The sequence below is a fragment of the Corapipo altera genome, unplaced genomic scaffold (genome assembly GCF_003945725.1).
Source record: "Corapipo altera isolate COAL_440 unplaced genomic scaffold, ASM394572v1 51, whole genome shotgun sequence".
Lineage (NCBI taxonomy): Eukaryota > Metazoa > Chordata > Aves > Passeriformes > Pipridae > Corapipo > Corapipo altera.
This window is the reverse complement of record NW_020884892.1, coordinates 6,120,453-6,192,541: the sequence shown is the minus strand read 5'-3', so window position 1 is coordinate 6,192,541 and position 72,089 is coordinate 6,120,453. Positions and strand designations below refer to the sequence as shown.

Below are 72,089 nucleotides of genomic sequence, written 5' to 3'. Positions count from 1 at the left end.
AAGCTACTGGCTTTTAATATCATTACTCATCCGCCTAACGTAAGTGCTTGAAGAATGAGATGCCTGTAGGATTGCACTCCTAATTAAATTCTTACAGCTTTCTCAAATTATCTTTTCTCTTGTGAACCTTGCATGTATGAAAGACATGAGGGTTTGCATTGATGCAGGTTTACTTGATACTTGTGTAGTTTTTACGAGCACTTTACTGGCAAAATCCTGAGGGAGCTCTCATGCCTTGTGTTGTTCAGGGTTCAACACTTGTGAATCCTGAGCTTAACCCAAATTGAAAATCATATAGGCCAGATTCCTAGCTGTATAACATTGATATTTCTTTATTGACTCCTGCAGAGAAGTGCTGCTCTCCATCAATTGAGGATATGTGTGTGGCTATGAGGGTTTGAGGGTGCCCATCTGTTCAACAGCCAGTACGGGCTGTTCTCATCAACGATCCCTGTCTACAATATTTGAATTCTGACCCATCCCTCAGTGTCCCCAGGGTGATAAGTCTGACAGAGGATAGATTCAGTGGCTGCAGACTGTTTGCTTTAATATAGTTTTGTTTTCTTTTCGTGGCTCTTTTTGAGACAATTAGAGTTTAAATTACCTCTCATCTTCCAGGTCAGCCGTGAGCAATAGAAGAACTCCAGTAAAGCAAAGGGGAGAAGATTACATGCTGGCTTCCTTCTCCAGGCTTGCAGGGGGAAGAAATTTAAGGTTTTAATTTCCAGACTCGCTAACAGGATGCTCATAATTTTTACAAACCGCAAGTTTTGACTATCCTTCTAGTTTCTCCTTCTACCCAGAAAAAAAAAGATGAACATTAAAGCAAAGCTGAAGAATGTAATCAAAATGGGATTTATATCTGAGATGTCTTTAAATGTCCTTGTAGTATTTAAATAAAGTTGAAATTATCTTTGTTATTTGTGCCAAGCTCTATCATTTCTTTGGCATATCCTGTCCTATGAAATGGGAAGTGGTTTTGCAGACTTCCTTATATAGGGCCTCTGTTTAAAATAGTTTGGGGTACTTTTTTCTTCCTTAACTGTGATAAGAGAATCTAGACTGTGTTTACATTCTTCAACTCTCTGCCTTTTTATCTTCAATTGAAGCTCTGTTTTTCTTTGAAAGGTAAAAATGTCATCCTTAGATGAAAATAGCATTGTGCTAAGACATCTGATCAGACAATATTTTACTGCCAGTAAATCAAGAGAAAGTATGAACTCTGCACTTGGCAAAGAAGGATTCAATAGCTCACAAGCTGCAGCTGAAGAAAAACTTACCATAGCAAAGTAGGATAAACTAAAACACAAACAAGGATTTTGGCAGAAAATCAAGATGCTGCACAATGAACAGTGGGCTCCTATCTCTCAGGACTCGATGAAATGAAAAGGGAAAAGTGAGAGAGGAGTGCAGAAGTGGGGTAAATACCTTCAGGGGAGGAGAAGTGGGACATGGTATTTCCTCATGTGCAGCATAAAGCATTTTTAATAACCTAGCCTAATTATTTCAGATTTGGGAAATGAACAGGGATAGAATAATTATAAAGGGAAATTCTCACCTGGAGCTGCTTCTTTGGGAAGCAAAGCTGTCAATTGATTGCAAGACCCACATGGAGAATCTCCTCACTGAAGGAAAGCTCTGAAATTATGTAAAGATAGCAGAGCTCTGATGTCAACAGAAAATTCACTACCTACCTAACCTGCTTCCAGTCCCCAGCAGGAATAACTTCCTAACAGCAAGTAGGTTATAGCAGCTGCCAAAGCCACACTGGGAGACTTGGATTCTATAAGGAAAGCCCTGATTGACTCTTCACAGCTCTCCTGCATCCCAGGTCTGAAGTTCTCATGAGGCAGAGGGCACAGTGTCTCATCCAGCTACAAGAATAGGAGTTGTTCAGGCAGAGACAAATTCTATCTATCTTACTAAGAAATATGCAGGGTGAAGTGAAAGCACTTCATTTCTACCACACAGTTACCTCCAGAAAATGTCTGAGATGAGGAGAAAGAAATAGAATGGTAACTATGAATCAAAATTTGCAGAGACAGAGATTAATGGAGATAACGCAGAGGACAGACTGTAGAGAAGTATGAAGAGGTGCTTTGGCCATGGATCAGAGACAGCACGGTGAGCATGTATGCATGCATGTGTGGTAATTAATTTGAAAGGAGGGTATCAACCTTCTGCACAAGGACCCCTGCAGAAAGAATTGGCAAGTGAAGAATATAAGGGAAATAAGAATGGCAGATTATTCAGGGAGAGAAGCTGAAAGACTTAAGCCCACTCAGCAATGGGAATTAGAAATGTAAGAAAAATGAAAGAAGTGACTCGGAAAAAGAAAAGATAAGCACTAAGTAAGGAAGACTGAGGTATATGACCAAGAGATTACGATTCCATTCATGTACATTATTTCTCAGCACATTCTTCCTCTACTGTCAGCTGGACAGTTTCACAGAGGATTTTAGACCACCAGGATGGGGGAAACATATGGGAGACGATGGCACAAAGGTAGAGCAGATGAGACTTGAGTCAAGTTGCCCAAATCACTGTTACCACTTCACAAAAGCACTAAAAAAATAAACATATAGAGCAGATAACAAAGTCAGTGACACAAATATTTGTCAAATACAGCATGGCATCACAATTTTCAAGCTTGCATGTCACAGACTCAAGATAATTCAGCTACTGAGATTGACCTTATGTCCTGAAACAGTGAACAATAGGGTAGAAAAAAAATGGGTAGGAAAAAGAGTGGAAGATATGTTGTGTTACTTTCAGAATTAATATTTCCATATTCTTTGGGCATGAGGAAGAAAAGAAAACTGCAGTAGGTTGAGAGTGAGGGAAAGGTAAGGTTTTACTCTCTTTTTCTATTCTTTCAGACGAATAATGGCTGTTAGAAAAGCAAAAGATGAGCTGTTCCCCTGAAAAACAAGAAGGAAGATAAAGGAAATTTCTCTTTTCTTCCTTTTCCCTGTTCCTTTTGGACTCAGTTGAAGGGATTTCACATCTGGAAGCATGAAGGAGAGCCATGAAGTCTCTGGTCCTGAGACAGATTTTGCCTTCTACCAAGCACTTTTGCTGCAAAGCAATGTAATTTTACTCTGAGTTCAAGACTGAGGCATCAAGCAAGGGTTTTACTAACCATCCACGTCTGATCTGGGATCAAGGAGCAGGGGAAAAATGGTATAATTTGGACCCTGTGCATATTGAATTAAAAGCTCTGATTTGCATTTCCCATAACAATCTTATCTTCATTAAAAGGATGTAAAATACCAAAAATTTCCTTTGTATTTAGTAGCAAAGATAAAATTACAATTATTTATTTGCACCTTTCTGATGCAATGGGTTCTTGAGAGAAGGTACCAATTTGCTTAATTCTCTTCCCAGTTCAATCCTGAACCAGCACGTTGTGAGCTTGACCATGCAGAGCTCATGAGGAGGCTTATGAGAACATAAAAAGCAGGATATTTATTAGCTTCTGACTCATAAAAAAACATGGCTTGTTCTGAAACTGTAAAAGTGTAAATACAGAAGTGGTAGTGGATTATCTTTTTTTAAACAGATGAATAAGAAAAAAGAGGCAGGCTTTTCCACTTAGAGAGGACCTGGACAAAACTCTTTGTAGGAATTGGTGACTTGAGATGGATCCTGGGGGGGAAAGTCACAGCCGTGAAGTGATGTGGATTGGTCTCTTACTGCAGGCAGTTTCACTGTGGAAGTGAAATCCAACTTTCACCTGATTTTAGGGCAGCAAAACACAAGTTTTATTATTCCCATGTAACCAAGGAGATGGGTCTGCTTAAATGTTAACTAGAAATTGCAAGTTCCAGCCCCAGGTATTTCACTGGTTTTATAAAATTTATTAAAATAAGGTTTTGTTTTCCATCATGATAGAATCAAATTCAATCACAGATAAACTGGGAGTTCAGTAATTTCTTTTCTTTGGTCTCATAGCTACATCAAAACGATCTCTCGTCTACTTTACTGCCAGGCATAGGTTGAATGCCAGTTTGAGTGAGTTTGAGTTTGTGGTTCTAGGTTATAACCAGTCTTCATTAAGCAAAATAAAAAAAAAAACCAAAACAACAAAAACAGAACTAGAAAATATTTCACCTGGGATGGGGTAAGGATTAATACTTGCCTGTCGAAGTCTGAGATTCAACATCAATAAGTCTGTTTCAGGAGCTCTGACAATAGCATAGATTGTCTCACATCATACAAGAAAACAGCCTTAGCACTGCGGACAATGTATCAATTTCCAGTATCAGCACAGCAACTCTACTGCTGTGATGAAGTTTGCCCTGACATCAGGAGTTTGCAACCTACAGAATATAAAGGATCAGAATATTCCCTTAGGGAATATACTCATTCCAGTATCTTGACCCCTTAATCTAGACCCTTTCTTCTCAGCCATCCCCCAAAATCACCTCAGCCCCGCATAGCAAGAGATGCAACTCAGAGTCTGGATTTAGTTCTTAGCAGTCTGTCAACCTGTTTTCTTTGCTGTGAGGACACCAGCTATGTCAGTTAAGCTCTGAGTATCCTCAGAACTGTCCCACACTTCCTGATGTTTCCAAGAGGATAGACACATTTATCTCTAAGTTTGAGAAGAAACACAACTACACAAGAAATCCTAAGTACACATGTGAGCACCATGCTGGCAGAACAGTGCTGTGGTTCCTGCTGTGGCTATCCAGATCTGAAGGGAACAGGATAGCTGCTGCATATCAGAAATGGAACCATCCCCGGGGTCAGTGGCCCCTGATGAGGAAGAAGGTAGGCAAGTTTTTATTTTCCAGCTCTACTTTTCAATACAAAAATGTCCCATTCCTGTGGTCCGGAGACAGTGATCAGAGAAATGGATCTCTCTTGTTCCTATATCAGTACTGGAGCAGAGAAAGAGGAGGCCCTAAACTGTGACATGGCATTTCAAAATTATCTTAATGAACTGCAAGACGAGAAACAGCGAATGAGGCAGCAGCAAAACTGCTGAAGCACAGACAAGACTTCACATAGCCCAGTGTGAGAGTCAACATGGCTCTCATGTTGACCACTGGAGAACATTATAGGAAAGGATATAAGGAATCTGGTTACTAGGCAAGGTGAAACTTCCCTGGCAGTCAGCAGCTAGGGATCTTTCTCCCGATAATCATCTTTATTGACCCATAGTGGGTCTCTTCTCTGTGCATCTGCCAAATCCACCTCAACCTATTTAGTGTATTGTGCTCAACATCCACAATTCTGTTATGTTCTGTGCAAAAAAAAAAAAAAAAATCTCCTTTGTCTTGTTAAATTTGCTACCTGATCAATTTAGGAGGTGCCATCTAGGTATGAAAAGGTATTCTTTTCATTAGAAAAAAACCACAATAACAGTGCTCTATTTCAGCTAGATAAGCAGCCACAATGCAGGCTGGCATAGTTGCAGAGGCAAGTAAATCACTTAGTAAATTACTGATGTGAGTGTCAAAGGCCTGGCTTCACTTTAAAATGTTAGCCTTTTACTTCTTACACTCTGTTACCTTTCTGAGACAAACTGATTGTTTCCTCACAATAATTGTAATCTCTGGAAGTAACTGACAGAGCACAGACACTGAAAAATACAAACCCTTTTTAATTGTATGTGACAGACTTTTTCTCTTACTCTGTTTTTCCTCCCACAGTTAAAATATAGTACCTTTATGTATTTTCCTTTTAAGTATATTTATTAATCTGTAATGGGAGGTTAAACAAAACTTAGTTTGTCCAGACCACCACTGCTTCAAAGATTCAATGGCAGTAGAACAGAAAATCCTTATCTTCTTTGCCTTTGCCCATAAAGGGTTTGTGAAGCCATGCTAGTTAGTGCTTTTATGCAAGTCTTGGGACCATTTGCACAACAATCAGAAAATGTGTCTCTTTGCAAAGTTTCTCAATGTGGTTGTGTATTCAAGTCATTATTTGTGTTCCTTTTGGGATTCTTTTAGGTTAAATCATATGTTACATTTGGATGGATTTCACTGGGACTAGGTGACTTTTGAGACTTCAGGAATCTTTTGGTAATAAGTCTGCAATAGTTGCATCCTACCTTCACTGTACTCCACAGGGACAGTGTGACAGCATTCCTGTTGATCAGTCTTCAAGGGACAGAAGAGCAAATCCCCACTGATAAATGTGAAATATCTCCAATGAGAGCTATAGGATTTATTAATTTCCTTTTGAGATCAGGCTTACAGTGAAATCCGCAAAATTCAGAGGCAACTAGTGTGACATAGAATCAATTTTGTCATCTCTTTCTTGTACCATTCATCCTCCCTCTCTGTTTACTGAATTTTACTATCAGTCTCACTTGTTTTAAATAATCTAGTGTTTATGATCAGAGTAATAATTCCTTAAACCTTCCTAGTTTGTATCCTTTTTGTCTTCCTGCTCCCCTTTCTGTGAAGTCACCTTCAAGTATACTTGAGACTGGTTGTAGCTGCAGTACCAGTGTCATACTTAATACATCCTGGGACAGGAACAAATACATACTTCTTACCATCTGCTCATCAAATGGCCATCACCATAAGATGGAGTTTCATGACTCAAGCAAGGATGCACATGTGTTATTTGGTGCATTAGAGCTAGTCTCTAAAATATGACATACAAAATCACAGAATGACTGGAGTTGGAAGGGATCTCTGGAAATTTTCTAGTCCACCACCCCTGATAAAGCTAGAGCAAGTTCAACAGGATCTCATTTAGGTGTGTTTTGAATATCTCCAGAGAAGGAGACTTCATGACCTCTCTGGTAGCCTAGCTCTTCTGGTAAGATAGATACTCCAGTCCCCTACTTGTCTTTGTAGCCCTCCACTGGACCCTCTCCAGCAATTCTTTGTCTTCTTTTAACTGTAGAGTTCAGAATTGGACACAACATTCCTGGTGAGGTCTTACCAGGGCAGAGTAGAGAGGCAGGATCACATCCCTCGACCTGCTGGCAATGCTCTTCCTAATGAACCCCAGGATACCACTGACCTTCTTGTCCACAAGGGCACACTGCTGGTCATGAACAACTTGTTGTCTACCAGGACCCCCAGGTCCTTCTCTACAGAGTTACTTTCCAGCATGTCAGCCCCCAGCATGGGGTTATTCTTGCCCAGGTGCAGGACTTTGCACTTGCCTTTGTTGAACTTCTTAGAGTTCCTATTTGCCCAACTCTCCAGTCTGTCCAGGTCTCAGTCCAGGTCACTACTCCCAGTTTTATGTCATCAGCAGAGAATATTTGCTGATGTTAACTCTGTCCCTTCATCGAGGTCACTGATGAATAAGTTGAACAAGACTGGACCCAGTACTGACCCTTGGGGACACCACCAGCTAGAGGCCTCCAACTGGACTCTGTATTACTGATCACAACCCTCTGAGGCCTGCCATTCTCCCACTTCCCCATCCACCTCACTCATCCAACACACACTTCCTGAGCTTACCTATGACATCTTCTTTGAAAGTAAGTCAAGTAACTTACTACCCTTCTTCACTATACAGTAGCCTCATGCACACAATTGCTTTCATCTGTAAGAAAAAAATGAACCTAAGTCTGTTTTTAAGGCTTGAATCAGTGAAAATAATCTCATCAGTATAAGCAAGCTACAGATTTGGAAAGGAATTTGAATATACAGAGAGGGAACTGCCATTTGAGCAGTTTCTATTCCTACAAGCACAAAATAGAACAATCATGTTAGCCATGAAATAAAACAAACCCCACTATTAACCCCACTGTGAGATGACCTGATAGTCTGTGTTTTTCAAAGTGTAAAAGCGAAATGCTTTCTTTACACGAGGAATCAATGGAGATAACATTTTCCTTTTACCCTGCTTCAGATTGGACTCCTGACCCTAGAACTGGAGCCTGGGTCCTGGTAGTGGAAAGTCCTTGACTGGTGGCAGCAAAGAGAAAATCATCACCTGTTCAGCCACAGAAAACACACAGGCCTGGAGCACTGTTTGTTAAACAAGATCAGTTAATAGTTGCACGGCGGAGCTTCAAAGCTTCCCAGCACCGTTAATGAAGGCTTTGTAGATGCCGTGTGCCTAACAAAGCCTTGGACTTTGGGTTTGACATTTTCAGAAGAAAAAGGAATAGAATTGCTAAGGAAAGGAGCACAAATTTTGACCTCCAGACCTGATCCCAACTTTGTTTACACTATTTACAATTGCTTCAAACTGAAAGAGAGCAGGTGTAGATTAGATGTTAGGAAGACATTCTTTACTGTAAGGGAGGTCAGACACTGGAATAGGTTTCCCAGAGAAGTTGTGGATGCCCCATACCAGGCAGTGTTCAAGGCTAGGCTGGATGTAGCTCTGAGTAGCATGATCTAGTGGAGGGTGTTCTTGCCCACAGCAAGGGGGTTGGAACTAGATGAACTTTAATGTCACTTCCAATCCAAACTGTTCTGTGATCCTATTATTCTATGACTCCATTAAATCAGTAGAACAGATATTCTGGTTTTTAGGTACAAGAGCAAACCTTGGATTGGAGACTCAGTCCCAACTAAGTGTGATTTTCAAATGGATTTAGGCTTCTATATTGGAATTATATGGGTTGCTCAGTCCTAATTGTACTGTTTCCTCCAAACCCAAGTTGATACCTAACCCATCCACATGCTGGGCTATACTGAAGTGAAGGTTTGTTTAGTAAAATATTTCTGATAACTCTTGTCAGAGAATGCAGTACAGTAAGTTTTAAAAGAACCATTCAGTTGCAGTAGCATTGCAAGCTCTTTAACTCACAAATTGAAATATGTAAGATTAAGGCGAAAATTTTGTATATTTCAATGAAGGGAAAGCTCAGAAGATATTTTCAGAAGTAAAAAAACCCCACAAGACATTTTAAAGCTCAGTTTACACTGCAAACCTTCTTTTTTGCTAGTATTTTTTTATCATAATGTATATATAGACTTAAATTTTCAGCATAGATATATACACGTATTTATGACTACATATAAGCCTCCAAAACTTTTAATTTCCTTATGTTTTTGTCTTTCATTTTTGTAAGGGTGAACTGAAGCATCTTTCTATAATTCCAGTTTAATCAAATGGTGCTGACACTATCAGACTTATGAATGACATTGGCTTATGAATGGCCCCTCTCAACAATCTTCCTCTGGTCCCTGTCTTATTTTTGCCGAGCATAGGGTCACATTGTCAGCAATGAGAAACATTGGGTGCCCATAAAGGGTACATCCAGGACACATCAGTGCAATGCAGATACCCACATTACCTCTGGATGGGGTCTCAGAAGGCAGCTGTGATAGCCAGTCAAGTGAGGAGTGCTGGTCAATCTGCTTTTGGGGTTTTATCACTCCCCAGCTCTGTGACGAAAGGGGTTTGTGCTGAGCTACCAGACTGTTCCCTTCCAGCTCTGCACAGGCTCCCCACCCTTCAGCAGAGAGGTAATAATGAGGAACTGAGCAGGGAGTAACATTTTAAGATGCTGAAGCCATTTCTTCCCTTGCAAGGCTCTCTTGCCTTTTCAGAGCCAACTTGAACCGTGACCAACACTGCATCGTCTTTCACAACAATGTTGATGACATTTAGCAGAGAATACTACTCACATGTGTTCTCATCAAGTCCACCTAATTTAAGCCTGTATCCTTTTACCCCTTCTGAAATCCAGAACCATCACTCCTCTTCAGGGTACTGGCATTTCTTGTAGCAGAAGGTTATCTGATGGTGTCCTTCAGAAAGGCTCTTCAAATTGCTTCATTTATTCTAAGTCACCCTGCAGTGCCAGAATTTTTTCAGCATAGTAAAAATATTTCATTCATCAGGAGCTTAGTCATCTGATTCTTGGTGCTGATGCTGCCTTTCAGAACAATGGCTGGCTGCCACTCTGTCTGCTGCTGTGGGAGAGCTGCACCCAGTAATCTTTGTGTTTCTTTCTCTTTCTCTTTTTAATATCCGTGGCTTCATCATGGGAATTTAGTTTCTTAAATGTCCACCTGGTATGTTTTCTCTTCATTACAAATGGAGACCAGGTGTTAATTTGTACCAATGTCACTGATTTCAGATGATAATGAGTTTAGAAGGGATGGGAAATCAAAGCATATTCCACCATGCCTAGAGGAGCAAAACTGTGTGGGGAAAATCTATGTCTGGGCAAAGTAGCTGGAGGGTATACTAACCCTTCCTTATTGTGCCTTTATGTATCTGCCTTTATCCTCTCTTGAAATGATTGGCATGACCAAAGAACCCCAGGGGAAAAGATGGAGAGAACAAGAGGAGTCCCACAAAGCTACCTCATGTATTAGCTGTGAATAAAACAAAGTCGGGGAGCGCAGCTCTGATCAGCTTTACTCTATCCTCTCTGTTACTTTGGGGAAGCCTCAGATCACATGCGTCAACTACCAGGAGCACAGTGAGAGAGGTAAGCTGAGCTGCCTTTGCATGTGGAGAGTGATGTAGACACAAATGTAGAGTACTCTGATCAAAGTCTTACCTAATGGGAATATGTGATATGGAGCATCCCTAGGTGTGCATTTTTCTCATGCAACTTCCAGCTCCAATGACACCATACTCAGTTCTGCTTTCATGTGCATAGGAAAAAAATTAGCCCAAGGAGTTTTTGCATGACTTTATTTCTCCCTAGATTCTCTCATGCTTGGAAGGGAAAATAGAAATATGATCATGAGCATAGCAGAATTGTTGGATAGGAAAGGACTTCATGAAGGCTTCTTGATCAGGATATTAACAGCAGCATTCTTGCTACATCGTAGAATCACAGAAACATTTAGGTTGGAAAAGACCTCTAAGATTATCAAGTCCAGCCTTTGACCTATCACCACCTTGTCAACTAGACCAGAAAACTAAGTGCCATGTACAGCTGTTTCTCAAACATCTCCACCACCTCCCTGGGCAGTCCGTTCCATTGCCTAACAACCCCTTCCATGAAGAAATTCCTCCTGATGCCCAACCTGAATCTACATCTTCTCACCCTCTTGCTAGTTGCCTGGGAGAAGAGGCCAACCCCCACCTGGCTACAACTTTCTTTCAGCTCTGTTGCCCTTCTCTGGACACTCTCCACCACCTCAACGTCTTTCTTGTAGTGAGAGGGCCAGAACTGGACACAGGATTCAAGGTGCAGCCCCATCAGTGCCAAGTACAGAGGGGCAATCACTGCCCTGGTCCTACTGGCCACACTATTGCTGATACAGGCCAGGATGCCATTGGCCTTCTTGGCCACTTGGTCACACACTGGCTCATGTTCAGCCACTGTTGATCAGCACCCCCATGTCCTTTTTCACTGGGCAACTTTCCAACCACTCTTCACCAAGCTTGTAGCACTGTATGGGTTGTTGTGATGAAAGTATGGGACCTGGCACTTGGTCTTGTTGAACCTCATAGTGTTGGTCTCAGCCCAGTGATCCAGCATGTCCAGATCCCTCTATAGAGCCTTCCTACCGTCCAACATTCCAATACAACTTAATGTCGTCCTCAAACTTACTGAGGGTACACTTGATCCCCTCGTCCAGATCATCAGTAAAGATACTGAGCAGGGCTGGGCCCAATACTGAGCCCTGGGGAACACCATTAGTGATCATGATGTGGCACCATTCAGCACCACTCTCTGGGCCCATCCATCCATCCAGTTTTTAACCCAGCAAAGAGTGAACCTGTCCGAGCTGTGGGCTTACAGCTTTTCCAGGAGAATGCCATGGGAGACAGCATTGAAGAATTTGCTGAAGTCCAGGTAGACTATATCCACAGCCATTCCCTTATCCACTAGACAGGAAGTTTCTCTCTTCTCTCTAACGCAAAGAGCTTGTCCAAAGCCTCCTTTTGTCTCCTTGTCCATGACAGGGATGTAGGCCTATAGCCATTACTTGGGACCAGATCACATTTATTGCACTTAGCTTCTCACAGAAAATTTGTGGTTTCTTTTTTTTTTCCTCTTTGAAGGTGAGCCTGAGAAATACTTGTGCACCTTGTGTACAGGACAGCATGGAACACAGATAATGTGCAAGCTTTCAGCAAATGATCATCAAAGCTATTAAATGCCAAACAGCTAAGCTGAAATTATACTAGGTCAGCTTAGTGGTCTGTTGACAATGTCTCTCACTACTGAACTGATACTGCTACAGATGGTTCTTGGGCAAAATGCACTCTTATTGTTTTTCTCCTGGTTTGTTTTTTCTGATAAAGTTAATAAAGGTCAGAACTTGAAGAACTGGAGCCCAAACTTGGGCTCTCTGTCAGTAGTTCAGTTCCCCAAATTGGCTTGATTTTCAGAAATGTTGAAAGGGTAAAAAATCTCACCAAAGCTGATTAATATTTTTAAAAATTTGGCATAGATTTTCAGGGTTAAATGATTAACAGAGATATGCAAATCACTGATGATCCAAGATAACTCCTTTATTTCTGCTTACACTTCTGACAAGAGATGTCACTGTGTAAAGGAAATGAGTCATATGTTTCTAAAAGGCCAGGAAAAAACAATTTCTGAGCAGTGTGAGTACATTTCTGGCAAGATCAGGACAGGAAAATTAAACAGAGTAGAAGGCAGGTGAACTACAGTAGCAAATTTGTACATATTTGGTCACTTTTAATACAGAAACTGATTTGCAGCACTTCCTCTGTGTAACAGAAAAAGATACCTGAAAGAGGTATCTTTCTAACTACTACCTTTCCAAACCCCAGCAAGTTATTATTTACTTATCCAACTTTAAAGAACATTAAAAACTTTTAGATGTTGTCATTGCCATGTTGGATGACATAATGAACAATTAAATCTGCAACAATCTGCGATCATCAGAGATGTGACAGAAGTCTTGCTTGCCCTAAAGTCTGTGGGAAATTTGGCAGTGGAATTAGAGAAATAATTCAACAATGATTTTCCCTGCAGGTTCCCTTGCCCAACATCCCTTTGTGTCTTCTTTGTACATTATAAAATCATTATGGCCACTGTTTTCCATGCAGGGACCATGACTGAAAAAGGCATTTGCTTATGGACTCACTTAGATGTCAACTATATTAAACCATCTTCTTTTAGTTTTTGTTCTCAGAATTTTATATTTTTCAATTTTTTATATTTTATCCAAAATTGTTCTTTATTTTGACATCTGATTTATTACCTTCAGCAGTCCACACATTAGAAGGAAACGTATGTCACTAGTATGAAGAAAAGATTTATCAAGAAAAGACAATTATTTGAAGCAATACCAACAACTTGGTAACTAATTTTTCTGTCTGGGATGCTTTTGAAGGGATGACATGACTATGGGTCAAATTTAAATTCAGTGATCCCAGTATAAATCTGAAAAGAGTGAGGAGTGCCTGGTCTATGCCCTGACTTACTGATAAAAGTCCCCTGAAGTCAATGAAGTTGAAGGAACAGAAATTAATTTTCCCCTCTAAGTTTAGTGGCTTTGCTTTGGATTTACATCAGAGGAGCTGAGAGCAGACAGTCATTCAGCTGAATATTACCAAGAGGAAAGATCATGGTGAGCTGCTAATATTTGTTGCTGGAAACCATCCAGGATTGGTACAGGAGCCAGGTTTTTAGAAAACTTTGAAACACTTCTCTTGGCACACTATGTGGGTCAAAGTACTGGGCAATAATGGAAGTCAAACGGGCCTTAGACCCTTTTAATCCTATCTGATCCAATGTGCCTCCAATTTTGGTCATTTCATTTGAGCTTCTTGAATCAATTTCAGGCCAGCAATGAAGGCAGGTATAAGAACACCTTAAGATCCATCCAGGCTGCAGATACCAGTTTAAATAAAAAAAAAAAATATAGAAATATATTCACTTTTTCTGCTTATTGCAAACACTTGGCAAATTCCCACATAGAAACTAAATCCAGTCTGGGAAGGTGCAGAATGCAGGAGGCAAGAGCCACCAGCTGCCCACATACAAGTAACATGATGACTCCAACTGTGAAGTTCTCCCACGGTCTGTTCTGAGAGACACTTACAGCATTCTGTGATATATTGGTTTCACTAAGGAAACTGCTTGTGGGCTGAGAAATCAGCACAGAAAGGAAATCAGGTTGCTTGCCCTCAGAACACATACATGCTTATGCAATTTTATAATGAATGCATTTTTTTAGCAGCATGAAATTTAATACTAATTCATGCCCAAAACTCTTTCCTGGTTTCCTTTCACTGTCAAGGATGGATCTTGCCTCTAGTGCAGGCAATCATAAAATATTATGACCCTTCACAGGAACTTGGAAATCACTAACAATGCTTTCGTAGGATGGCTCAGATGCTCATTCTCAGTCTAAACAAAATATCTTCTGGGGGGGAAAAAAGGTATGTAAAAGTGAGTGTATATGTGTATGAATGCTTATGCATGTGAATTTTCTTTCAGCCTCTTCACTGAAAGTGGAACACCTAACTCATTTTTTGACATATTAAGGTCTGGTAAACTATTAGTAAATTCTGTTACTATTTTGTTAAAGAAATGTAAAAAATTTCAGGGGAATTATCCAACTTATTTCCGGTTATGGATGGATATATGTTTTTAATTTCATGACTGTTTATTTATCTTTTTGCCAGTAACTGGGTAAGTGTTATTTTAGACTGACTGTGTGAGTGGTTCAAGCAATTCATAAAGCTGGTTGCTTAACAGTCACAACCCACAGTGCCTATTCCAAGGAAAGCACTGCAGTAACTGTGCCTTCTGCATGCTTGCCTCTTTCAGAAGTCAGTGAAATTTAGATGTTTGATCTGAAAAATAAAACCAAAGTAAATCCCTTAAATTCCTATTGCAGAAGCCAGTTGAAGTTAATTGCTAACAAATATTCCCCTTGAAGTCTATGGATATGAATTTCTCAGATGAAGCCTCAGACATTGACCCTAGTCAAGGTGAACTTAATCAACTCAGATTACTTGTTGTTTATCTGCTGGAATGCTGGTGGAATGAAGCTCTAATGACAATCTTCTCTAATTCCAATTGCTGTGTAAATATCATAAAAACATACAGTAAAAATATGGCCTGTTTCCAGGCATGAAAATATTGTCCTTTGTGATTAATCAAATGAAGAGAAGGGAATGACTCTAGTGTCAATGCAAAAAAAAAATTAAAAAAATCTATCAGCAATAGGAGGTTATACTAATGCTTATTTTCAGTTATTTATATATATATATATAGTTTCATGCTCTGGAAGTTTTAAGTCTTGTTGACTGGTCTCTTTCTATGACTTGGATCACTGTGCCTTTCACCCCATGTCTTAGAAATGTTTTCCTGACATGGATTTACCTCTTAGAATGCAGTCTTAGCCTTGTCAAAGAAGGGATAATAAAATAGGAGACAATCGAAGTAAGACAATAAATTCAACAGCAGATAACGATAAAGATATTGGCTTCTTATCTCAATATTTCTTTTGCTTTGACTCATTCCTTCATCTGTCTTTACCATCTCTTTCCCAAAGTTTCTGGTAAACAAAGGTTCTGCACACTGTAGATGACTGAAATCCCCTGATGGAAATTACCTTATTTAGCTTTTGATGATGATGATGGCCCAGACTGTAAGTTTGTGTGTGAGATAGTTATCCTAATGTAATCAATTTCAATAGAGTCAAAAGAGTGGAGAGTGTGGTTGATCTGAAAAAAGGTTTTACCTGCTCTAGAATGAGAAGAATTATACCTTAAAGTTTTCTGAATTTATTGACCTTCCCTGTATTGACTGTGAAGAGAGCTTGTGGACAGAAGTTTCAATATAGAAGTCCACACTGTAGTGAGATGTATCCTCTCCCTCCTAACTTTATTGCAATGTCAATCAATCCCTTAATATACACATATACTGGGGCTCTTGATCATCCATTTCTTTTTTTAAGACAGTGAACAAACAATTAGAACCTTACGGGTAACATAACTGTTGTTCTATGTCTGCTGATGTATCACAGTGAGTCACTAACCTTGTAGCTGCTTTCATCATCATTCAGACAACAATCAATACTGGATATGTCTTAAAATGTTCCTGTATATTTGTCGTGAATGCAAAAAAATTACTCATATGAGTTTTCTGAATGGGAGGCAGATAGCTTCAGCTCATTTTAGCAAATATGTTCATGATACAGATACCTCACATGGAAAAGCAATCTTATGTTCATTTGTCTTCTCTTGATAGTGTCTGCAGGTAGCTTAAAGCTTTTCCCAGTTGCTTTTGATTTTTTTATAAATTATTTTTATAACCATTCCGAGGTCATGCTGGACAGCTCCTTTTCCAAAGTGCAGCAGTAGCAGAGGCAACAGGAAGCCAAAGAACATCCTGCTCAGTGTGATGAGCCTTTTGTTAAAAGGACAGCTGGGTTTTTAGTTTAGTCTACCATGATTTGAAGAGAACCAGAGAAGTACACTATGCCAACCATCTGCTGATTAATGCTACCTCCTCCCTCCATTTTCTGTATTCTTTTGCCTTCATGGGTTTAACCTAGTTACTGTGGGAGATTGTCAGCACTTTAATCAGACTGAGATGAATATCTGTTTCTTGAGACTAAATTCAGTTTTCAGTTACATGAAGTCCTACTCATTTGTGAATGCCTATGAGATAACTTTAACCACAGCACCGGAGTTTGACCTTATGTAAGTAAATAACAATATTTTGCTAGTTGAAACAGGAAGAGCTGTGTTGATGAAACACTACCTCTAGTATAGCGGAAAGTTTGGCAGACTAGCTGCGAATTTATATTTGAACTTCAAGGAATGAGACATAATGCAGACAGAAGATGAAGTATTCTCAGCCATGGAATAGCTGTGTTATACGTTTTCAATTTGAAACATGACCACACAGGCTGTAAATGCAAACGAGGTTGGTGAAAGTCAAAATCTTCTCCTTTCGAGAACTACAAAATGACATTTTGGGAAAAGATGGTTCCGTTCCACTATGAAGTGGGTGCTGGACATACAATATGACAAGGTCAGAAAAATTTCCAAAATTAATGACTTTATATTGTGAATGCTCTTAAGTGAACTAGTTACATATATATTTAATAATAAACAAAGCAGAGACAAAACTGTGCCTCTGATTTGAGTACATCATCCACAGCAGGCCAGATCTGGAGGAAAAGTCTGGAAGACAAATCAGAACATGTCTATAGGTGCTATTATTAAGCACCAACTCTGTGGATATTGTTGCTATAAGCTTTCCCAGTTCAGAGTTTCCTCCTCATCCCATAAAAACACAATGTCTGGATGGACTGATGGATTGCACCAGTGCAGTGTCTCTTGCAACAAGTTGGCCACAAGTTACATGGCCCTGGGAAAAGGCTCTGGGAAATCATGATGAAGAATCGCTTTCAACAAAATTTGCACATCTGTATCTCTGGGAAGAAATTGCGTATATAAAGGTATGAGAAAAAAGATTACTCATGTAGATCTGCTAGTGCAAGTGTAGTGTGACTGAAGAGGAGTACACCTTCTGTGTCTCTAGGAAGGCCTATCAGTGCAATAAAAGAGTGACTAATAAATACATATGTGACTAATAAATTATGATCTTAGTTAATGATTAAATTGAAATGGCTAATCTTCTGTTACCTCCCTTATCTACAACATTTTTCTGAACTGATTTGACTATAGCCTTTTTGCCTATTTAGAGAAGCCTTGTATAAATCATTCCATGAGGAAGATGATAGGCTGCTGGTAAGAATGCTGGACAAATTAATTTTTAAAATTATTGAATATTTTTGGTCTTCTGAGAGAAGATGTTGAATGTATATACATTTTAGTTTATGTCACTGCTTAAAACACTGGCTGGAAAATAAAAATAAATTTAAAAAAATGAGCTAGTGACGACCTGAACATTACTATTTGATATCTTATTTTTAACAATGTTTCAGTTGAATTAATCTATTCTTCCAGCCAGACACTGAGAGCTTCACTGTGATAGCAAAATAATTTTTTTAGTCTTTGGTAAACCTAAGTTTTAGAGTCAGTCTTTTAATAGCAGAAAGATAGGGAAAATCATGTAAAATGTGATTCTGAAATGAAAGCCACAAAAACTTTGAGAATTGAGCACTCCTGATGCTTTTTGATGTGAAATACCTAGCAACTTTATTTTTACTTACTGCTCAGGTGACTGAGGTAGCACATTGTTTCTCTGCATTATTGATGTTTTGGAAGGCAAAGACATGGCAGCTATAAAAAAATCTAAATCTGTCCTCCTTAACCGAGTTTTTCTCTACAGTAACATTTTAGCACTTAGAACTAACTGATGATGGATACATTTCATCCAGAAAATTCAATTGCCTACTCTTGCTGCTGCTGCTGTGGTTACAGATAATGACATAACTTCCTGTTCTGGTGGTGACGATGATAACTGTTGTTATGATGTGTCAAGACAAAAAATTATAAAGTCAAAAAGACTTCTCTGAATGGTTGACTCCGTGATAGCGGAGTAGCACTTGAAGCAAAAGTCCTGGATCTTCTCTCTAGGAGTTGAAGAAAGAGTGAGATTTTCTTTTTTTCTTTTTTGACAGTTTTAAAAATGGTTACATGTGTCATTTTAAAACATAGCTATGTGTATTTTCTAATTATTATTCCAGAATAAAGAACACAACGATATTTGGAAGTAGGATTGAAATCAGATTTAGAGGATGATAGATCCAATCACACCCAAAGGCTTCCAGCCTGAAAACCAAAGTTTTGTGTTTCTCTCAAAGCTGTGCCTGACCCCCTGCTGAATTCATCTCCTCTGCTTGGGTCCATCATAGCTCATCACACTCTCTGGGTGTGACTCTGTCACCCCACAGAAGTCTGTGCTTTCAATGATGTCTCAACCCCTAGGGTCAGATGATTTTACCTATGTGCAATGTTGGCATGGTCCTGTCACTTACACCTTATTAGTTCCTTTGGAGTTTTCCAGGAAGATTTCTTGAAAATCTCCACCACAGCAGTGTTTCTGTCTAATCCTTTCTGTTGATAGGTGATGCAGGAGAAAACTACAGTGAAAATGTTGGGGGTTTTTTGAGGTCTATTTCTTTTATAATATCTTCTGTAAATCTCAGAGTTTTTCTTTCCCTTGCAGAATCTGACAAAGGCAAGGATACAACCTGGGCATAGTGCTCCTCGGGCCTCCATTTCCAGCAGCTCTCTACTAATTTTGCCAAGCCACAGGGAGCAAAAAGCCCTGGGCCAGAATCCTCTCTTATTCACACTGGCATACATTTGAAGATCAAGCTAGCAAAGTCAACAGTTTCACAACAATGAAAGTGATATGACATCAGAGTTTGATGATCTGCTTCTAGTTGTCTTTCAAGGAATTCAGAGGTATTCAAATACATTTCATCCTAGGCACTTCTTTAGTATTTCTGCATATTCATGCTATCTAGGAGGATTTTCTCATCATGTTCTCTGACACAAACCACACCTGCTCAGGTGCCATGCTTCACTGTATAGATTGTATTAATGCCAAAACCTGAGCTTTTAATGAGATAATGGAAAGCTGTAGAATTAGTGGTTAAATTCAACACTGCTCCAACACTGAGTCCCAGTCAGCAGGTTAAGTGTTATAGATAAGTTATGTTGGCAACTGGAATAATCATGAATGGAGCAACTGCCTTACAAAGTGAGACTGGAAGGGTTGGCATGGTTTAGTATGAAAGGAGAAAGCTGTGGAGAGGGAATCATGAAAGGCTGGATCAGGTAATTGTAGAATCTTTTACACCACCCTCCACTATACGAGGACTATGGTGTCATTCATTAAAATAAACAGGATTGATTTTAAACAGATTGAAGAAAGTACTTCTTTACATAGCGTAGTGACCTTCTGGATACAGACAACACTGGCAACTTTAAAAATAGGTTAGGCAAATTCATGGACAGCAGGTCAATTAGAAGACACAAGACAGCAAGAATGTGCTGCAGACACTGAGGAAGCATGAGGTGAGTGGGCCACAGAGTCCAGGTGTGTTCCTGATATTGCAGCTCCTCATATATGCAAGACAGAAAATGCTAAACTAGGTTGTTATGACCAGTAGGGATTTTCTTTTGTTATAATATCTCACTTATAATATTTTGAGATGTTTTTCCATTCAGATTCTGAGGAACATTTTAACTGGCTTCTGGAGTCCACTAGAGCGGTCTTTGTACGGCATTGTATGCCCTGGGGTGCTGCATAAGAACAGGACTGAACAAGCAAAGTTTTCTGGGACAATTTGGAGGACAGCATGAGGAAGAAAAAACTACACTTGTTCAGCACCATTCAGGCAGAGTCCCTCCCGCGAACTGTCTAGATCCACAGGCACACCCAGGCTTTGTTTTGAAGGAAACTCTGCAAAAGAAATTTCAAGAATAACCAACAGTTATGAAATTTATGAAACATGCAGGGATAGTCAGAGAATAAGGACACACAACTGATACCCGAGTTATCTGAGACCATGATCATAACTGGATTAGGTTTCACCTATACTAATAGTTAGTGTAATGTACTGAAGAAGGGTCTGGACAACTTGGAAAGGGTTAGAGCCAGCAATAGAAGCCTGCATGGGGTCACAGAACTGGCTTCCCTTCCCATTTGGTTCCATGGGCCAGCACTTGGTTAAAACTAAAGCCTGTTTTTCCCATTGTCCTGCATGATGTTGGCAATGAATAGGCTCCTGGGGTTGTGGCTTAAGGGGATTATTAGGGGAAAGAAAAACATGCCTTATACAAAAATCTAGCTCTAAAAACTATCTAGCTCTAAAAGTTTAAAAGACTGATGAAGAAAAGGTGCTGAGTTTTAATTACGGGCTTTCTCTATGTAAAATGCAGAAGAATCAGAGCAAATCCAGGTGGAAACTTCAAAACAAGCATAGCAAGGTCAGACTGACGCTGGTTTTAATTGCTCGAGCCAGCAGGAAAAGAAGACAGCAAGGAAGGGCCCCTATATGAAAGCACATGATGTCCTGTTGCTGGTTTTTCTCAAATCCACATGTTCCTGTGGCTATGGTAAAAATGGTGTTTGAATGACTGGTATGCTTTAATTGCATACACAGTTTTACCAATGTTGCCAACATGCTCATTTTTACATAGACTCTTTCTACCCTTTACAGAGACAATTCTTTGCATGATCTTGTGGCATCAGAAGCAGAAAGATCTGGGTTTTCATGACATTATTCACTTCTCTGTGGGACCATGCGAATGTAACGTCTGCAAATAAGCTTGCCTGGGGACAAAGGATTTTCTATTAAGATTTTCTATGAGGCTCCACAACCTTCAGCATTACTGAGACTTGTGTTGTCAGTTGACTCATACAGAAAAGTCAGGATGAGATTATTTGCTTTCTCACATCTCATTTATTGCTCTATTTTTCAGACCACTGCTCTCTTAGGTCATGGATGACAACATGTGTTTCAACATCTTTTGAGAGGATGCAGGGGAACAGCTTTGAATGTAGCTTGCTGCATATGTAGTCTTAAGTATGCAGCTCCTGATGCTGGCCAAGTAAAAATTGCTGTGTAAGGAAGCCCTGATAGATTGCTCTTCATTTCTCCCTCTCTTTTCCAGTAAAAAACATTCTGTCTATGATGTTGATTGAATCTCTAAAATGGTCTGCTTCCTTCCTGTCCTTATAAATAATTTCCTATTTGATGTGCATTTATTTTCAGTTTTCTTTTTATGTTTGATCGCATTTGTCATTGTAAGAGTGACAATAATTTGCAATAGATGTTAAGACCCTATTAGCACTTTCCTTGAGTAACTGAGAATTGAGACACTTAAATATAATTGAGACAATTAAATATAATTCCTTAAATATAATTTTTGTGGTGCAGTTGGTTTTTTCATAAGAGTAGCCTGAAGAGAGACGACCAAGATAAACTTCATCAGTTTTGACTGAGTTTCAACTGGAAACTTCTGTTAAATAAAGGTTCTTCAAGTGGAACTGAGTAAGTGTGAACCACTGCACCTTCAAATCAAGATAATATTCATATCGATTTCTTGAAAACTAAACTGTTTGATATTGCGTTGTATATTTTCTAGCCTCTCTATTGGAGAACACCATTTCACCCTATTTGTATTTGCATGTTTATTGCAGGCTATTTACTAAAAGATTTATTTATAACTCAAAGTCTTTTACACCTTCACTCTTCCACACCTTTTGGTGTGGTGAGTTGACCCAGGCTGGACACCAGGTGCCCACCAAAGCCACTCTGTCACTCTCCTCATCAGCTGCACAGGTGAGAGAAAATATAACAGAAAGCTCATGGTTCAAACAAGGAGAGAACACTCAGCAATTACTGACAGGGGTAAAATAGACTCAACTTGAATTTGTTACAAGAGTAGGATAATGAGAAATAAAACCCAAATCTTAAAACTTTTCTCCCCACCCCTCCCTTCTTCCTGGGCTCAACTCCCCATTTTCTCTCCCACCTCCTCTCTAGAGGGGCAGGGGGATGGGAAGTGGGGGATGAGGTCAGTTCATCACATGGTGTCTCTGCCACTGCTTCCACTTCAGGGATAGGACACTCACACTCTTCACCTGCTTCAGCATGGGACACCTCCCACAGGAGACTTTCCACCACAAACTTCTCCAGCGTGAGTCTCCTTCTCGTGGGCTGCAGTTATTCATGAACTGCTCCAGCATACGTCTGCCATGGAATCACAAGTCCTGACAGGAGCCTGCTCCATCATGGGCTTCCCATAGGGTTTCAGTCTCCTTTGGGCGTGCACCTGCTCCTTTATGGGCTCCCCCATGGGCTGCAGGTGGATCTCTGCTCCACCATGGACCTTCATGGGCTGCAGGGTCACAGCTGCCTCACCACGGGCTGCACCACAGGCTGCAGGTGAATCTCTGCTCTGCCGTCTGAAGCACCTCCTCCTTCTCCTTCCTCGCAGGCCTAGGTGTCTGCAAGGCTGTTTCTCTCATGTATTCTCACTCTGGCTACCATTGGGCAGCTGATTTTTCCCCTCTTCTTAAATCTCTTGTCCCAGAGGTGCTACCACTGTCACTGCTGGGCTTGACCTTGGCCAGTGGCAGATCCTTCTTGGCTCTGACTGGCACTGGCTCTGCTGGACACGAGGGAAACTTCAGGCAGCTCCTCACAGAAACTCAATACAATTGCTCCTAGTCTAGCAGAAGAGATCTGCTCAGGAGCTGTGAATTTCTTAAGGTGACCACATCTTTCCTGTGCAGCCATTCAGGAGACTGATGGGCAACACGTATCACGTACCTTAATAGATTTTTATACATCTGTGGAGAAAAAAATATTCAAAGCAGTTTTTTAAAAATTAATTTCTGGATGCCGTATGTGTACTCATGAGTGCTTCTAAATAATTACACAAGAACTGTGATTTGTTTTGTGCTCAATGTGACCAATTTTGTGCCAACAAACAATTGTACTTGTAACTGCCCATTTGGTGTGTATCAATAACATGTTTGCACTTCTGCAAACATATTTGAGAGAATACAAACCAGGACCTCACAGTTTGCAATAGAACAAATGAAGCATGGTAGTTAGCAATTGAGAAGACTGATTTTCAGTGCAAATTTCTTGAATAAGAAGTGTTGATTTCTAGGACAAAAGCAGCTTGATTCTCTGATTAATTCTTCATTAATTATTTTAAAGCTTGCCTATGAGCCGTCTTTTATGTGTTGTAAGCATGGTGAACAAGCATTTTTAGCCCTTAAGACCTACAGAGGAGCACATTCTTTTTTATTTACATTTTCAGTTGCTCAGTTGTCACAGCCAGACATGATGCAGAAGTGATTCCTCTGACTAATTTGACTTGATATTTTGATACCTGTTTCTTTCAGAACTCCGTGTTATTTGGCTCTTGACCTGTGCCAGGTCATTCATCAACAAACCGCTCCATTTTTCAACTACTACTCTACTAAAGAATACATTCAACCTGACTATCTAGTTTCTTACATGTATCTACCCATAGCTCTCCTGGCTTTTTCTTTCTGTCAGCAAGGTCAAACTCATTTGTCTTCTAATTATACAGATTACCTACTCAAATCTTTTCTATTTGAGTCTGTTAGCTGTTGAAGTAATTATATTAGTGTGAATACCAAAGAAAACAATAAGAAAAGTAGGGAATACAAATAATTTAAACCTTTAAGAGGAAAAGAAAGTGATTCTTACTGTCACTGAATGTACTAAGTCCCCTCAGACAATACAGTTTCAAGTGTTAAACTGTCTGGGGACCTGGCTTGAATTTAGGTTAGGAATGCTAATATTGTCACTTTTCATTCTTTCTTATTAATGTTCAGGTGAAAGCTATAAAGTTTTCACCAAATTCATTACTTTCAGGGAAGGATCTGCATTTCCGAAGAAGTAGAAGTCTTCAGTCTTGTGCAGTGAAGTTACTGTCTTACATTAAGATTGCTTAGGACTTCCTAGAAAGGAAACAGTGTAGTAGTTTGTATGAAATGAACTGTTGTCAGACCCTGCTGATGAAAACGTAGTGGACTCCGATTAATTTTCCATTTGCGTTGTATCTTTTCTTTCAAGGAAAATGTATTGAGAAATTTATTACTAATCACATTATGAATCACAGTTTGGTTTAAAACCTCTATGCGCTCTTTGTTTTTTGAGTAAAGCCCCTATGCTCTATGCTACAGATCTTTCCTGGTAATAGCCCTCTCATTCAGCAGAGAAAAAAACTGATTTTTTTATGTGTATAAATTCTGATTTTTTTATGTGTACCTAGCTTAGTATCCTTTTGTTCTGGTGTGTGTAGTTCCATGCTCTTCCATGGAAGGGCACAAGGAGGGAAATCTTGTTCTTGAAGGTAGTGCTTTGTTTTAGTGGTGTTTTATCTTAGTAGTGTTTTATTTTAATAGTGTTTTAAATGACGTCTTTTAACGTCTTCTGATTTGGGTTTACATTGGGTAGAGACAGTCACTTCAGTACTTAGAAGATTACACAACTAACCTTGGAGATGTTAGTATGCAAAGAGCCCTAAACCAGCTTTCCCAGCAACTACCACTTTTTGCTGCTCTGTACCCTCGTTGCTCATCTCCACAGTCCAGGCTGCTCTAATCTGTACAGTAAGACCTGGAGGCCAACTGGGATTTCTCAGCTGACTTTGATCACCTCAGGAGCAGAGGAAAGGACCCATATTTTTCTGGTTGATTTTACCTGAAGCAGAATTAAATGTTCAGTGTGTACTTAATCAATTTTGGCAGTGGCATATTCTGCAGTTGTTGTTCTATGTGGTGGCCACAGTAAGAAAGCACTACTGTTAAACGCTATGTTTTAGTGCTTTGATTTTTGCAGTTAAACTTCACAGAAATTGAGTAACAGTGGAGCCATCATCTTTGCTATAGGTCAATGAAACCAAAAATCTATGTTTCAACACTCTGTTGGTGAGAAGCTCCTTTCTCTGGTTGAAACAGAATGGACTAGATGACTGGATTTTAGTTAATCTGTAATATTACAGCTGAATTCCTCCCACATCATGAGGGGAAGGTGACATATATGATTATACCAGTAATTGCATTACAGTTTTTAAATTTGTTTTTGAAACTGGCTAGTTTACTCCTGTTTGTGTTTCAAAGCCACTCATGTACTAGACCAAAATTCTTCAGTTATTTATTCATTCACAGAGGAACACCAATCAGGTACAAGATTTGCAAATTGTTTCTGAACCCATCACTTTCATTTGGAAAAAAAGTTTCTCACTCTTAAGACAAAACTGATTTATATTGTAAAACTTTTCTTTATAAAATTGACTTAATTTTATTAATAGAACCCTCATAGACTGTATATTTCAGGTTGAAAAATAAGTTTCTCTCTTTTAATCTAAAATATTTTAGGGATGGGCATGTTTTGTCTGGGAAAAAAAAATCAATCTTCCTATGAAAAATTGAATTGTCTTTGCAGGTTCAGCCTTCTGTTCCACATAGCCTTTTCCATGGACTTGTGTTTCATTTTTATGTTAATCAACATGTTTGGAGAATTGTGCTAACTGCTATGAAAATTTTCCTTTCATTACAAAACCAGATGAAGTTAAGTGATGCAGCCTGAGTTTTTATTAACACTCAAACTAGAATAAGAAGGGAAAAAGCAGATTTGAACTGGACTGGAAGAAAAGTAACAGTGGACATACGCATAAAATTACACTGAATTTAAATAAATGAGGACCTGAAGAAAGCTTTAACACAAATCTTCTCAAATCAGATTGATCTTTATTATAAACATATTCAATCTTGTGATCTAATAATGATTTCATTTAATGATTGGGGAAGTTGGGATTGATATTTTGCAACAGTTCAAATGTCAGGCTTGGGCAATTTTTGATTTGTTGCAGTTTGGAGGACTGTGAACTTGGCAGGGATGGTGATCCCAGCATAAATAGCACCAGAGCTATCAAATTTGGAAATTCCCTGTCAACAGAAACCATCCAGAGTTCAGGAACATTACTTTTACATTCAGATTGGGTCAGTTTGTCACTAAGAGCTCTAAGAGAGATTATATCATTTCCTGATATTAAAAAACCACATTTGAGTTCTTTGATGATAGCGGAGTTGCTCAGTTTCAGTGTTTCAGCATTATGGCATGCCCGTAACATGAGGAGATGTCATTAACACTGTAATAAAAGAACCAGGCTTGATGAAATTTTACCTCTCAGACACTCTGATTGAAAAGCAAACTATCCACATATTAGTACTTGCCTTTTTATCTAGCAAGGTGTTTTAGAGGCTGGATTGGTTGTTAGTACCAGGAAAAGAGTTCTACTTCTTCACTAAAAAAAAAAAAAATAAATTAGGTTTGTAAATGAAGGCTTAACATTTGCATTTTAAAGTCATGTCTGCAGAGAACATATCCTACAATTCCTTAAATCAAAAAAAATCCAAACACAGAGTTACAGATGTAAGACTTGAAACAAGTCCTTAACATCTGAATGTGGAATGTTGCTGATTTTTGGATATCTCTGCAATTTTTATTTTAACGTTATTTATTTCTAAGTTAGTGCCTTTAGATACAAGTCTTTTAATACTCATATAAGACAAAGTAATAGTTACTACAAAGTAGTCTGAAATATAACAATTTTTACCTGCAATTTTAAGAGAAGGTAGGTTGGTGCATGAACTACAGCCTGCCTTTAGTCTATTAATCTAATTAAGTATTCTAATGTTCAAATTTACTAACTTTAGAGTATTTCACAATGTGATATCAAATCAATTAAGAAAACTAGTTCAAGTTAATTCAATCACATAAATCAACACATATCTCCATACATTTTCTTGTGTTTTGTTTATACGTGTCTCAATCAAAACTCTTCACATCTGCAGGTATACTGTTCTAAAATTCCATATTCTAAGATATTTAGGTCTATTATTGTTTATGCAAAACAGTAGATACCCTTTCTGACACAAATGATGTGATCTATAATTGTACCATAAATTTTTAATATGTAAATTTTTTCCCCAAACAATTGATGTCAGTGGGATAATCATCCTGACAAGGTTTCTAATCTCAGCTCAAGAGAGAAAAATAGTAGCCTTAATTTTTTTTCTTTTGCCTGACACATTTCATCATATAATCAGATTGTTTTTCTTTAAATTAATGTCTCCATGCTGGTTTTCTCTATTTGCAGGTTTTAATGAATAAATTTAAACTCTGAATCAGAGGTCTTTAAATTGGCTGAAGGAATAAATGTATAGCTACATTCATAAATATATATCAAAGCAGTCAAAGGCTAGGCTATATATTCTACCTTGATGTGTATGCAAAATTTCCATTACTGTTACTGGGAGATAATGTTGTGAGGGCAGAATATATTTCAGGCAGTACCCTGTAACATGTTTTTTCCCATTAGTCCCATTTTTCCTTCTTTCTATGCCATTTGCCATTACAGTAACAAAGCATTTGAATATGAATTTTAGTAAGTTTACTGAAAACAATAACAGAATTTATACCTTTATCACAACAGAAAGGTTTTGCAAGGTTCACAATGGACACACCTGTACTGGAAAACCTAACATAGCAAAGGCACAGACCAAAGCATGTTTAACCAGATGTTGATACCCGAATTGCAGACACTGATGTTTAAGCAACTAAAATCCTCCCAGTTTTCTGTTCCATGGTTAGGACCATTTACAATGACAACAAAAAAAGTCATAGTTACTAATAATGTTGGTAATAGTAGTAAAGGAACATTGGAACCATGATGGCGGTGAAGGAAGATGTCCATGTGGCAGGAAAAAAAGTTATATATCCCTGTATAGAGGCTGCAGACCAGACAATTGAAGGCAAAAAGTAGATCATGTTGGAAATATTTTCTCAAGTTGTCTAATGCTTACTATGAAAAGTTAAATAAAAGTTCCTGTATTCCAGTGATCTGTTCACAGTTTTTGTTACCACTCCTTTCATAAAAGACTTTAAAAATCCCTATTTTTCCTATGTACATCTTAAGTAACACTTCTCTTTGGGTTTTCATCACAATTAGTGACAGGAGTCATTAAAGTGTTTGCAGGTTCGGAAGCTTTACCTGTTTAAGAACCAGAAGCAAAGCAACTCCTTTATTTTGTTAGGATCTAATGGTTTTCTTACTTTAAGTGTCATTTGGTTGTGCCTTCATTTCTCTTAAGAGAAAAAAGGGTGAGAACAAGAGACTTGGATGAGACTGAGAAAGATGTTCCCCTCACAGTGAAAAAGTCCGTGCAGAACATCCCACAGTCCAATTTCAAGAAGTCAGTTGTGTTCTCATTCCTGCTGGGATGTGTGTATATCATGGTGACAAATGAAGTGCTAAGTAGCTATGCTTAGCCAAGGAAAAGACCATTATTATTTTTCCCCATGAAATGGATTAGGGGAAAAATATTTGGAAGAAACATTTGATTAAAACAAAACAAAACAAAATACACACACACAAACACACACACATATTAAAAAAAAAAAAAGCCGAACCACCTCACAAGCCAGTAAGAACTTCTTTAATACTAGATATGCATCACTGGTGGGTACCCTCACAGTTCCCTTATTGTGTGACCCAGTCATTAGTAAGAGACAAGAGGATATATACCTGGAGAGGGTGGATCTAGGTTCCAGGTAGTCACCATCTGCAGACTAGATGCAACTGTAAAGTTTTGGGTAACCTAAATACACAGTTTATCTCTTGACTTCTAACCAGCTTCAGATGACACAGACATCTATTTAATTATTTTTTAAGGTGAACAATTTTCCGATCAATTGATGATTAATAATTTTTAATTGGAAAATAAAAAAATGCAGGTGTAGTTAAACACATTCTTTAAGATCAGAAAGGATCTCTAGTATTGAAATGCCAATGCATTCACTCTGCATACAGCATAAACAAAATGCAAACACATGAACTGAAGTCACATGGGTTCTAATGAGGCTTCAAACTGTGGTTAAAAACATGTTATGAGGTAGTGGTGGGTAGCTTTATTTGCTAAAAGAACATTAAAAATATTCCTGACCCTATTTAAGACTGATCTCCACAGCTCTATTAGATGCAATAAAGAAAGAATTAAAAGTGAGGAGAAAAAAATAGAGTTCGTGGTAGAAATGTTGCAGTGTTGTTTTGAATGCTGTAACAAACTGCAATGCATGCAGGCAACAGTGGAAAAGGCCCTGGTACAACAACGGAATAATATAATTTATTTGGAAGATCTGCCAAGGGAAGGTGGCATCCTGATAGAAAAGAGTTGATTTGGAGGAACCAATTAGAGTTTTAAACCAGAAGAAAAAAATGCCCATATAATTTATTAGAAGTGTGTGTTCTTTGGCCATTTTGTTGTGCTCCTTGGGAATTAAGTGTGTTTTGCTTATAATAGATAGACATTTGTGGCTTTTTATCCTATGTTTCTTCATGAAATCTTGATCTACTAACTGTGGCATCACTCTCTAGGGCAACATATGCAAACAAGCTGCAGTAGTCTCTTGTCTACAGTACTGTCATATTTCATTTTGAAAATTAAATGAAGATAATTCATATAGAAGAATGCAGTCCTTGCATTCCCTTATTTGTGAATTTCAAGCCAGAATACTCCCATTAGACATCACATGAAAAACATATCCAAGAGATAATGTGCATATTTATACCCAATATCTCAACATTGTTCAGCTGGAAGTACCACAAAGTCTTAGTATGTTCTCTGGGCTGGAGACACACAGTATGGGCAGTTCACTGTGTAAACTTGGACCAGATCACTTTCAACATGTTGAAAGGATTATGTTGTTTTTTTATTTATGTAAATAACAAATTTTTGGATTGCTGCGTCCACTCTCTAAACTTATGGAAATAAATAACTCTAGAGAGAGGATGTGATGCCTTTTCCTGCACTATAGTGTATAAAGAAGTCTGGGCAAAAGTATTGTTTTCATGAAAACAAAATATTTCAAAGTCTTCAAGTCTACACTGACCAACACTGATTCCATTTAAGCAACCTTTTCTTCCCCTCCTTTAGAAAGGCTGCCTCTTGCATAAGCCTTTGTCCTGACTTGAACAATTTTCTCAGCATAGAGCTGACTTCCAAGGGTTTATTTTCAAGACAGGAGAAGATCCAAACCTCACACCTACTTCTTTGAGCTAGTTCATCTCAATGACTTGAGTCATAGTTATTCTGTGCTTATTCTCCGTTGTAACTCTGTCCGCCATTTGGGCTCACTTTGCAAGAAGGTAGGATTTTCACTGCAAACATGTCTACAAGATAAATCATGGTTTGAAGAAAAACACTTTGCCAAATTTTGTGTTGAGCAGGGCATGGAAGAGAAGAGCCTGACACTATTTAAAATAAACTTAAGGGAGGCTTAGTTAAGAGTCTAACCTTGTCCATTGCATATGCACACATGACTTGTAGCATTGTTTATTTTGAAGCAAGGTAGTTAAAATTGGACATTAAACTCCCTGTTTTATGATATGCACTTAGCTGCATTGCATTTCTCACTTGCTGTTTTCTAAGTTTTGAGTGCATGATTTTGCAATGTCAGGGTTCTTTCAAAAGGGTGTCTGTGCATGAAGGAGAAAGAGGCTAATTTCCTAGGTTTCTAATAAAGAAAAAAAGAGAAAAACAAAACAGAAATTTCATCAGGTAGCAACTGAGTGACATGCACATGTACCCTTTCAGGAACTGCAGCCTTTATATCCACTGCACAGACCTCTTGTCTCTTGAGTTAATTTTGTGATTCCTGGGTGATGCTTTCATACTTTCTACTGAGTGACACTAACAGACACAGAGATGCACATTTTCCCAGTGGAGTTGCACAAAATGCTTGCTGGCAAATGTGAGGTTTAGGAACTGTGAAGCCTCAAATAAATCTGTTCCATTTTCTCTAAGTGGTACCTGTCTTAGCATATGATGCCACATCTAGCTTCCAAGCCCTTACTGAGCTGAATTTTCTCTAGTTCATATTGGGCTGTATCCTCTTTCACAGAGCCTGGTCTTAGCAAACAGCAGGGGAAACACTGAGTTCATGCAAAGACAGAGAAAGAAAGAGAGAATTCCTGGCCTTGAGAACTGACAGCAGGCAGGAAAACACGACCACTGCAGAAGGAATTTATAAGCATGCAGCTGTCAATTGCCTCAGCTCGTCTGAGCATGGACAAACTCAGGGGCTTTTTGAAAGGCTACAACTAGGAGACAGAAATAGCATGCAACACATCCTTATTCCAGATTTCACTCTCCACCTGTTACATTTTGAGTCTCTACCACACAAGATAGTAATTTTATTGCAACAATTTGTTGTAAGGTTTTATTTTTATTTGCTTGAGATGGGCACTCACTGAGTTTTACCTGAACGTGTTTCTGAGAAACGGATGAGGTATGTTGACTGAGAGTGTCTTTAAAACTTCAGCCTAAGACAGATACCAGGTCTGGAAAATTTTAGCCTGAGTGGTTACACTTTAACAGAATTTTAAGCAACTGGAAATAAAAATTTATTAGGAGGTTTGGAAATTTCAAATTGAGGTGGTGTTGCCACCTCTATTAACAATATATGTGAAAATTCAACAGCTAGCTACAGAAAAGGAAACTCATGTATTAGAGTGTTATTATATTAATATGCATATGGAGAGAGAAAATAAAATGCTTCTTTCTCTATTTTTTTAGTGAGACAGAATCATATGTTAGAATGAAAAACAGGCATATTTAAGAAATTAAATTGAACAGAAATAGGAACAACTCTGGGTTTATACATTCCCTTGACAAATCTCTCGAGTTTTTATGACTGTATAATCCAGCTCCTGTCACAGTTTTTTGCCATGGCATCTTTCAGATGATTGGTTTTGTGCATAGTTATTAGTCTGATGCTGCTAATCTCTCATTTCTGCAGGAATAAACTCAATCACTTCTAGCTGAGTGCTTATAGTTTCTTTTAAAAGAATGTAATTCAGGTGGCCTAATGGGAAAGTGGAAGATACAGATTTAAAGATGATGTTTGATCTTTTGTACATACCAGGTGATCTAGAAACTGGGAAGTATATGGGTAGTATTTTCTAGTTTTATCTGGAAAATGACTAATAATATTCAAGTGCAGTACTTCCTCTTAATTAAGAAAAAGGGATTTCCTTCACCTATATTGGTAGGGTTAAAAGTAGTGCATGTGGGCCAACCCGGTTCCCCATCTGTGGAAAGGGTGTCTTGTCCCCACAGAAGACAGATTTGTATTGCAGAAGGGTTAGCTCCCAATGGAGCTGCTTATTTTTTCCTGTTAATATGTAGAGAAGGATCTAAATGATTTGTGTACACGAGGCATCCAAGTCAGATGGCTACACCTAAAGGAGATGTACTCAGTGGCTGCAATAATTACCCCTCTTCCTGCAGAGATGAAGCTTACATAAACCCAAATATTTTGTTGTCTTCTCAGTGCTCCCATCAACTATTAGCAGCTCAGATTTATTTCATCCTGGCTTAAGAACAAATTCTGAACAGATGTGACAATAGTTAACTTGGTCTCCGACTATGCAGGATCCTGGTGAACACTTATTCTCAACATTTTGTGTTTTTTGTCAGAAGAAGTTCCTGACTTACCTACTAAAATTAGCATAGTTCTACAAAATTTTCTGAACTTGCTTATAGACTTTGTCTGAGGTTTCAGCTAGGAAAAAAGTGATGGGAAGAACACGTGAGTAAAAAGTCCGCCGTTGTGAGTAAAATGCTATTTTTGAGTGTAGACAAGTGAGTATTCCTACTCATTCTAGTCTGTGACCTTTCTTTTTGCTTGTTTCTAGGCTCTGGAACCTAATTCTTCACATTATTTACTGTCAACAGTAAAGAATCACAAGCATTTTTGTCTTTCACCAGAAAAGAAATGGTCCTGCTTTTCTTCTTTTCAAATTCCCTCTATAGACTATTCTTGTTTAGGATACCGTACATCAAAAACCTAAACATCAACCCTTGTTGATACCAATCTTGACATCCAAGCAGTCACACTTTTTTTTTCCCATCATCACTTTCAGATTTTTTCTCAATGTTGAGTAGCAGTGGAGCTTCTACCACAAGAAAGTCGTGATCTCTAGCTGGGACCTCTGGGTTTAGATGTAGTTTGAAAGATTATGGCACCTTTAGACAGAAAGCAGTGTGGCACTACCTCTTGGGAGATTCTTAGTGATTCATTCTTCAAGTTTCCCTCAGTCAGTGTTTTATCCTTCATTCTATAGATTACAAGACACCTGTGACGACCTTCCTTAAATCTCAATTACGCAAGCTCTAACTCCACAGGCTGATGAACAGACATTGTCTCATCTCCCTTCTCACCATGTGACCTCTGAAACACACTGAGAAATCACAGAGTTACAGAATCACAGAATCAACCAGGTTGGAAAAGACCTCTGAGATCGAGTCCAGCCCCTGACCCAAGACCACCCTTTCAAATAGACCATGGCACTAAGTGCCACATCCAGTCTCTTCTTAAACACCTTCAGGGACGGAGCATCCACCACCTCCCTGGACAGTCCATTTTAATGTCTGATTACTCTCTCTGTAAAGAATTTCTTCGTAATATCTAACCTAAACCTCCCCTGGCAGAGCTTAAGATCATACCCTCTTGTCTTGCTGATAGCTGCCTGGCAGAAGAGACCAACTCCCACCTGGCTAAAACCTCCTTTCAGGTAGTTGTAGAGAGTAAGGTCTCCCCTGAGCCTCCTTTTCTCCAGGTTAAACAGCCCCAGCTCTTTCAACCTCTCCTCATAGGACCTGTGCTCCAGTCCCTTCACCAGCCTTGTTGCCCTTCTTTGGACACTCTCCAGAACCTCAAAATCCTTCCTGAACTGAGGGGCCCAGAACTGGACACAGTACTCCAGAACTTGACACTAACTAGTGCCAAGTACAGGGGCAGAATCATTTCTCTGGACCTGTTGGCCATGCTATTCCTGATACAGGCCAGGATGCCATTGGCTTTCTTGGCCACCTGGGCACACTGCTGGCTCATGTTCAGCTTCCTGTTGATTAGAATTCCCAGGATCCTCTCTGCCTGGCTGCTCTCCAGCCACTCTATACCCAGCCTGTAGCATTGCATGGGGTTATTGTGGTCAAAGTGCAGGACCTGGCACTTGGCCTTGTTAAATATCATACCACTGGATTTACCTAACTTATCCAGCCTGTCCAGGTCCCTCTACAGAGCCCTCCTGCCTTCCAGCTGATCGACACTCCCCCCCAACTTAGTGTCATCTGCAAATTTGCTGATGGTGAACTCAATCCCCTCATCTAAATCATCAATAAAGATATTAAAAATAGAACTAGGTCCAACACTAATCCCTGGGGGACACCACTAGTGACCAACTGCCAACTGGATGCAGCTCCGTTCACCACCACTCTCTGGACCCACCCTCCAGCCAGTTCCTAACCCAGCACAGAGTGCCCCTGTCCAAGCCGTGGGCTGCAGCTTTTCCAGGAGTGTGCCATGGGAGATGGTGTCAAAGGCTTTGCTGAAGTCCAAATAGACACATCCACAGCCTTCCCTTCATTCACCAGGCAGGTCACCTGATCATAAAAGGAGATCAGATTGGTCAGACAGGACCTGCCCTTCCTAAACTCGTGTTGTCTGGGTCTGATGCCCTGTCTGTCCTGTAGGTGCTGTGTGATCACACTTAAGATGATCTGTTCTATAATGTTACCAGGCACCAAGGTCAGGCTGATAGACCTGTAGTTTCCTGGGTCTTCCTTCCAGCCCTTCTTGTGGGTGGGCATCACATTAGCCAGCTTCCAGTCATCTGGGACCTACCCCTTGAGCCAGGCCTGGTGATAAATGATAGAGAGCAGCTTGGCGAGCTCTTCTGCCAGTTCCCTTATCACCCAAGGATGGATCCCATCTTGTCCCGTAGACTTGTGAGGATCCAAGTGGCTCAGCAGGTCACTAACTTCTTCCTCCTGGATAACAGTGGGACTATTTGGCTCCCTGTCACTGTCTACCAGCCCAGGAAGCCATTTGTCCTGAGGACAACCTGTCTTCTTGTTGAAAACTGAGGCAAAGAAGCTGTTAAGTACCTCAGCCTCATCCTGGTCTTTGCTAACTATGCTCCCGTCCATGTCCAACAAAGATTGAAGGTTTTCCTTGCCCCTCCTTTTGCTGTTGATGTATTTACAAAAACACTTTTTCTTGTCCTTATCAGAAGTGGACAGATGAAGTTCAAATTGTGCTTTTGCCTTTTTAATTTTCTTTCTACGTGACCTAACTACATTCCTCAACCCTTCATGAGTTGCCTTGCCCTTTTTTCCACAGACTCTCTTTTTTTCCCTAATTTCTTGCAAAATCTCCCTGTTCAGTCAGGCCAGTCGTCTTCCCCACCAGCTTGCCTTTCAGCACATAGGGACAGTCTGCTCCTGCACCTTCAAGATTTCTTTCTTGAAGTATGTCCATTCTTCCTGGACCCCTTTGTTTTTACGGGGTGCTTCCCAAGGTACTCTCCAAATCAGCCTCCTGAACAGGCCAAAGTCTGCCCTCCAGAAGTCCAGGGTAGATGTCTTTCTTCACTTCACCAAGTATTGAAAACTCCATCATTTCGTGGTCACTGTGCCTCAGACAGCCTCTGACCACCACATGTCTGACCAGCCCTTCTCTCTTTGTAAACAGCAGGTCTAAAGCAACCCCAGCCCTGGCAGGTTCATTTATCATCTGCAATAGGAAATTATCCTCCATACACTCTAGGAATCTTCTAGACTGCCTCTTCTCCGCTGTGTGGAGTTCCCAGCAGACATCCGCAAGGTTAAAGTTACCCACAAGAACAAGGGCTGGCGATTTTGAAACCTCTGCCGGTTGCTTGTAGAAAAATTCATCACCCTCATCATCCTGATTGGGTGATCTATAACAGACTCCCACCAGGATGTCAGCCTTGTTGGCCTTCCCTCTGATTCTGACCCATAAGCACTCAACCTTATCGTCACTGGCTTCAAGTTCTACAGAGTCAAGAGAGTCTCTAACATATAGAGCCACTTCTCCACCTCTCCCACCTTGCCTATCTCTTCTCAAGAGCATGTAGCCATCCAGTGCAACATTCCAATCATGCGAGTCATCCCACCACATTTCTGTGATGGTGACTACATTATAGCTTTGCTGCTGCTCGATGGCTTCCAGCTCCTCTTGTTTGTTACCCACACTGCATGCATTGGTGTACATGCACTTCAGCTGGGCTTCTGATTTCACTTCTAACTCTGGCTTTCCACTCTTAGGCTCTTCTCTGAAGAGCCTGGCTTCAATCCCTTCCCCCTTCAAATCAAGTTTAAAGCCCTCTTGATCAGCCCCAACAACTTATACTCTAGAGTTCTTTTGTCCTTGCTAGATAGATGAAGCCCATCCAACTCTAACAGGCTTGGTACCATAAATTTTGACCCATGATCAAAAAAAACCAAATTCTGTTGGTGGCACCAATCCTTTAGCCACCTATTGATAGAATGGGTTTTCCTAGTACTCTATTCATTCATCCCTGCTACTGAAGGAACTGAGGCAAACACTACCTGTGCTGCTGTCCCATCAACTAATTGACCCAAAACCTTAAAGTCTTTTTTAATTGCCCTGGTACCTCTTTTATCGATCTCATCACTGCCAACCTGTATCATCAACAATGGGTAATAATCAGAGGGCTGAATTAACTCCAGGAGTCTGCTGTAACATCCCTCTCACCAGCCCCAGGAAGGCAGCAGACTTCCCTGTGGGGTGGGTCTGGTCGGCATACAGGGCCCTCAGTTCCCCTCAGAAGGGAATCACTGACTACAACTACCCTTCCTTTTTTGTTAACAACTGAGATTGTGATCCGTCTGACAGATGGAGTGCGACCAGAGACTCTCCAGACAGATCTTTTTCTTGAATGTCATCTGCCTGACTCTCTAGGTCCAGAGCTTCATATCTGTTCTTTAAGGACGCGTGGGAAGGTGATGGGGGTCAGGAGGGGATTCTTTTACCTTTATGATCAAGGACCTGTTTCGATTCCCCCCCAGCTACTTGGTCTGTTCCATCTGCCTGATGGCAAGAGGGGTAGGGCTTCTCTGACTCCTCCTGAAGTTCTTTTGGGGTTGAAAGGGTGCGACTCCACCAGTCTATTTCCCTTTCGCTTTCCCCAATACGCCTTTGCCCCTCTACTTCTTCCTTAAGCTCTGCCACTAAACAGAGCAAATCATTCGCCTGATTGCACCATATGCGGGTGTTTTTCGCACTGTCTTCTGATGCTAATGCCAGGTTCCGACACTCTTACAGTCAGTGACCTGGACAGCTGCATCCTTCTTGGGGAGTTCTGTCTGGGTTAGAACACTGCTGCTGGCAGCAGCACCAATGGCTTTTGAACGTTTGGAAATCATTGCTGAATCTATTTGAAGTGGAGAGGAAAAAAAACAAAACAAAACAACCAAACCAAACCAAACCCCCAAAAAACAAATGCACCACCAAACAAAACCACACACACCTACCACACAACCCACCAACAAGAGCCAGGAGAGTGACTATGCCCTTTGTTCCTCAGGAGAAAGGCATTCTCCCAGCTTGTCTTGGGTTTTGCTTGAAATATGGCAGCAAAGAGGGAATGATTTCTTTTCACTTTCTTCTGAGGAGTTATGTAAAAACAGGAAACACTTTTGGGCATAGTTTTCTTAAGATACTTCCCACCTTACCTTCCCTCAAGGATCTCTTTGTCCACTACTTGTCTTCTCATATGTAAAATGAGAAAGAAGGGCTGTCTGTGCCTGATTCATTTTTTGAGGTATCTACCACAGCAGTGTAATAAATAACCATAAAGTTTATGTCCTTAAGATGAGAAATCAATCCACAGAGGCAACTTTTAGATATTTCATCTAGAATAAGAATCCAAGAGGGAGGAAGATTAAGTGAAATGGAGAAGTGAAGAACTTGGCTGTCACCTTGCCTTGTGTTTATTAATTGAATATAATTGCAAGAAGAGGCAGCATTCAGCTTCAGAGTTCTTTCTGAATTGAAAGCAAAGGTGAATTCCCTGATTCACTACAAAAGCTCTGTCCTTTATTTCATTTGGATTATTGATTTCTCTGACATATTTTAAGCATCTCTTTGTAGCTGCTGCTTTTTTCCATCCCAGACTCTGCCTGCCCTCCTCTGGTCTTTCCACACCTTCACAGGCAAATAATTGAAATGCTGAAATATCTGAAAAACAGAAAATGTTGGAAGAAGACAGGAAGAAGATGAGAATAAAAAGGAAACTGGTTAAGGTAGTAATGCTGAATGTAATGCCTGCCTTTATCTTAGTATAACTAATGTGAGAAGTTTCTACAAATTTAGGATCACTGACCTATTGGCTAGGCAGACCTTTTGTCCCCATCTGGTTCAGACACCTCAAAAGTTTCATGACAAATGACTTTGTGTGAGTGAGATGTTTACTTCAGGAAAGAGCAGTGAATGCACACTTCTTGAGTCATGGTAAAGTAGATTTTTAGATTACCTTTATAAATTTTAAGATGCATGTGAAAGTTTAGGATTCAGAGGTTTGTAGAAAAATAAAAATCAAACAACAATTTTTACATGAAATCATGGGAGAGAATTGTTCTTTAATTGTGATGTTTTCTCCTTCTCCCACAAGTTACAGGTAATTTTAAAAATTCTACTGGCAATACACAGAGAAAATATCTTCTCAAGTTTGTCAATACATTTCTTAATTTTTGTTTCTGTTCTTCCTGACCATACAATGTAGCTGAGCAGGTAAAGAGTAAGAGACAAAGAATGAAATGTCCACAACAGTGGACTTCTGCTGGGAAGCTCCTATTTGACTTGTGATGGTAAATGATGTTTCAAAGTAATGCGTGCCTGGAATGGACTGATGTATACAAGAAAAAGACAATGTGTCTTAGTGATTCCTGTTAGTCTTCTTTAAATTTTAAAAGCATTTGCTTAACTTATTCTTTGCATGCTATTCTAAAATATTCACAAGTATCAGTGATGTTGAGTGAGTTTGTACTGAACAGTTGGAAGATCTTTCGTGACTGATCTAATCTGACTCATCGTGTCCTCCTCATAAGTGCAATCACTGCCATTCCCCAGAGATACCCCCTTTCACAGGGAAAAGTGTAAAAGCAGCACTTTGGAAACATTATGCAGGAAGGCTTTGCCATGCATTTAAGTACAGCGCAATGTGGTTGAAACCATTACCCCCTGGATGAAAATACATTCTTATCATAGAACTGTAGAGTGGTTTGTGTTGGAAGGGACCTTAAAGATCATCTGTTTCCAACCATGGTCAGGGACACCTTCCATTAGACCAGGTTCCTCACAGAGCCCCTTCCAACTTGCCCTTAAATGCTCTCAGGGATCTGGACAACCTCTTCTAGTGTCTCACCACCCTCACAGAAAATAATCTCTTCCTTATACCTAATCTAACTCTACCCTCTCCTAAGAGGAGAGGTGCTCCAGCCCTCTCATGATCATAGTCCTCCTCTGGACCCACTCAAGCAATTTCATGACCTTCTTAACATGACACTGAAGTGGTAGCTGGAGGTCAGACTTGAGACTTTACTAGGAAACTGTATTAAGTAATTGAACAGAATCCTAAGTCTGCAGGAGCTGTAATACATTTCATGCCTAGCTGGTGTGTAGACACCTCAGTACTAGGTATTTTCATCTTCAGCAGATTCCCTCTCTGAAGGGCAAATTTAATAAAATGATGTCATATTGCAGCAAAAGTTACCAGTTTTTCCAGTATCCGAAGTTGATAATTTCTTAAATTGCCCTTCAGAAATTTTCCAGGTTGAAAATTTGTCTTAAATCCTTCAACATATTACTCAAGCAGTTTCTCTCATTTAAAAGACTGTGAACTTCCTAACGAAGGCAATTTCTTTGTTTTTCACTTTCACATTTATAATTTCACAGTGGTGTGGTCATGAATTAAACAACTACAAGTCTTTCCAATCTTTTCTGATTAAACTTTGTTATTTTTAGCTGCATATAGAGGTTTGCAACCAGCGTAAATCCTCTTCTAGATGCTGTGTAGGTTACAATGAATGCCAATCTCTAACTAGAAAGGTGGTTTATAATTTAAGACATATTCTGGTGGTGAAGAGCACAAGTAAATTTCCCAATAGGTTGCATGAATCATTAGTTTATACTGTAACATCTTAATTTCACATCAATTAATCATGTGATTATAAGTTTAAGATATTCACAGTGGCATAAGGTTTTGAGAAAGATGAGTAATCAAACTGTTTTGAAAAGCAGCTGTTTTTTCACAGCTGACAGGAACTAGTACTGTCACTCTATGTGACAGGGATCACAAAAATTTCTGCTATCATAAAACAAGAAAAAACCCTCTGTATTTTCAAACCCATCTCATGTCCATTGAACTGACTACTGTATTGGTGAGCTTCTGCAGTCTGTCTTCTCAGTTAATTCACTAAAAATAATGAAAAAGAAAAGAAATAGGCATGGCGGGGAGAAAACAGTGGAGGAAATCAGAAAAAGTGTTTTTTCCCATTGCAGATTTTTTCAGTTCGTTATCAAAGGCCTCCATTAAGCTGAAATAAATCACTACTTTGTACTTGTATCTTCTCTCTGTCTACAAGTAAGTGAGAAGGAAGTACAGTATGCAGCTGAAAAAACAGGGAAAACTTGTATAGGTAAAAACATACCTAAAACTTGTTCAGAAACGTAACTGAGACTTATTCCCTGTGTGCTTCTGGCTGATATTGAAGCCACTGGGAGTTACTGTTGCATGAGGCCTGCAGAATTAGGCTATTAGAATCATAGAATCATGGAATGATTTGGGTTGGAAGGGACCTTAAAGACCATGTAGTTCCAACACCCTGCCATGGGCAGGGACACCTCTCACTAGAAAATTAGCAAATCCTTCTTACTGTAATGGACATGGACATTAGGAAAAAAGTTCATATACTAGATTAACTATACTTTCTGCAACTTCTTGCCTGTTTCACTAAAAGAGAAAAATTTTCAAGCCTGCCCAAAGATACCCATTTAGTTTGAAATACATACTACTCAATTCACAGCATTTTAGGGGGAGTTTTCAAGGTACTCTCATTAGCTTGTGTTTAATAGTCATTCTTTACTTATCTTTCCACTCTAAACATTCCCTGCTATGAGACTGGCAACTGCTCTAAGAATGAATATTGCCCTGCTAGAGCCAACAGGGAATATCTGGATCATCTGCTTTACTAGTTGTGTGTACTCCACTTTCACCCTATTTTCCTTCTACCTAAAATTCACCCTGTGTTTTCAATTGATCTTCCTACCTATTTCCTCCCTGAAGGCTCAGATTTGCATCCAGTGAAGTCAGTATGAATGTTATATGAGAAAATTTAAGCCTTTAGACTGTGATTTAACAAGGTACTTAAGCACATGCCTGGCTTAGCACACAAGAACCTTCTTATTGAAAGCAGCAGAAAGATTGCTACTGGCCTAATTGGGAACAAGAGTGATCTATGAACCATTAAGCAGCTGCTGAATTCCACTGTAGCGGTGACTATATTTCAGTGATGTGCTGGGTGTGAGCTCTGTGAACAGTTTATGATGTGCTTGAGATCCTTAAGAATGAAAGCAGCTCTATAACCAACTGCACCCAGCCATGGAATTTACCAGTCTAGACAATACATCTTCTAGTCCACACCCACCAAGAACCTTAAAAAGGAAAAAGGTATTTTACAGAACAAATTGAGAATGATATCTCCCCAAATTTGAGAGTAATCAGTGAAAAATATTTATTAAGATTCTCAATAAGAAATGTAAATTATTTTATATATCTCTCTGTCGTATGCTAGAATAGAATTTTAAAGCACTTCCTTATACACACATATCCATGCATGCAGGATATTTACATACAGGATATTACATGTACATCTCCTTAACCTAGCAGGGCAAGACTAAAAATAATGTTTCCGAGATTGCTCTGATCTTTGTATTCTGATGTTCGAAAAGGGAAGAGATCACCAGCATTTAAAAACAAATACTTGGAAAAAGCGCAAGTGAATTGTCTTACGAAAGCCAGAATATTAGCAAAGACTGATGAATTCACCTACAAACATTATCCTATCTTATTCCTCCAATGTAATGTTTTATATTCCTGTAGGAGATATTTGATATGTAAGTGAGTGTAATATAGTCATAGATATATTGTGCAGTCTGTAGGTAGATGGCTAAGACTTATATGAGGACAAAACAGTGGAGGATTCACTGTATTATGATAGACAGGAAAAGATAATACTCATTTTTGTGTGTTGGTGTGATCCTGCCACTGGCCTTCGTACTTAGGTCAATTTCTAGCCCATTTAAGACTGTGAGATCCACACCCCTCAATTTTCTTTATCTCCTATCCAAACTAAAGCATCACAATCCATCTCATGCCAGGGAAAACTTCTAGTGTACAAAGTCATAGTTCAGTGAAGGGGTTGTATTGCTTTCTTGGGATTGTACTGCCTCTTACCTACTGGAAAACATGAAGCCATGGCAGTGCCAGTGCAGCATCCTGGTCCTCTTCCAGCCCAGTTTGTTCCAAGGGATAGACTGTGACTCCGCGCTGCAAATGCGAGACGTATATCTGAAGCCCGAGCGATGTGAGTCTGACACCAGCTGCTCAAGTGCTGTGGTCAGAGTATACAATAGCATGGCTCCCGGGATGCATTTAAGACAGCTTCGGTGTAAATGTAGAATGGATTAGTTGCTCTCTGATTCCCACTCTGTGCCTCCATCTGAGCTAGGCTTTGGATTAAGTGATTTGGAAATGCTGTCATACTGTTATTGCTGCTGCTTACTCTTAACCTCCTGAAAAGTTGTAGTCTAAACCAGTCTGTGCCTCACTCATCGAAGACTGTTCATGCAACATACCCTAAACTGGTGTTAAAGCACTGAGCAAGAGAGGCTACTGTGCTTTCAGGGGATCACATAAGATACCGTGTCCATAAATAGGCTACTTTACTTAGAAATTTAGCACTCTGTGGTTATTTATCTAAGATCTGTGAACTGTGTTTGGAAAGCAAACCTTCATTTAAAGTTGTAGTTGAGGTCTGTGTGTCATTTATTTTAAATCAACACAGGAAAACAGCTGAAAAGAATTTCTAATTTAAGCTTTTCACTCTAAACTTTTACATTAAGACTTTCAGCCCTTCTTGGCTACCATTTTGGCACCATGACTGATGGCACCTGTAAATACCTCTTGCCACAATGAGATACCTCTATAAGATACCTCCCTGTTTGTGCCTATGGTTACAATAATGTCAATGGCAACTGTGTAAGTAGCCTGAAAAGTTCACTTCTCTTAAAGAGTTTCATATGAGGTGAAAAATCCAACAGCACTAAAAGGCATGCAGACACAGCAATTTCAGAAGCATCATATAAATACTCAGGCAGACTTATTAAAAAGAAGAGGTCTGTGTTATCTTGAGGTGAAACAAAACTCTCCTTTAAAGGGTTACACTTTGAAACCAATAGACACAAATTACTCATTGGTCCAAGAACCTGTATATGGAAACTACTGAAGTACTGCTTCTAATCTGAAAGTCAAGAGCAGGAGAAGAAAAGAAAGATCACTGGCCCCCAAAAAGTATATTGGTTTTGCAGAATGGTTAGACCAAAGAAAGCCACCTGCTAACACTGTTTCGTTATTGGGAACAGCAACAGTAATCAGCTGGGGGAAGCTGTGGTCTCAACTCTAAAGCAGATTTAGTCTTTCTCTTAAAACTCTGCACAAAATGCAAAGTGCTTTAGAGTTGAGGAATTTTTTAAGAACATTTGTCAAAAATTTGGACAGAAAGACATCAACTTACTGCTTGTTGACTTTAAAGGGTACACCTGATATTTGCTTACTGGGTGAAGAAAAGGCTGATATTAAAAGGTTAATTGACTTTACAACTTTATAATTTAGAAGGGATAGGCTATCTGGCACTAAATAAAATATATTTGCATGTGGGGATGGGAAGGCAAAGGGGCTATAAACTCAGAACAATTTCAAGTGTCTGGGCAAAGCACAAGCGAAGTCTAGAGTGTTGCAAACTTACCACAGGTGATGAAGGCAGGTGGGCTCTTCAACTGCCTCAGGAAAACCAGGAGAAATAAGTGTCCTCCTGCATCCTCCCAGTCACCCAAACTGCTCTGAGAAATGCGTTTGCTCATTTCTTCACTTTTCGCAATACACCACCTAGTTAATCCTCCCCTTAGCTCTTCAACCAGCCTTGTATATTTCCAGAGGGTCATAGTTGAGAGCAGCTGGGTATGTTGGATTGTGAGTGCTGAAAATCTGTTGTTTCTCTGGCTTGCCCTCAAATTCTCAGGCTGCCTCTGATCACTATTGTTCAAGTTTTGAGGCAGAATATTTTACTTCTACAGCTTGTCATGTGCTCTTATTTTTAGCTTGTTTGGCTCATTCCTAAAGTGTTTGTTTCTAGTTTAAATAATTTCTTTATAACTGCATCTGTCGGGTTGGGGCTCAGTTCAGGAAAAACAATGACTGGATTTTATTGTTTATGAATTCTCTAAGTGTATGGCTTTGCACAGATAACTAGACAGAGAGTCACAATTTCAAAATGCTATTGCTAGATGACTTAGGCTCTGTTCCAAAAATAATTAGGCACTTAGAAAGCTGAATTTCTATGAAAATCAAGAGTATGTGGGAGACCTTTGACTCGAGATCTAAGGCTTGGAAAATGAATGTATGAGTAGCTGGAATTTTACTCCTGACTGTGATTCAGTAAAGGCCGTCCTGCAACCTACTCATTACAAGTAGTCCCATTAAACTGTTTACCTCACCATGAGTGAACTGGGTTATGACCTCAGTGGGGACAGAAGTAGTGAGTAATTGAAACAGATGGATGGGATGTTAAAAGAAGGAATATTATTATTGTATATGACTGTTATCACAGGGTCACTTTTGTTCCTGTATCATAAGCCTGGTAAATATTATTACTGTTTCAAGTAGCTAATAAAAGCTAAGTTGGCTTGGTATGCTTATATGGCCCCATTTTTCACCTACTTATCACTTTGTTAAAGTGGACTTGGACTTGGACTGAAATTGTTTAATCTGTTCCTATTTCTTTGTGGATATTTTTGTTTGTTTTTCTTTCCGTTTGGATTCTTTGAAACTGTGACATGGAGAAGCTTTGTGGGGTATGAAGATGGGGGTAATACTTTTTTCTTCACCCTAGAAGTGTTTTGCTGGGAAGCCATTTTGATGAGAGGCTTTAGCCCTTACTGTCTTTGAAGCAAGGAATTGAAATTTGGCGAAGGATGGACTTGCTATGTAGAGTCTTTTGCTGTCTGTGCAAAAACGTGGCCAAATCATGTGTGTCTGAAAAGAATCACTTTCTACAAGCTGAGACATTGTTAAAGATCAGGGGAATCAGTTCCCTGTCTTGACAGAAGAGACCCCAATACAATTGTGAACAAGGACACCCATTACCAGAGCTGCAGGCTTGAGCAAGACTTCTGTAGAACTGGTTTCTTGCTCCCTGGGACTGTGGTGGTGGTAGTCACAGCAAATTAGAAGAGATCAATTGTCTCTTCTGTCAGAGTTCCCTTTGCTGATGCCACCACTGGGATTGAGTCCAGCTGAACCAAGGGTATGAGCGGAGATAAGAATAAACTGTGTAATACCTCTGTCAGAAGGAATGGATGAATTTCAGTAAGAAGTCTTAAATGTGAGAATATTGAAACTACATTGGAGATTCATCCAGAAATCAATCTGGTTGCCAAAATCAGTGTCCACTTTGCATCAAACCCCCTAAATTAATTTTTGCCATCATATTTAATTTTCCATCCTAGTGTGTGACATAGTACTTTACAAACTAAAACATCTTCCAGGTGAAAAGTGTCTCCTTTTTACAGCACAGTTCAGTGTTAATCTCTTGAGAGTGAAAGAAGAGAATGGACACCTACCTTTCAGAATTTCAGGGAAAACCTGATCTGCAGCATTTGCTTCTCTTAGCTGGAGCTTTGCCAGCTCATCAAAGCTAATATCCCTTCTTCTGCAAGTAAATGCCAAGGGATCTTTAATTAGCTAAAATGATCAGCAGTCAGGACCTTGATTTTTCACTTAATCTGAAAATAGCACAGTGTCCCTTAGCACATTGCTAGAACATTGGTACCATACCAACAGAGAGAATATAGTGCCAATTACTAAATCATACACTTCCTGCAGCTTCTTCTACATTTCAGGTTGAGTTCATCTCAACAGCTGGAGAAGGACATTGTAGTTTCTATAGCTTGTGGTAAGGGAATTCATGCTTTCTTCAGAAATTATTTTGTAGAGCTATTTCAGAGCTTTTGGGTTGTTCACTCGAATGTTAATACAGCAAACTCTAGTGGTCAGTATGGTGCAGTGGAAAGGAGGGAAAAAGGTAATCCCAACCTATCTTGCGCTATGATTTATTAACATCTACAGGTGAAACTCAGACTCTACCTTTTGTGCTGTTCTTGTACACCGCTGTCTGCTGTTCTTGGTATAACTCTTTAAACTAACACCTGTACCAATGGCAAATAAAGGCCGAGCAAGATGTTTGCAGAAGACTCAGTAAGGTGTTCTAAAATCTCTGCAAGCAGTCGTAGGACCACTGTACTAGAAACCTGTATGAGTGTGACTGCAGCAGTGCTCCATTTCCACAACTCCCAAGAATAAACGGAAAAGATTCAGCTTTGCAGATCACCTCATCCTTGCTTTGGGCAATAAGTCAAAATTAAAAGAATTTCTCAACTTCAAAGTATGCTTTGATATATCTCTCCTCTTCAGGTACTCATCAGTGGGTCACAGTAACATGGCAAATGCTGGGATGAGTACTCCTTAAAACAGCTAATTACTGTGTCCTGCAGGAAAGACATCCCAGTGTCAGAGAAGGCTGTAGAGTGGGTGCAGCAGGGAGCAGAATGCTGTGATGGAATTGGACACAATGGGCACACACTGCCAAGGGCCAGCTTCATGGCTTTCCACAAAGACTTGTGACCCATTTTAGCAGAGTTCTGTTTGGTTTTCATTTTTACTGGCAGTGGTAAAATGAAAAAAGAAAAGAAGGCTATAATGAAAGCCAAATATTCTGGTATAAATAAGTATAGTTCTGTCCAAGTCAACAGAGTGAGACTGGCTTAATTCAGAGCTAGACATCTATATAGATGTAAAGTAACTCTCTCCACACTTATAACATGTGTCTTGGAAGAAACAGCAGTAGGATGTCATGTCACTGTTAACTAGAGACTGAATGTGATGGCTCCATAGCTATCTTTTAGTTCCTTATATTCCCAACCTGGACAGTGCAAGGCCAGCTGGGGAAGGGCGGAGTGTGGGGAGGGTGGGGGCTGATACAGTTTCCACCTATTTTACTGGTTAGCAGCTTGTCTTTGTTCTCATTGGCACTACAGTGCAGGGACTGTTTTCTATGGTTTCTGACTTCCAGTACAGGTGTGACCAACCACAGATTTCAATTTCTTAATGCTTGTGCTCCACCCTTAACAATTTTGTCCCATGGAATCCCACTTGTACCAGTAAAGTTTTTTCTAAGGATATCCTGAAGCCTCAAAGCACCGTTGTGAGTAGAAGAGGAAAATATTTTTATGCCCAGTTTGCAGACAGAGAAATAGAATTTCTTAAATTACTTCCTCAACATCATTAGAAAACATGAAGAATGAGCTAGAATGAGAGCATAAATGTTTTTGACTTTATTTCCATGTATTTATTTCCATGCTTCTCTTTCTTTCAAGAGACTCTACATTACAATTAATTTAACAACGAATATGATTAAAGTAAGTGGTTCAGTTAATGTTTTCTGGAACGTTATATATAGAGACTGCTTTCAAGTAAGAGTCAACTTTTTCTTTCTCTTTTCTTCTTTTTTTTTTCCCTGCAGTAAGCCTCCGTTTCCTGCTTTCTTTGAAAAATTGTACTACGAATTATCAAGTGGTCACATATTTTAGCATTCAGCTGGAGCTGCCAAACCTGCAAAATGTGTTGCTCTTTAAAGTAATATCTTGCGTGTTTCATTTCACACATGGCCTCTGGAGCTTGTAGGTCATGAACAAATACAATGGTGGTCTTTCATGACCACAGGAGTTTCTAAATCACTGTGTTTTGCATTCTCTCCATCTGTATGACTTATTCTGGTCACATACATTTTCATATATTCAGAATTTTGCAACTCTCTCCCACCCTCCTCTTAAATGTGAAATTAATTGTTTCACAGCTCTTTGCAGGATTGCATGTAATTCAGTTTTGGGGTTTATTAATAGATGATTAGTAGATGAATAGAAGGATGGTTTAGTGATGGACTTGGCAATGTTAAGTTAGTAGTTGGACTCAATGATTTTAGAAGTCTTTTCCAAGCTAAATTATTCTATGATTCTATGTCTGTTCTAGGTCATGTCAAGTGTCCAGTGTGCAGTGGCCTCCTGCTAGCAATGTTCATGCAAGAAACTATTAAAATTATTGAAGAAAGTGAGAAAAAGGCAAATACACTGAGTCTCTGCAACCTCCCAGCTTCTAGGTCAAATGAGAAATTATGCAATGCTCTGATGTGAGCTGCACAACACCCACAATGATGGGTATGGTAAAGGAAAGTTATAATTGGGGGTAATTTTGATCAGTATAAACAATGTGTTTTTTTAGTTCCTATTGTGTCAAAGCCGGACATGGGAATAATTGATTGACTTAGAGGAAAGAATGGAATTCACAAGGGTCCAGGCTCTTCTTTTCTGTGAGTTTTTGTAAGTACAGGGGATTAGTAACTGGAAGACTAGAATTGCAAGAACTAAGAACATCTGTGCAGATTAATAAGAACAAGAGGGTTTTTTACCCAGTATTTATATATGCTAAAATCTTAAAATATTTTCTCCCCCAGAAGGAGAGAATGAAGACTTGTAATTTTTAAGCTTCAAGTTATTAATTTGAACAATGCACTTAAATGATTATTAAGTCACTGTAAAGTCCTTTTGGTTCAAGGATTTCTAGCACCCTTTATTCTGAGGGTTTATATGTATAAGCATTGACTATCTACATACTACCTGAGCCCTGAAAGATTCCACACAGGCCAATGTTGATCATGGTATCTTGTAGCAGTTTGCTGGATTTTTAAAGAAATGACTGGTAACATTTTCTAATGTAAAAGCATGTGGACCCCAACAATTTAATACACTGGTCTCTTGCTTTGAGGTCTGGTGTCAAACAAACTGAAAACCTTCTTAAAAATGCAAGTGAAACAAAGTCTTACTTGTAGCCGCAAAGCACCAAAGTTTGATCTATTCTTATGCCTTTTTTTTCTGCAATATTTAGTGCTATGTACACAGGAAGAGTTTGCATGGTGTTATTGCAAATTGAAACCCAGTAATCAGATCAAACTGTACATCTGCTTTGCAAGTGTGAGAATGATAAGATCATGAAAATCCCATTTAGGGTTTTTCAAGCTGTACATATGTTTTGGGGTTCCCACATAGTAGACTATAGATCTGCAGTGGGGTTTTTATGCACTCACTCTAGCAAAGAAATTGTTCCCAGTACAAGATTCCTACAAGGCCTCAAGTGAGACCAAGGAGTATTCTGTCTTTGGGGAAAAAGTTTATAAAATGTGTGTATTAAAGAGGTTTGTGTCTGGTGAAACTTCAGTTTTAAACCAAATAACACAAATAATGTAAAATTTTTCCACATGTAATGTTACTGAAAATCTGGCCATTGACTTCTTAAGAGTCTATCAGGAGATAAAACTATTGATCTAGTAGTCTGATTTCCTTGTAGTATTTGATTTCCTTAACATCTCTTGATAAAAGTAAGTCTTGCAGAAAGGAAGACCTTTATTTGAAAACTTTGAGTTAAGAAGAAATCATTACCTCCTTGTTAAGGTATATATTTGTTCATCACCAGTACTGCTAAAAAATGTCCACTATTTTTTTTTTTAATTTGTTCAGTATCAGTTACTCTTACAGTGAATTTACAAAGACTTCATTGGACACAAGTTTTCTCTCTACCAGAAATTCCTGGTTAGAATTTCATTCTTTGTCTAAACAGCTTCTTTCTTAAACCAGTCTCTGTCATCACTCTCTTTCATCACAACATGAATTACTTCTGTAGCATCATATCTGCATCTCCTCAGAGTCATCAAGGTAGTGGTCAACATTAGACATGTATAGCCAAAGAGCTACTAATGGTTTAGTTTCTACTAAAGGAGAAAAAGAGAATTTTGGAAGCTTAAACTTACAATTCACCTTCAAACCAGTGGGAAAATAGCTTCTTTGAGAGAAAATCTTTTAAGTTTAGCTATATTTTGTATGGTAGATTCCTAGATAAGTCAGGCATTTCGATCCTTTTTTAAATGTTCCACATTTTTCCTCTCATGTATTGGCCAAACAAAGACTAGTGAAACAATTCTGAGTTTACAAACTGATCAAAGATGTTGATGTTTTTTTAAAAAAAACCCGGTTTTTCTGTAAGATACCAAACTGGCTATAATTTCAGTGTAGTCTGAATAGTTATGTTTGTTTAGAGAATAGAAGTTGAGTTTTGTGTTTGACTTTCAATGAATTCCAGGTGAATATTTTACAGATTTGATAAATATTGAACATATTTGTTAGCTGTAGTGCCTGAAAGATACTCATTTATAAATCCATACTATGTTGGCTCTTTGCAGCATATCAGTTTTATGAATGCCAGAATAGACTCAGTGTGATCTTTAACATCTCTGGTACATGATGTGGAATAATGGCGTGATGCCGAGTAATCTGATTGACAACCTGAAACAATCAAGTACATATATCTGTTTTTTTGTCTTTATCATCACCTTACCGTCAATCTTAGTGCCTACCTCAATTCTTAGTGCGGGAGTACTGCGTTACAGCTTAAATAAAGCTCAGTTAAAATAAACAGGGCAAAATTTTGCCATTAAAACTGGAGTACTGGATTGTTGAAACACTGGAAAAATGTGTATAGCTTTTATGGAACTGTTTGGGTTTAAAATTCCAAAATAAAATCTGTGAACTGAATATAAACCATTCAATTTTCGGAATGGAAGTGCTTTGCCTATTTAATTTAAACAAAATTTTGATAATAATAAAATTATTAATAGCAAGAATTTTCAGACTGTGGTGAAACAACTGTTTCCGCATTGAGTTCATTTGGCATGAACCGAATTTGTTTTACAAAGTTATTTTTTATGAATTTTTATGGTGATTCAAAACAAAATTGTCAGAAATTTTCAAAACAAAAATTAAATAAAAATCTAAATATTTCCTCAATCGTAACGCTGAGAAAATTTATCATGAACCAAACAATATAGACATTCATGTCAGGTTGCTGCAAGAGAAATAGATTTCCTGTATGATGCATAGTAGTGTTTTGCTATTTTTGAGCAAGGAAATGATTAACTCACCAAGTGCAACCGCTTAATGAGGTTTTTTAAAAAGCCCATTGTCATAATATTTATTATATGAATTGGTTTTGTTTACAGATTATTTAAGAATAGTTTTTAGTGAGTTCAAATTTATTCACTGACGTATTTTTAATTTTGAAGAATAATAATGTTCCACATACTTCCAAGAGAAAGGGATTAGATCTGTGAAACAGATTAGCATGGAGTGTTTTAATTCTGAATACGGGCCTTCTCTTTTATTACACATGTCCTTTGTACACAGAATTCTGTGTTGAAATACTTATAACAACACTGCCGTTTCTCATTTTGAAATCAAGAACCACATCACCTAAAACATAGATGACTAATCCCAACACAATCAACCAGAGCACCTCAGACAGATGCTTAGGTTCTTTAGACAGTCAATGGAGAGAAACAATTGCCTCTGGAAGACAGAAATGAATGTCTAGAAGTGTAGATGCAGAGCTGCTCAGAGTTATGACCAGCAAATAGCAAGGACAATGTCCCATTGCACATTCCCATGACTCGGGACTCACCACTCAGTACCTGAAGTCACTGAAGCCCTCTTTTGAGGTTAAGTAATCTCCATACTAGCATCCTCGGTGTGTAAAAGGGAATGTGACACCTGTGTCCCCTTTTTTTGTGGTAGCTTGACGACTGCAACCACTTTCAACTTTCACTTTCAACTACAATTTAAGGAGTGTTAGGGACATTATTTTTAGAAAATGACCAAAAAGTAGATAGGCAAACACAAAGATAATTCATGAGGAAAATTATGCTAACATGTTTTTGTATATTTTCAAGCTTACCTAGAAAAAAACCCCAAAAAAACCCAAAAAAAGAAACCAAACCTCAAAACTTTATTATTAGACACATTGTTAAAACAATAAAGGAATGGATGAGAGGCAATGTTTCTTTTTTTCCGAAACTTATTCAATTTCAGAAATTCTCCAGCCTCTGAGATTTTATGTTTTTGTTTTTTGTTTTTTTTTTTAAATCTCACAGTAGTTTACTGAACTATTACACTTTTTGTAAGTGGTTTTCAAGTCTGATTTAAAGAATAATTGCAATTCAGGTAAATGCCTAAGTCTAGTACTTCCCTTTGACACACACCCAAGCCCTGCATGTTCCAGATATTACAAATGAGGTGGTGAAAAGGCTTCCCTCTCTGGGGGGAACAACTGAATATTGGTGTGTTGTGGTTTGTTAGCCAGCACCTTTGATTGTGTGTAGTGGCCTGTGTGCCAGCACCTTTGAAGAGTTTGTTTTGGGAGCTGAGAACTTAGAGACATGTACTGTATGAAATTAAGGGCTTGTTAGCCAGCATCTTTTCAGTCTAAATAGTGGGCTGGTTGCCAGACTTATGGCAATTGTATAGTAAAACATAAGAGTTCCCAGACACGTGTCCAGTGTCTTTGTTCAGCCTGACAAGGATTTATAAGGAACATCATGCCCCTGACCTGTGGGTAGGGACAGCTGCCTCTGTCAGCAGCAACATGGCAGTGGAGGCCCATCCTCTGCCATGGTGGCAGCAACCGAGACTCCTTGTTTGTCCTCCAGTCCCTCTAGGACCCCTGAGGTTTCCCTCTGGTCTCCTTAACACCACAGTACTCTGCTTGGAAACACTTCCAAACCCATTACGGTGAGGGGAGGTGGTGATGCAGTAACAGTAGATGCCTCGTTGGATGCCTGTACACCCATGGGAAGGCAGAGCGGGGCCCACAGTTTCTGTGCCTTATCCTCGCTGCATGGTGGGGGTCTGCCCTTAGGAGCCACAAATGAGGTTTCTGCTGGGTAAAGCCTCAGTAAAGAGTCAACTTTTCAAACAGCCTGGGGCTGTGGGTGTGCTGAGGGGAAAGTTGTCCTGCAGGTAGCAGTAAGGCCAAGCAGGACACAGTCTGCACATCTGAAGGACATAATGGATTTGGGCCTATTGTTCCAGCATTAATAAATCACAGCCATCCTCCAACTGGCTCAGTAGCACCAAAAGAGCAGTACCTGTAGATTAAATCTTGGGTTTTACTGTAGATTTAAAGCTGTCAGGATCAAGATGGCCTGAGTTGCCAGGTAAGAGATGAAATTGTTGCCCACAGTCTGCAAGGGCTGAAGGGTTGTGACCAAAAGAAACAGAGCTGAGATGAACCCCCATGTCTGCAGAGACCCCCAGACATCCCCTGCAGCCCATGTTCCCCACTCACCACTGCAGATCTCATCCAGTTTCTCTGTGCTTTAGTCCTGCAGGTGCCACATGGGCACCCCTAGGGACAAAGCTCCATCAGCCCCTGCTCCCCAGCAGGGCCCTTGGCCCTACCTTCCTCCCCCTCAGTAGGGATGACCCCAGGAACCACCAGTAGCTCAGGGGGGTAGAACTGAGCAAGGTGACCACCAAGCCCAGCTGCATGGGCAGGGGTGGCGGAGGGAGGTTGAAGCCCAGCATGTGGCAGCTGGGGCTTGGGTAGCCCAAGGGCTGCGCCACGATGTTGGTGCAGGAGCAGGGATGGGGACCAGGTTGCCCAAAGAGGGACTGTGGGGGCTGGGGCTCACTGACGAACCTGATGGTCACCTCTCGCACAGTGGTCTCAGGGTCCTTGGGGTACAACAGGCACTGACGCAGGTACTCCTCAGCCCTGCTCCTGTCCTTCCCCAGTTGGAGAGAGTACAAGTCACAGAACTCCCCCCCTCTGGCTGCAGCAGTCCCTCCTACCAGCACTCAGTGCTGCCCAGTCCAATGGGGTCCGTCACTCACCCATCTGTGTTTGTGATGGTTTTGCCAGGATCCCCTGGGGGAGTTCTGCTGGAGAACTGCTTTCCTCAGGAACCCTGTCCTTCATCCAGGGCACCTCATGAGGCTCTTATGGAGAGCTGCTTTCCTGGGCAGCACCCGCCTCCTCCCAGGCCACCCTGAGCTTGCTGGGAGGGAGGTCTATTCTCCATCCTGATAGAAAATGGCTAGAAGTAGGGAAGTGGGAAGCAGGAAGCTTTGGGGAAATAACTCAACACTACAGGGCGACAGAAAAAGTCTTGGAGTGTTGTCAGAAGATCCACAAGGCAACAGCGAACGCCTTGGGCTGTGCTCAGAAGATCTTCATCAGCTCTGTGCTCCCGTCCTGTCGTGCCGCTGTCCTGATGGGCACTGTGGCTGACACTGCAGCTGTGCTGACCACATGTGCTGCAATGGGGTGTCCCAGTGTTAAACCTACCTCCTACTCCAAGTAGCCGGACAGTGAATGCAATTATTGAAAGGCCAGCAGATTAGGGTGAAAGTGTACAATAACCACGGTTGGTAGGCAATAGCAGAAGTGAAGCCAGCATGTGACAGAACCGCCTTTTCTCCAGGCCAAACACCTGCAGCTTCCTCAGTCGCTCTTCATCAGATTTGTTGCTCCAGACCCTTCTCCAGCTCCATTGCTCTTCTTTGGACACACTACAGCACCTCAATGTCTTTCTTGTAGAGAGTGGCCCAAGCATAACTTACTGCCAAACTATATACTACAAAACACACACTGTATCCATATCTGTTGAAAATTAATACGTCTCCACTGGGTTTAGCAGAACCTGCAGGTCTAGTTCATTATAACTCAGATCTAAAATATGATAATATGAGAATTATGATATTTTATTTTACTCATCTGCCTGGATATTTCTCCTTCCTCAGAGGTGTTACAATATATTTATTGCCTTTCTACTGACAACCATAATTCCCCATACGATCCATCATTAATGGAAAAAAATATATTTCTAGGGGGCTTCATAATGTTGCAATGACAACTAAAAAGAAATACTTCTAAAACTGTCTCGTAGCTTGTTTCAGGATTTGTTCTTCCTGAGGAATATTCCACTGTACCCACCTTTCAGAATGAAAGAGAATACTTCAAAGATGACATGGAACCTCTAGGAGATAGAGGATAGAGATGGGGCTGATCAGTTCATGATACATCTCTATGGGGAGAGCAAGGCAATTGATATCTATAATAAAGCTGGAGAAGGGTCTGGCAGTGAGAGTGCCATCTTTGAGAACATGGGAAAGGTTTTTGATGGAGCCTGGTACAAACTTGCAAGGGGAAGACAACTCAATATGTATGTAGATGGCCAGACTGCAGGCACAGCCCCTGTCAGTCACTACAGAGCAAGGAGGGCAGATGGAGACATTGCCCTGGCAAGGTGAGCCCGGGACAATGTTCCTCCTGGTGTGATCATCAGGGCCTTATTGTGTATGACAATTGTGTATGACCTCAGCTACCAATAGTTACCCTATGCACAACTTTAGTTGTGTGTTGTAATAGCAGAAATTTATTACTTCATCACCTTGGGATTACTGTGCACTAGAAGCAGAGCTGCAGTTCATGGTTTGAGAACAGTGTTTGTTTTATTTCAGATGCAAGGGATGTGCTCCATATAACTAGAAGTGACTGGCTCAAAATTCTTTAAACCTTCTGTTTAACAAAAAGGACTGATGAGTGTGCTCTGCCCTTTGCTTTGGTTCCTACAAAATACAGAACAAGTCTCTGTTCCCTGGTTAAAATAACCCTGGAGACTGAAATTGGTGGTCATAGCATTTGACTTCCCTATGGGGCCCTGACTTGCCACAAAATGCCATCACTGAAATAACACAAGGCCATCCAACCTTGGAAAAGCAACACAGGATTTCATACACAAAAAATTCTAGAAACTCACTTCCAACTGAGATCGCTTCAGATCTTACCACCTTCCAAACTAAATGTGCTATAGACTTCCTTGATGTTTAATATTTCCACAATTAGTTCTTAAGATGAAAGCACCACCTCACTAGAAATCCTCTCCATCCCATGCAGATAAATTCACAAACCTACCAAGCTCCTTCTCCCACAAACTGGGAATTGATTATTATACTCTGTCCTATGCTTGGGAAACGCATTCTTTGCTACTGAAGGTGTCTACATGGATTAGCAGGCAGACTGGGGCTAGATTGAAGCTGTTCAGAAAGTTTAAAACCTGCCTTCCTGTTGGTTTATCCTGTATGTTGATGCATCACTGCTTGAACTTCATGTAGATCATAACAGGACATCAGAGGAAACCTGTGAAGTTCCTGGGGTGGTAAGCTGACAGACTGCAAATAAAATATCCTTGGAGATTCTTTTCCTTGATGTTTTAATAAAATAATTTGCCTAGTTTTCACTATTGCTTTTTCTTTCACCTCTTCCTTTCAGGAACATGAGCAGGCAACCTTCCTGCTTTATAGATTTGTAAATAGGGAAATTAGACATACATATTTTTTACCATTTGGTACACAAAAGGGAAGTGTATATCAAGTACTACTTAAATGAGCCAAGTTTAGCCTAGCTGTTCTCTATTTGCTTTTCCTGTTGCATGTTTCTTCCCTTTCCCACAAGGATGCTTGTTTGGGGTATTTGGAAACTCCCAAAAGATTGGAACAGTGTGTTTTAGACAGCGAGGTTGTGCCAGTCCACCTGGTAAGGAGGACAGGTATTTATGGTATAAAGTAGAACAAGCCTCTAACAACTTCTAATTTATTTGATTAATTTGATAAATAATAAATTGCTGCTAGAAACATGAGACTTTTGGTACTCAGGCATGTGGGTGTACAACCAGCACACTGAGCTTGCCTTCAGCACCAGGGTGTTGTATATTTGGGAGAATCAGAGGAAGCAGAACTACTTTTCACATCTCTTTTTGAGATTGATTACTCAGATATGCATGGAAAATATTTGAAGCAACAGACAATTTGTCAAGGGTAGGGGATGGAATAGTAGTCAGGTTCAGCTGAGAAAAGGAAAACATGGCTTTCTGGTACCTGAAAGTTTATACATCCAACACCCATTTGATAAAACAGAAACCGTGGAAGGTAGAGTATGTACTTGTATCTGAGACTGTAGACTAAAAATCTTGGTCCTGTGGAGCAAGGCGAACTGCTTGTAATGGTAAGAGAGAGTTACAGAATGGAAGAATTCAAAGGCAAAATGAGGTTGGAGAATGGAAGTGAGAGACTAGACTAGACTAGACTAGACTAGAATAATTTCAGTTGGAAGGGAGTTACAATGACCACCTAGTCCAACTACCTGACCACTTCAGGGATGACCAGAAGTTAAAGCATGTTATTAAGGACATTGTCAAAATGCCTCTTAAACCCTGAGAGGCTTGGGGTGTCAAGCACCTCTCTAGAAGCCCTGTTGCACTGTTTAACCACCCTCTTGGTAAAGATCACTAGAGCCCAGTGAGGAACACTCAGTACCTCTCTCTTCCCTTCCCCTCCTCAGGGAGCTGTGGAGAGCAATGAGATTGCCCCTCAGCCTCCTCTTGTCCAAACTAGACAAGTCCAGAACCTTCAGCCACTCCTCACAGGATGTGCCTTCCAGCCCTATGACCAGCTTTGTTGTGCTCCTTGGGATGCATTCAAGGGCAGTCACATCCTTCTTAACAGGTGGGTCCCAGCACTGCACAGAGGGCTCCAGGTGAGGCCACACCAACACCGAACACAGTGGAATAATCCTCTCTTTTGTCCAGTTGGTCGTACTGTGTTTGATGTACCCCAGGATGGGGTTTACCCTCTGGGCTGCCAGGGCACACTACTGGCTCCTGTTGAGCTGCTGCCCAGATTCATTTCTGCAGAGCTGATCTCCAGTCACTGGTCTCCCAGTTTATATTTATGCCCATATATTTATGCCCAGTGTTACTGCATCCCAGATGCAGAATATGACATTTGATCTTGTTAAATTTGATCCCATTAATCATTGGTCAAAGCTCCAACCTATCTATAACTCTCTGCAAGGGGAAATACTTCCCAGTTTAGTATCATCACCCAGCTTGCTAATGATACATTCAATTATCCCTTTGGATTTTCTACTCCCTCTTCTTACACTGAGGAATGTATCCCTTTATTTTGCCTTAGCCTGTTGTGGACAGTGGAGTTATACTGATTTATATGCAGGAGGGGAGTTGTTAAAATTAACCATGCAACGGTTCATGTAATATCTGTGACAATTTACGAATCATTGACTAAATGAAAGCAGAGTAGAGCTAGCTTGATCTGGAACATATCTGTACTCTGCTATTTCAGGTAAGTAAATCTGGGGATCCAGTTTGCTGGACCTGTGACACCCTAGAGAAACACCAGTGTCTTGATTTGAACTTAGCAATGCCTTCTCTTTGGAAGAATTCTAAAGTTTCTTTTCCCTGACTATAAATGACTTCTCTTTCTTCTGCCCGTGAATTTAATGAGGATCTAAGATAGGAATTTTCTCCCTCCATTACAGTTTTTCCATAGCTGCTTTGCACATAGCAGTGTTTTGATCTGAGAAAAAAAAGATTTAAGAAGATGCATGAGAGGAACATGACAGTGTGACTATTAACTTCTCTTGTGCTAGGAAATAGTTTCTTGTTCTCAAGATCTTCAAAACAAACAGAAAGTCAATTCATTGAGAAAGGAGTCATAATAAAACCTAGTTCTATCCCCTGCTTTTCCCGATATGAATGATACCATTTCCTACAGAATAACAAGTTGGATATTAATATGGGAAAAAAAGCCCCCCAACACAGGAAATGCATGTTTTTCTTGCTCAATTCAGACACTTTACCAGACAAAGATGCTCAAAGTCTGAACTGATGAGTTTCTTTGGCAGTGATTATCCCACAACAGCATTTCATTAAGTGGTGTGGGGGATTTCCTCTTTGCTTCCACTCCAAGATTACTCACAGATCCCGCAGATGGAGATCTCCCAAATGACAGCCTTTTTTTCCCCTCCCAAACCTCCAAGAATTTAAAGATTCCTTTTAGAAAAATAAGTTTCTCTTTTATTGTGACTCAAATTTAATCAGTCCAATGCAGCCTATGCAAAAACACATGCAGCTTTAAATTAGCATTTGTGAACAAGCTGGGTTTCTTTGGCTGTTTGCTGAGACTTGGCAGTTCAGTTCCTGGAGGAAAAAAGAAAGAAAGATTCATGTCTATTTATGGCTCGATTTTCAGACATGCTGAGTACCTCCTGTGGACTTTGAGAGCTGTTCCTCTGAAAATCAGGTCACTGATGTGATGCTGGAAGGAGAAAGCACAAGGAAAAAGAAGGGCTCTGATTTTAAAACACAAATGTTTATATGGTCTGGGGAAGAAAATAAAATGAATAAATAAAGCATTTTTTAAAGGTCTTGTTTGGAACTACTGGACTGAGTCACATATTTCAGACTGAGTTCAAACTGAAAAATGCCTGTGTGCACAAAAGCACTGACAGTCACCTATTTTCTAGCATAAGCAGAGTATGTTTTTGTTTCTCTCCCCAGCTAACTTACTAGTAAATCACTAAAAGCTTTACTTGTTCATGCAAGTCCAACACTGGCTGGAGAGGTTGCTCTCCTCCTACTTACCTCAGCTGCCTGTCACTGCCTCCAGCCAGAGGTTCCTGTCTTCTCCACGTGTTACTGAGGAGCTGATCAATGGAAGCAGTCACTAAGTTATTCAACCTAAGTAGACCAGATAATACATTTTAAAAAGTAGGTCTTTGACTAAAATGCAGTAGCAAGTGCACATGTGACCTGCTCAGCTGTGGGATCTGACTAGGGTGATATTCTTCATCAGAGGTAATATCTTGTCTTACTCAGTTTTAAAAGCCTCTTTTTGATCCAGATTTTTTTCTCTGTGGCCCCCAACATTAAAACACAGTGGTACAGAAAGTAGTTGTCATAAATCCAAACTACTAAAGATTTTTTAAAAATAATGCTTTCCAAAACTTATGATAGTCAGTTCATAAAGCAAACCTAAGACTTAAATCCCATCTATACTTCATATAATCACATTACAACAATGCACTTGTCCACTCCTTATTAAGCATTAAAAAAATCGCATATACATTGCAGACTTTTATTCCCTCACCATCTGCTAAGGTAGTGTTAAAGGTGAGATTTCCTGAGGTACTCAAACTCACAAAGTGACAATTTCTTCACTTTCAAGAATATAATAATTTTAGGTAATGTTTTGCTCAAACAGATTTCCACTAAAAAAAGCCAAACCGCCACCGAAAAAACAAAACAAAATAACCCCACATCTGTATTTTCTGGTTATATAGCTTTTTTGCCTTTTTTTTATAACTGGATTTTATTAATAAAATATTTTTTATACATTTTATTTATACATTTTCAATGCAATTTATTATAGACATATTCCTGTAAAAGAACCAACCCTAGTGATTTCTGTTCTTCACTAACTCTGAGATGCTCCTCAGTGTCAATGAGAATCGAGTATTCAGACCCCTCCAGTAACTCTAAATTCCACAGTAAATATTTAAATTCTGAGACTACTTTTGTAGATCAAGTTCCCTTAAATGGAACTGGAACAATTGCTGTCAAGGACAAATGTTGAAAAAAAAAGAGTGTTGTAAATTTGTTAGTTTGAGTCCCTCTGCAGTACAGAATGAGGCTAGTAATTTCATTGCCAATAGAATAGAATGGCACATGGATTGTTATTTATTGATTCAAAAAACAAAAAAACAACAGTCCAAAAAACTAAAAGAGAGTTTTTGCCAAATGCCTGCAAATATGCGGTCTTTAGGATTTGGTATAAAACCTTAAGTCAGTAAAACTGTTTCTGAGTCTCTGACCTTCATCCTAGTCCTTCCAGGTGGGTTTGAAACAGAAATTCCATGAAATAAGGGACTAGTGGAACAGTAACTCTTACATTTCTATCACCTACAATACAAGATCTTCCATAGCCTTTTTAATCCAGGATAACAAAAACAGTACAGAGATGTCTTGTGCAAGTTGCTTGCAAAGCTGTTTAAGCAACATTATGAGAACTAGAAAATCTACTCATGACAAAAGAGGAGTGAGATAAGACAAATACTGTCACACTAAAAGCAATTTATATTGGAAGATTGTATAATCCATCTGAAATGTTCAAAAGTATCCAATTTTAAAGCAGTAATTCCAGTAATTGCAATCTGACCTGGATATAGAGTCTCTTTGGATAGCTTTAAAAGTACAGCCTCTATGGATATGGGAGACTGAAAAGACTATCATTCAAGCCTGTTTTTTGGTTTTTTTTTTTTGTGCAAGAGCATCCACAGTATGTCAGACTGGTCCCTGCCCAAAGAACTGTCTTGCAGCACACAGCTGTACAGAGATCAGAGAAGAGCAACAGCAACAGGGATTTACTATGCATGATACCTTACAGATGGAGCAGCCTAAATAAGAACTCAAATAAAAGTAATTGGGGGAAAAGAATTAGTGTTTATGCTTAGAAAGACACTAATATCTTGTTCTTTAAAAAATAAATCAGATCTTTAGCTACTGATACATATTAAACCATAAGTTACTGATACATATTAAACCATAAGTTACTTATACCTCTTTATTAGCCGAAATGGTTTTGAGCCAAAATCTGCATTTCTTCTGGCTTCAGTTATTGTTTCTTTTCAGGAAGACTTTTGGCTGTCTGGGTGACCGACTGATTGGTAAGAACGAAAATGCAAATTGCATGGGCTTAGGAGGGCTGGTTTTCCTCCTGGTTTTACTCTGAGAGGTTGTGTGATTTTGGACAAATCAGCACAGGTTCCAGTGCATTGCTCCCCTTGAAGACGAAATTCCAGATGTTTTTCTTGAAATATTTCCAGGCATACAACACCTGGTAATTCTGGACTTCCACTTTGTTATCCAGTTTTAGGCAGAACTCCAGACAAAGTCAAAAACATTCCCCAGCCCAGTCCATACCAAAAAACCTGGAGAACACTTTGATTCCACTATATTTCTTAATATGAAGTAAATAATAATTCTTAGAAATTCTTAGAAATGTTGTTCTCATACTGTATTTACAAATATGGTCAAATAAAGAACACAATTCAGACATGAAGACTGAAAGATGTCCTGAGATAATTTAAAACATCACATCTCAATATTTGAAAGTCACTGTCCAGGCCTAAAAAACAAAAAAAGCCACTAAAATTACTATCTATTTCCAAAAGCCCTAAAACTTTGTAATACTTCTTGAAATATTTTCTACTCATGAAATATTTTTTTGTTGATGATATTTTTTATTACTAAGTGTTGAAGGCCTCAGGAAAGACTTCATGTCAGGTTCAGGCAGTTGGATGTAAACATACAGAAGGGAAAATTTTCCTTTTTGTGGTATATATTTTTAATATTTCTCCACCTCTCAGGACCTGTTTATGGTCTACTTTAATCTTTTTTCTTCTTCCTTCAGCAAAGATGGTGTTCTGCATCTTAATACTTGTGACTGTCATATAATCACTTGCGTAGTCAGGTAGTCTACTCGGCTCACACTAGCATTTAAACAGCTTTATAATCAGCGCTTGAAAATTCAGATCTACCAAAACACCTACAAGAAAACAATCAATCCAAACTTGGTGTTATATTAGTTTTCTTCAGCTGAGTTCAAATTCTGTACTGTTTCTTTCTCTTGTCCCTATTCATTGCAGAGGAGTTGGACTAGATGACTTTTAAAGGTCCCTTCCAACCCAAATTATTCTATGATTCTATAAGTCTTGGGGAGTTAAAACTGGTATGGTATTTTTTCGGGCATAATATCTGTGGCTGGTGGACAAACCTTCAGCAAACCAGTAACTCTAAATTCTACAGTAAATATTTAAATTCTGAGACTACTTTTGTAGATCAAGTTCCCTTAAATGGAACTGGAACAATTGCTGTCAAGGACAAATGTTGAAAATAAAAGAGTGTAGTAAATTTGTCGTGAGAGAAATAGTTAAACTTGTTGCTATTTGCATTGAGATCACTAGACTTCACTTAATGCTCACTGAAAAACACGAGATGTTGTATCACCCCCTGAATACGCAGGCAGACTTTTGTATACAAGTTATAATCTCTTCAGATATAGGTTTACTCTAAAAGACCCTGGAATAGGACAATACTACCATCCTAGCAAACCTAATTAGAGCAGGTCTAGACATAGGCAAGAAAAGTTGTGATTCAAAACAAAACAGCATAAAATAAACCAAAACAAAATCTGAACCTTTTAAATGCACCAAGATCTTAAAATAGGAGTAAGAGAAAGAAAGTAAATTTAGGAATACTAAAATTAGACTAGAAATTTTTGAGGGTTTTTTTTGCTCTTTTTTTTTTTCTAATTATAGATCCAAAAATATGGTTTGAATTACTTTTCTGCTAGAAGGTAACAAACAGAACCACTTACACACCCACTTGTCTAGTTTTCTAGTTTCTCACTAATTTTTCAGTGCAAACCTGAATGGTTCCCATGGTTTGAACTACTTATCTACAGATGGTAAAATACTTGCTGCTTTGAGATAGAGTGATATTGGCCACTCTTTCCATCCATGTCTACAGGCCCTGAAAACCAGTCAGCCAACAAGACAGGTTTGTTTGTATGTCTTCAATCTCCTCACCCCCACAGCAGTCTACAAAGGAGAAAGGATGAACTGACCTTCTTTAAGTGAACAGTGATGTCATGGTGCCTGTTAATAAAGTCTCAGGGGTATCGTGATTGCAGGACTTTCCATTAGAGTTCATTTTCTGGGTCTTCTCCAAGAAACAAATCCAAATGTAATCACCTCATGTGCTGCAATGGAAACAGCCCCAGAGTGCCACTCCAGAGTTTGAAATCAGGCAAGCTAGAAAATGAGGAAAATTATTCTATGTGTTTTATTAGCGATTTCCTGTAGTCCTTTGTTACACCTTTCACTGTCTTGCAAAAGTTCCTTATGTCTTTAAGAAAATACTGAATTGTTGGAGAGAACAAGGACAAGAACGCACATAAAATTTTGTAAAATAAAAGGAGAGCAAAGGTAGAAATAACAGCTTTTATGAGGTTCTCCTACACCATTCCAGTTTCTTGTTACTGCAGGCAATAAGAACTCCTATAATCCCCTTCACAAATTGAACAAACTCCACCCTCAATCTGCTTCAATTACTTTGTACTTATTTTGGAAAACTGTTCAAGAACCTCACTCCTTGAATAATGGAAACCTTACTGTTACTAACCCAACATTGTTCAAGACGAGATTAGTTTTTGTCATGGTCACTTCCAACTGATTTTCCACATTTTACTAAAACAATTAATTGTGGTTTTTATAAACTCCTTGTTTTTTTTATTTTCATCTGAAGTGTTCTCATTCTCTTCCGTGTTGATTTTCTTTTCTGTCTTCATGTCATCAGCAAATTTTATTTATCTCTTATATTTTTGCCACGCTCTCTAATAAAAATAGTAATTAAGACGCATTTCAAAACAATTTGTAGAGAAACTCTCAATTTTACATAATCCATGGGTTTAGGCTCTTCAACTAGTTTCTTACTGAATTTAGGATTAATTTATTAATTTATCTGTTTTGCAGCTTAATGTATGGCTTCCCATGTGACAACTTATAATGTTGAAAGCTGAATAAATTTAATCTACCTAAGTTTCTTAATCTAAAACTCATTCCTCATTAAAAGACATGGAGCTATTCTGGCTCAATCTGTCATTGTTAAATTCAAGTGACATCTCTTGCGTGACTTTAAATATTTATTCTAAAACACTACATAGCTAAGATCAAGCTAACTTTATTCTCTTATGCATCTGATATCTTCTCATAAATTGCTCTCAGGAGAAGAGCTTTAAAGAAGAAAAGTGGTGTTTGTCAGTGATGTGTAACAGCTGGTAGTAGAATGCATGGAGGGCCTCATCCACAGTATGTATAAGTCAGCTGGAATCTTTCCACTGATTTAGCAATCTTCAGGTCAGTCTTACAGTAGTCTAGAAAATCACCCCTTCTTTTTAAATTTTATTATCAGCAAAAACTTTGTGGCTCAGCTCCTGAGACAGACAAAGAATAAATATTGTGTTGTAAAACAGAACAGATTTTTTTTTTGCTGGTTATTTAGTAAAAAAATTGTCCATCATTAATTCTAACTAACATTTTCAATGTTAATAAGTAATAACTTACAATCATATGTCGATGAGCTGCCTAGTCTGAAAAACTTTCCATCTTTAAATTTTGAGACTGTAATTTCAGAAAATATTGCTTCTGGACAAAATAGGTACTACGGGATTATGATCGAATTCTTATGGAGCAGTCATAGCAATAACACCTGTTAACAAAAGATAGTTATATATTAGTATAGAAACATTCACTACCTAATGCAATTATTTGGGCTCAGAAATTGAGTTATAGCTTTGATTCATAAAAACACTGTCATATACTCATATTTAGGGCATTTAGATACGTGCATATGTAGTGTTTCGAACAGCAGTGTTTCCTTCAAGGTTGGTGTTAGGAATTTTGTGTGAAGCATTAAAACAGTCCATAATCAGAAGTTCCTTGAATCCTCACCACTAGTGAATGAGTGTACATTTGAAGTCATGTCAAGTTCACCACAACATTCTAGTTATGGAACCTATAATATTAATCTTAGCCTTTCTTGCTGAGAGGAGGTGAGCGGAAATCAGCCAGTTCTCAGGAGAAAACACAAGATCCTGCTGTGTGGTTGTGTTCATTACCTCTGTGTTCATTTCATTAGGGTTAAAAATTTTGTTATTCCAACTCCTCAGGTTTTTAAAACAGCAATATGGGACCTTTTTCACAGCTGCTGGAAAATTTGTATGCTTGCAGAAAGTACCCTGACAGCAGCAAAATAGGTGAGACACATCTGAGCTTGGACAGAAACAAAAAGCAGGGCAGTGTAACCCCACTGTATTATAAATTGGCAGGTGGGGGTGCCTCTTGGTTTAACCCTTATTTTCTTTATTTTTTGTACCTTCTGATGATTTCCAGCAGGGTCCCTGCTGGTCCATCTGCTATCCCTCAGAATTCAACAAGGAGGTTGTTTAGGTCCTCCTCTTTCACAGCCTGCTAAGACCTCAGTGTGTAAGTTTACCTGGGATAAACTTTGCCTTCAGGCTACAAGTAATCTATTTCTTTTTAGAGTTTTAAATATTTCAGTGATCACTTTTAAGAAGTACTGAATAGAATAAGAGAGATTTTTGAGGAATGAAGTGGCAAACAAAATGCAGGTAATAGTTCAGAAGTCCTAGATGTTTCCACCTGTTCTCAGGTCTGGTTATGAAGCAACAGGTGAAGAGCCAGATTGTTACTTTTCGTTATACTGACCCCATTCTTTTATTTTTAGCATGTGAGGAAAGGGTCAAAAGAAGGATTAGAGAACAAAGCCCTTCATCTAAGGGTGATATAATCATGTGTTGTGATGTTTTTGATGGGCATTTCAGTAATTATGGGAATCAACAGGGATTTACACTTCATGTCCTCTAAAATTAGAGAGAGAAATAAATCCAAAGTAACAGGAGATGGTGTTGTCATGATTAAACCAGGGGAAATGTTCTGGTCTGGACTGAATGACAATCAATAGAAAAATACATTTTTCTGTTGGATTGTCAACACCTCCTAAAATCCATTTTCTGTGTACCTGCACTGTCTCACACTGATGTATACATTAGTAGATCATTTTTTTCTAAAATGCATGAAAATACTCTCTGGAAAATATCAGCAGAGGAGTGATGGAGGAGAGTTTTTGCCTTTGTACTTTGAGACAAAGTAGTTCTAAACTGCACAGCCCCCAGGTTTGGTTACAGAAATACAGTCTTCAGTCAAATAAAACCAAATACTGTGTATAGGAATAAGTTTAGGAAAGGCTTAATGGAAAGATCACAAGTCTGAAATCACATTTTACATTTCTTTACAACAGACAAAACTTCATGGGTGTTTGTTTTTTTCTGTTTGATCTCCATATAATCTCTGTTTTCAGTTTTTTGATAAATTGTGACCACTTGAGCTCAGCCTGTTTTTTATTGGAGTTGACGTACTTCTTTGATTGATTTACTTCACAAGCTTGAAAAGTTGTATGGATGAGATACTGTGGTTCCGAGTAAAAGAAGAAAAGAATTCCACTGAAACCCTTGAAACTGTGTCTAAACCAATCTGTGTGTTATTACTTCTTCATGGTTTGGGTGTGAGCCCCACTGCACCCAAATCCCTGCTTACCTTTCAGTCTATGTCACTTCAGAATCCTGATTGTATTGATGTGGCTGTCACAGCCATCCTTTGGCAAGCAGTCTTGCTCCCAAACAGATCAAGCGCCACTATGAGAACAATAAGTCTTTTTTTCAGTTCCACTATTCTTATTGTTCCAGGAAACTCCCTCCTCTGGCAGTTAGAAACTTGCAACGTTTCCAGCCTTGAGTCATGCATGGTCAGTTTTCACTCATTCAGCCTCATGCTGACATGTTCCTATAGCTTTAATAATCAATTCTCTTCATGATATATACCCTGATGCATTAAGAGGCAGAAATGATATCCCTTCCCAGCATTAATTTTGACATACTAAGCAAACCAACACTTCCAGACTCCTCTGACAAGTGAAACTCTCTCTTCCCCTCAGTATTGGTTTATTGGTTTCCATGAACATGTCCAATATTTCTATAAAAAAAATTCTCTGGACTGATACATGTGTCCAGGATTTCTGTCTCACTTAAATCCACTGTATTAACTCTAATCAGCCTGGGTCAAAAAATATTGTCTGTCTGCAGGACACACTGAGCTCAGTTTTGCTTGGAACAGCACTTCCTAGAAGTGTTACCCTGAATATTTTATCTGTGGAGATGTCAGACTTACTGCTCAGATATTAAATACGTGATGTGCATGTGTTCAGCAAGTCTAAAGAGCTACCAAACATTAAATTCAGTGCATACATATATTTTCACTGCACGAGTCTATCTGTGAAATTTGTGGAGGAATAGAGCAGTTCTCCCTGTCTGAGTAGCATCCTTCACCTGTTTCCAACTTGAATGAGCAGAGGTGATGGTGACTGAACACATTAACTATACGCACTATACCTGCAGCATCTCACCTAAACCAATTTTTATTTACCTTTCACTTGGCCAAATCCCAGTGTTATCTCAGTGTCCTTTGAAGCCAATCGATGCACAGACATCTCTATTTCTGTGTCATATTCAACTTAAAGGCAGACAGGTCATAGTAAAAATTCTTCTGGTGTCCAAATGTTCTGATATTCTCATCTCTCACAATGTAGTTGAGGCAATTCCAGATTTGTGTCACTGGCAAATTTTATTAAAACAGCCCAAATTTTTGCAGCAAGGTCACTAACTGAATATATTAAACCAACTAATTGTTCCTTTCTTCTTAGCTAGTCCTTTATAGTTTTGTATTAGCTCTCCAATTTGAGTACTCTGGTCACGTGCATCTAAATCATTGCAAACAGTTTCCTAAATACGATTCCATCTTGATTCTTCTAAGGGTCTGGTATCATTTGGTCTTGTCAATATAGATAAATAAGCTCCCTGAACTACTTTTGAATTTAATTTTTAAATTGTCATTTTGTTTCAATGCAACAAAATTCTCATGGGATGAAAATTTCAGCTAATACCTTGGTACATTTATAAAGAGTATGGCCTGTATTTTTTATGGTATGGGTGAACATGAAGTGACACTAGTTTTTCAGAAGTCTTATTCATAATATCCCTGTATTTGTTGGCTGTATGTTTTTACAGAAGTAAACTTTACCAGATCAAATAGAAAGAGACTCAGCAGATGAAAATGGGTAGAGATGTGTGTCACATAGGATAAGACCTACGCTCAGGAGCTCTTTTTCAAATGTGTGTACCTTTTGGTGAGTCAACTACAAAAGTTTTGGTTTTAAAGGCTACTGCTTCTATGACTTACGGCAAAAGAGCAGTATTGGTAGTAGTAGAGAGCACTACATTAGTAATGTCTCACTCCATCCAGCTAACTGTGCTTAAGTCACTGTAGCCTTAAGCACTCTTGAACTGGTGTTAATATAAGCAAGGATTGGACAACAGCAAATTAGTGCCAGAGCTTGGAAAATAACCCAGGACTCTGGCCCTCAAGTCTATGTGTTAATTATGCAAACATTTCCTCTCTCATCTAGCAGTTAGGATTGCAAGAGATACAAAATGAAGTGGAGGATTTGTGTGTGATATTTTATTAACCTGCATCTTGTAGACATTAGTTACAATTGGATTTTTAGTATAAATTGTAGATTGCAGAGATCACTGTTCTCAGTCAGATACTTTTCTGATTCACTGGTGGTTTTTGGGTTTTCTTGGTTTTGTATTAAGGGAATTACATCTCACTGAGTTGTGTAACAAGGACTGAGAACTGCTCCTTGGCTAAAGCAATGCTCACACAAAGGTACTCAGCACGAATAAAGTCTGCCAACTAACAAACAGAACTTTTCTTCTGCCTTTAATTTTTTTTTTCCCCTTGGCTGTGAATGGTCATTTATTGACTCTAATTCAGTCCTTCTGACAGGAAGGGTTTTCTTGAGGACAATAGAACATAACCAGGGTGTCTGAGCCTCTGTTGGGCTTTGCCATAACAGTCTAAACCAGTGCTTTCAAAGTGTTTTCATTTTGTAACCCCCTGAGTATCTTAAAGGGGAGGTGCAAGCCTCTGTGTAATAAAGTTAAGCCTCCAAAGATGCCCACAAGTCTAGTTGACAAACTCTTCAGAAGACCTCTGGGGACTGCAAGCCAAGAATAGCTGACCAGACCCGAGGTGAATTTACATCTCTTGTCTTATACGTGAACTTACATCAATTTGGAGCATTTTCAATCCAAGGTTTGAGATGAGAGAAATCTTTCCAGTGATAACCTTTTATTTCAAACCTGCCCTCCATTAATGGTGTTTCTGCTACATTAAACCTTTTGCTTTGTCAACTTATTTACTACCACAGTACTGAGTTCAGAAATTTTTAATAATATCAAGACTGTTATTTCTAAAAACACTCGTCACCTTCTGAGTTTTTGAATTTGTGAGAAGAAGAGTGGAAAAAAGACCCGAGATACCGTCCAAATTTTAGTGAGGTGGAAGATCCTTTCCTTTCTTAGATGATGCACCTGTGTGAGGAAAACGGAGAGAATTTTCCTGTTTTCTGGGTATGGTCAGCTGTCACACAACCAGGGCAGTATCACTTACTCACCACAAGCAAACCTTTCATTTCCGCATGCAGGGGGAAGTGTGTAATGGTATTTCTCTGTACGTACACACACAGTTCTGCCTTTTTGTGGTAAGTCAATAACTCTGTGTGTTTTTCTAACATTTTCTCACGCCAAAAGAGCAGATGAGTAATAGATGAGTTCTGTCATGGGGAAATAGGGTGGTCAGGACATCTCTGTCTCAGAGAAGTCACAAGCTGGCAAAGGAAAGGACTTTGAAGCCAAGGGTAAAGAGGGAAGAGTTGTTTCCTTTTCAGTCTAAAGATATTATGGGATCTGTCTCATGTTCTAAGGTAATAAGATAATTCAGAAAAGTTGCAGGTGTTCCTGAAAGCTAGAGGAAAGTCCTACAAATCAGGACTCTAAAGTTGGATTGTAGAGACTGAGGCATTTTCAAAAGGTCACTAATTATTTCTGTTCCTATATGTACAGATCTAGGAGCTTAATTTAAGTAAATTTTTTTAAAAATATGATAATCTGGAAGATTAGTATTGTCTTTTTGAAAAGTAGCTGTCAGTTGCGCTGCCATGTAAGAGAAGAGTACTGGTATGAGATTAATTAGTTCTTCAGGAACTGAGGAAGTCAAATTTGTCTCAACTGATACTGTTTTTCCTTTCTTTTCTCATGAAGTCAAAGGTTTAGCTTCCTTTCTGTAGAAAGTGATCTGAAAAGAAGTGGAATGTTGTTTTCTGCTTTAGACACAACTTCACAAACAAAGGAATCCATTTACACTGCCTTGCATATACACATTATAGACAGAGCTGATTCTGACTTGTACTGTTCTGAAATCACCCAGTAACTAAAGAAAAATATCAAAATGATCAATACTTCCAACAAAAGACATATAGCAAAACTCTCTAACAGTCACCAAAAACCTGTCAGGAAAATCATTTCAGTTTTTCCATCTTTATGTCTACAGTCTAATGAGGTTTTGAGATACATTATTGCATGACTGGAGAAAGCTCCTGAGTGTGACAGGGTGCAATCTATGTAGTTCTGGACCTGCTAGAGTAAGAACCTGCTTTGTCTGAGACACATACAATCTTTTATTGGCTTCCAAACAGCTTTCACCCACATGGTCATCCAAACCTTGTAAGATATTAACGGATTTTAGAGAAATTGAAATAATTTTTGTTTCCAGACCTTGCCTCTCTCATTTGCTGCACACAACTTATCCACACCACAGTCAATGCACATAGTTCCTGCAATCGCCACATTTGCAATGCAGATCTCCACAGTGAACCCTCACAGACACTAGGAGACTCAGCCATGAGCTCTCAGAGCTCCCTTTAGAAAAATGAGGAAAAAATTTCCAGGGATCCACCTCTCTGGTAGGGAGGGAGATCCTGAAGAAAATGGGTCTTTCTTCTTATGAAGACTTACCAAGACAAAGGGTGCTTACCAATGCAAAGGTTATGATATAAAAGCCCAAGTAAGAAAGATCTGCACAGGTGGTCTGTATATGCACCAAGTGAAGACATCCTCCTTCGAGTCCTGTGCACATTGATGCTTTTAAATGTT

At 39.2% G+C, this 72,089-nt stretch overlaps 2 long non-coding RNA genes across 2 annotated transcripts; one reads left to right on the top strand and one right to left on the bottom strand.

The window, feature by feature from the left end:
* The first annotated feature begins 35,846 nt into the window (after nt 1–35,846).
* Nucleotides 35,847–53,351, top strand: LOC113948284. Its single transcript, XR_003528081.1, has 3 exons — nt 35,847–35,918; nt 43,251–43,254; nt 53,340–53,351. It is a non-coding gene; the product is annotated as an uncharacterized LOC113948284 (long non-coding RNA).
* LOC113948283 lies at nt 38,311–53,913 on the bottom strand. The gene is made up of 3 exons (XR_003528080.1): nt 53,827–53,913; nt 42,724–42,816; nt 38,311–38,447 (listed from the first exon to the last, which is right to left on the bottom strand). It is a non-coding gene; the product is annotated as an uncharacterized LOC113948283 (long non-coding RNA).
* Nucleotides 53,914–72,089: the final 18,176 nt, after the last annotated feature.